Source organism: Lissotriton vulgaris, chromosome 8 (genome assembly GCF_964263255.1).
Source record: "Lissotriton vulgaris chromosome 8, aLisVul1.2, whole genome shotgun sequence".
Classification (NCBI taxonomy): domain Eukaryota; kingdom Metazoa; phylum Chordata; class Amphibia; order Caudata; family Salamandridae; genus Lissotriton; species Lissotriton vulgaris.
In genome coordinates, this window is record NC_141696.1 from 31,741,165 (window position 1) to 31,813,253 (window position 72,089).

Genomic DNA, 72,089 nt, shown 5'->3' on the forward strand with positions numbered 1-72,089 from the left:
TATTTAGTTGCGCAGTTATCCAAACCCATGATGACTATACACAACACATCTTTCACTTGGACCATCATGCCCCTGGTTCGTCAAGCAAATTATACAGCTGACTAGATCGTCTGTATTTTTCTTAACTTGAAATTCCATCTGTCACATTTGCTGTAGGACAAAATTACTGCAGAGATACTGTAGAAATGTTAGATGACTTTCTTATAATTATGTGGTGTATTTTGCTGATATATATTAATGTATGTTTGTTATGCATATACAAGCTTCAGGGTGGGAAAGAGCAGGGTAATTCCCCTCAAAATGGTTGGGATGTAAAGGAACCATTGTTCCACCAGTAAGAAAATGAAAAAATGTAAGAAAGTGTCAAAGAAATTCACATGGTGGTCCCAGTAATAGGCCGGAAGAGCTGTGACAAGCACATAATTCCAAGTATAAACTCTTTGTTTCCTTCTATCCACAATGCTTTAATGGCAGTTTATTTTTAACTTAAAAAAAATATTTAATATGCCATTTATGCACTAGAAATATTGAAAAATGCAGTTATTTACTATAATTCAATATGTCAAAAATTCTTCTAATGAAAATCACAGTTTCCCAGCACTGCTAAGCACCATCACCTGACATTTCAACCAGCATTTCCATGTTCTGACTAAGCACATAAATATTCCCAGTTTTTTTTAATGTGATTGTTTGTGTGAATGAGGAGTATAGAAACATCACCCCCTCACAAGACATGTGCAACCAGCTCTGACAAAATCACCTCTATAAACAGCAACTTTGATACTCAACTGGACCCCATGACTTTTGCATACATTTCTCCTTTTTATCCCAGCCTCTGGTAGCTGCCAATCCCTGTTTACAATTCTTTGTAAATAATGCCAATGTACCATCCATGGACTAGAACACCCCCTTGATACAAAGTAACACAAGGCAGTGCAAGGTTACGTACGCCTGACACACATTCTTGGTAAATATGGGTCTAAATGACCACTCTGGCTGTGGAGAAGGGTGGTTTCTGCAGCACACATAGATAGAGGAATATGCCTCGTAGGATTGTTTTGTGAGGATAGGAAGGTGGCCCTTTCTGCACAAACACAATCCTGCATACAATGGAGGAATCCTCGCACCAGGGGGCAAGGGTGACTGTTTAAGGCGCTAGGTTGCCAAATGAGCACCAGCGCAGAGGCAAAATTTCGTGTCATGGCGGCTGGATTATGGAACTCCCTTCCTGTCCATATCCGTGCCCTTAACAGCCTGACTCTCTTTAGACGTTTGATCAAAACCTATTTGTTCACCTCTGTTGACTGATCTCCTCTCTTTTCAGCGGCGATCTGTTGTGTTGTGGTACTTGATCAGGCGCCAGGACGCCCCTTCGCTGGGGCAGCTGTGCGCCGAATAAAAGTTATTAACATAACATAACAAAATCAGGATTGCAGCATATTGCTTTAAATACGGCACATTCCTCCCCTTTCCTTGTCACGCAGTGCAAGGTGACTTGTTGTGCTGCACTACATGACTATTTCATAAATAGGTCCCAAATTGTTAACCACTCAGTTACTTTGAGTGAAAGATAGCCACTCCTACTAATGTGTCCAGGTTACCCACTCTCAGTTTTGCTGTAATAATACACTTCATTTTCCAGAGTTTCAATCCACACTAAGGAACTCCAGTCTTAGTTTTGCAGAACTTTCCTGAGTTTTCTGAGAGGCTAGTGATGCAAATCCTTACCTTGCGACTTGCACCATGGCGTTGCAGAGACTTTCGGGACCCACCTCCTAGTGTCCTTCCAGATCTTTGAGGTTTATGATCACCTCCTGGAATTACAGGTACAGCTCGGGGAGGAGGGCCTTCCAGGATTGTGTCTTCCCTCTCCCTTCTTTTCTGCTGTTAAGCTTTGGGGAGAGGGATTAGTTAGAAGAGTGATCTAATGGGTGATACTGGTGTCACCCCACCCACTGTGTTTAATTACTCCGAATTAATCGTACCTGCAATCAACTGGATGACTGCCTTGGAAGAGTAGAAAGCTGCTTGTTACATATGCAATGTATACAGTTCACCCCTTATTACAGCTTGTAACTGAAATAGCAGTTTATCGATTGGAAGTAAAAGGAGGACCAGGGGACTCCTCACCCTTTCTCGGGCTCTGGCAAGACATGATTCCCTTAATCTTCTTGGTCTTGATTCTCTTTATGTTAAGGTGCTATAGATAGATTCGAATTATTCACATGCGAGAGAACATCTTTCTCCTCTCTCCCATCCTTGTCATTGATTGGCCGGTGCTCTGGGGTGGCAGGTAGAGAACAGGCACAATAAAATTATAAACCGAAACGTGCATATTTTTGGAATGCCCTCCCGTTGAGTGTATGTAAAGATATCTCAAGTCACGCCTGTTCAAAGAAAGTAGGTAACAGGATTCTAATGTCACCCCTGATCATTCCACCTCAGATTACCTACACACTGCATATTAAGGGGCAGATTTATGATAACTGGCGCATCCCCAGGGATGCGCCAGTTATTTTGCGCCGCTGCTCCGCCACCCATGGTGCGCTGCATTTACAATGCGGCGCACCATGGGGCAAAAACGGCACAGATGCGTCACGCATCTGTGCCGTGAAAGTGACGCATTGCTGGAGTTGCGTCGCAAGCGCGACGCAGCTCCAGCAAGGCTCGGGGGTGCCCCATCTCATTGGCCTCAAAGTGACTGAGTGAAATCTTATAGATTTCACTCAGCCAATTTTGCTAGGCGCACCTGCCCCGGAACGCCCACCCTGCGCCCGAACGCCCACAAGCGGCGCAGGGCTTTACAACGTGACGCATCTGCCTAGATGCGTCACGTTGTAAATCGGTCGTAGGATGCGCCACGTTTACGCCACAGTTGCGTGACGCAAACGTGGCGCATTCCCAACATAAATCTGCCCCTAAGTGTTAGTAGTGTGTACCAGTGAAAAGTTACACATTACATTTTATATATCAGGGGGCTTGTCCTGAAGCAAAAAGTGCTAGTAAGACACGCATCATAGAACCTTATGCTATTAATTATTGGAAATAGACAAAAATATCCCTTTGCTGTTACATTGGATATGTACTCTACACAACTGTGCAAGTGACCTACAAAAATACATGTCCTTTAAATATGGCTGCAGCAACAGCAGAGGCAAACCAGCCAAGTGCCTATACCAAAATAATGGAGACAATACAGGAAAGTTGAATTTCCTTCTAGTAAGTCCTAGCATTGTTCTCTCTAAAGTCAGAGTATGCTATCTATGTCTATCCAACATAACTCAAATACTAACTATGTGATAACTGTGGACAGGCCTCCACTGTAATGTACAGGTTTAAGGGTTATCCAAATCAATGCCCGTATGTCCTTTAAAAAAACGGAATACATTTTTTTTTTTAAATGAAACGTTTACTGAGAAATATTTCTTTAAACATTCTCAAAGGGAAAGGGATCCCAGGGGAATCCATTCCCATGGCATCAACTTTAAGTTGGTGGTAAAGCATGAACTTTTTACAAAACATTAGTACATCCCATTCAGATTCCTCATTTGGAAGGGCCTTCCTGAACATGCCCCTTCCAAGTCTGTGAATTGGACCGTTCGTAATGCCAAAAAGTAAGCTAGATAAGAAAATAGGAATTAACTTCTCTTCATTTCAGCTTAACCCTTTTGCCTTCCCTTGACTCTCACCTACATTGTGCCAAAGACATTTGGAAAGAATCTAGCCATCCATACTGGTAAAGCCCTGCCTCTCTTTCTCTCACTCTCTTCTTCTTTCTCTCCTGTCTGAGCTCACCCATCTGCCATCCAGACTAAACATCTGATGAATATTTTTGAGGTGAGGGTACTCGGTGCAACAGCAGCAGAGTACGCCTACTACCAACATAGGGTCCGCCGGGCTAATCCCTATGGCGGTGCCTGGCAGGCACCGTCCCTCTTGAAGGGAATACGTTCCGACCGACGGCCGTATGCCATAATGCCGGCGTTGGACCGCTTTGCCTGATGTCAGTCTGACCGCCACCGACAGGATGCCAGGGGCAGTCCAACCACACTCTAATGAGGCCCCTAGTCCTGTCCATCTCTGCCAGAACAATCCTGGCAGTGAGGGGAAGTAAAACCATAAAAATGTCACCCCCCCCCCCCCCTTACCATAGGAGGAGACACCCATGGTGGGAAGGGCATTGTGTTTTTTCAAAAACAACATACCACTTTGGGGTTTTGATTAAAAAGAAATAACTTTCTAACATTCTGTGTGTCTCCATCATGTTTAATGGAGCCATAAGTCAAATTTACAATGTATTCACTGGAGCTGCCTTGATGGAGGTTCCTGTGAATGTGAAAATGTTGATCGACGCCACACATATTTATAAATGTGGCCATATGCACCTCTGCCAGGGCAACAGTATAATTTACTCTGCTGCCCTGCCGGAGGAGGGCTCAAACTCCAATATACCAGGCCCTAAATCACTTATGTAGTCGCAGATATTTCACTTGCCTCCTTTAAGTGGTGATGCTTTAAATCACACATCTTGTGCTGTCTTGCTTTAATTCACCCATCTTGTTAGCTAATATTTTTCAATTTCTCCTCTGTAATTCCAAAATCACAGGATTTGCAAACTCAAATTATACTCTTTTTAAATCAAATATTGGAAGAGGCGTGCAAGTGGCCTGTGTTTTCAACCCATTGTAATGATACTGACTCCTCCTCAAAAGGGGTGGTAACAAACATGGTTCCCATTGGACAGCTTCCCCTTTTGGGAATCATGTCGGGTTTGTGGATGGGGCGGGGGCCGGCTGCTGAGGTTTGATCTGACCTTCCTCACTGACTGGGAGTGATTGATATGTGATTGATATGAGGTATGACATAGCAGGTCCCTCCAGCGATGGGGAGTGGCCAATGACATGTGTTGGTCCCGTCTGGGTTAGCATCTGGTTATTGAAGTGACTAATAGATGTTCTTCTACTGACTATAAGCTGCATTTAAACTTTATGTTTATTGACCAATGCCAAATAGTCATAAAGATGCATTTACGTGCCCTTGTAAGTGAGCTTGTAATTGAATGGGCGCAGAGTTACTACTGTTTTCAACAATGAGCTCTGATGTTCTTGATCAACACTTTTCAGGAAATAACAGCAGGTGTGCATTAAGAGTAATACATATTTTTAAGGATTTTATTGATTTACCTTACCATTTTACAACATTGATGCAACATGGTGGTTACACCATATAGCACAAATAAGAAACTAAAAACAACAATGTCAAAATGTCAGTATAACAGAGGAGAGGCGAGCAACCTCAATGACTGAGGGAAGGTCAAGGGAGTACAGACATATGGATACTCAACTGACTCCGAACCCTTCCGACCACAGCATCTATATCAATCCCAGCCCACATCTGTCTTTAATATTTCCTTGTAGGATCCCTCTTGAGGGTTCTGATCAAGCTAAAAATGTGCGACCAGAAGCCTAGCCATCAGAATCATAAAAAATAATACCTTTCAATTTCAAGGGGACTTCATGCGATTTACCAAAAATGATCCACTGGATGGACAGATAAATACAACTTAAAGTAACCCTAGAAATCTCCTCATAGACCCACTGGCAATATTGATGCAATGCGCCGCACGAGTTGAAAATAAGCACAGTATCCTCCCACCTTATCACAACTAAAAGCATGCAGAACTAGCCTGACATCCCCAGTTGAATAATTGTTTCGGAGTATAATATGTATTTTAAAGCATCTTACAATGATTCATTTTCATCCTGGATTCATTCAAGAATCGATTCCTCGGGGAGGAGGAGCCTAGCGACGAACGAAGATGGCTGCATAAGCTCTCGGCTCCGTCAACCTCCTCCTGCTGCTTGAATATCCTGTTACAAATCCTGCTTTTTCGCCTAGTCCCCGTGTGGGTGACCTGTTGCTGATACTGGCGGTGTGGTCCTGGGAAACTTACGACCCGGATTGCCGGAGTTACATCGAGTGGAAGTTCTTGGCCTAATGCTGACCGAGAGCCGGGACCTCGAGTACTGACCCTGCCGGGTTGCAGTGCAACTACGGCGGCCGGGGGACCCAGACACGGTCCGGTCGATAGGAGTGGAGAGCAACCTGCCCCTGGATTGGTGGAGAGCCTGCGGTTCTACCCGCATTGAGGAGGTGTAATGACCCTGTGAGGGCTGAGTGGTCGGGGGTCCCCTTCTCGGCGTTCCCTTCCCGCCGGGGTGGGGCCCCCGTCCAAGAGGCCTTATCGCTGCTGTTCTGTGTGCCTCCTGCCCTCATCGCACTTCGGTCCCTGGGGGAATCGGGTGACCCGAAGGACGCACTGATGTCTGGAGTTGATCAGTTTGCGGCGGTGCGGGGTGAAGAAGAGCCATCATTGCGAACCGTGATGGCCGCCATTAAGGGTCTGTGCTCCTACATGGTTGCTCTTCCACATAAGTCGATCGCGGATGACACCGAAACTGCCCAATCGCATAATGACTCTGATCTGTCTGGTCCCCCTAAGCGAGTCGTTTCTCCCACTTTGATCCCGGAATCTACGACTCGAGGCCCATCTAGTGTCGAAGCATGGATAGCAATGTCTGTACCGCAGTGTGCGGCTGAATCTGCTGTCATGGTGTATCGCCCGTCCACGTTGACGAGTCCGCCTGTGGTCGTGTTCACGTGCTCGTTCCCCAATGACTTTATTGAAACTGTGACCCGACGGAAACAGCGGGCATCTATCGATCGTGTAAGCTGTGCAATGTGTTGGAGTATGGGACGGACGGGATCTGGTTGCACCGTGGCGAGTGACATGGCGGCTGAGGATTGTGGTGGACTGTGGACATCCGTTGGACTCGCCGCACAGATTCGGGGCCTGGCTAGACTTTTGATTTATCCTGTGAATAGGCGGGTGCTGTGTGCGGAACTCATGGTGAACACTTGTAGAGGTCAAGGGTGAGACTGAAGTTCGACTCGGATGCTAGGGGTTCGTGAGGGACCCCGGATCCGCCATTTTCTTGTATTGGGGGCGGGGCGGTGTAGGACGTCTTTCCTGGGTTCCACCGAATCTACTTTGCTTTGTTGCTGATTGTTTAATGACCAGGACTGTACGTCGCAGGAGGGGGGTAGTGTGACCGGGGATGCGTGATTCTCCTCCTCCCTTAACTTTTCTTTTCTTTCTTTTTCTGTGTTTCCTTCCTTCATAAATCTCTTTTCTACTATATTTCGGGTTTTTGGTCGCTGGGCGATAGGCACGCTGCTAGGGGGGTAGGCCGTAGCCATCTGCAGGGGTGCAGGGTGGGGGGTAGGGGGTGGGGTATTTTTGTTTTTCCGTTCTCTGTTTCTATGGCCTTTTTCTCTTTTTAGTTTGACTGGACTTTCCTTTTTTCTCTCTCTCCCTGGGTTGGGGGACAGGGTATCGGGTTACTGTTTGGGCTTTTTGGGCGGTGCTGGGACTGTGGCCGCTCAGCCTCTCCTGTCATTGGATTCATCGGGTGGGGTATTAGTCAGAAGTTTTCAGTAATGTATGCTTGATTATATTGCTTGCTTCAAAATGTGGTCGTCTCTACAGTTGGACATGCTTCCCTGCCCACCCTTAGATTGTATCTACTTTAGATCCCGTAGCCGGCCCCCTCCTCTTTTCTTTTCTCTCTCTTCTTCTTGTTAACATATGGAACTGTATTACGTATTTACCGTGTATATCCTGTTTTATTTTTAAAAATTGACATCTCTTATCCTGAGCTGCTCTCCTGGGTGTGCCGTAACAGTTTGATGCTCTAATTTTGCTGCCATGCCTCCGGAATGTTTGGCTGAATAGCTGTGTGCACCCTTTTCTAAATAAAGTTCTTCCAAAAATTAAAAGAAAAAAAGAATTGATTCCTCAGCTGCATTGTCTCCATAACAACATCAGCAGCCACTTGTAGTGACAGTTTATGAGTCCATTTGGAGACTAAGTTGGATAAATTATCGCATTGTCCTAAATTTCGTAATTTATAAAATTGACTAATCCTCCTCTTTCATGGGTTCTGTGCTACAGTTTAGTTGCTTTAGTATGAATTCACCTTGAATAAATGAAAAGACAAGCAGTGTTTGGCAAAACAGGAACACGTTGGTTTAATTAAACACAGCAGCGGGTAGAAGCTTGGCAGAGTGTCTGCTCAAAGTCTCTTAGCATACAAATGTTTGGCAGCTGTTATATACAGTTCATGAAATACAATAAAGTAATTTTCTACATTCCAAAAATGCCTTTCAGTTGCAAATCAACAAGGCGCAGGCATCTAATAATGACACAGATGACTCCAACCTCTGGGAGAGCTAATGCGGGCTAGTTACTATGTGTCCAGATATACATCTGGACACATAGGAGGAGCGCTTGATCAATACATGTGGTGTGCATGCCATGTCCTGATTGGTTGAGCATTTGTAGCTACATGTGGTAACTAGCTTTATGATATTTTTGGGGAATGCAAGCCTTTGGCTAAAATGGGTTTTATTGGGGTCAATCTTCTTGGACTTGTTTGTGGTGCAACTATCTCTCTGTGGGATAGATCAGGGTTTTCCTTGGATATGCGTGTGTCTTTCAGTTAGAGAGTTCACACTTGCGACCTGATATTCAATAGGCATGTGTGTGTTGTCATAGGACTTGTCTAACCATGTATCTCTGACTCACTGTTGATGGGGAGTTCACCTTGGGTGACTACAACACAACAGCAATGATGTCAGTTCATTAGAACTCCTGAAAATAACATGGCAGTCACTGGCATCCTTTTTACTGACATCCTTAACAAAGTGCATACAGCTGTCATAGCATACGTTGACCTTGTTCTTACTGGTATTGACACAATTAAGTTTGCTTAGGTCATAGCGTACATCAGCATTGTTATTACTGGTAGCAGTGTCATTATTTGAGCATGGAATATGACTAGGCTGAGGGGTTTTACGTTTAAACCTATAATAACTGATAAAACCCCACTGAAAGATAAATATCCCTCAACAGTGCCATAATTTATGACATACATTGACGTTGTTATTGCCGGTTATGGTGCTGAAGAGCGAGTACCAGTTATGATATACATGGATATTGCAATTATTGGTTTTTCTGTTGTCGGGCCTGCACACATCACTGTAATCATTGACATCATATTCACCATTTCAACAGTTTAATACTTCATACATGATGAACAGCCCTTAGTCTTTAACTTACTTGTTAAATACATGTTTAATTTGCATATACTTAAAACACCTGTGCTCGGAAATGCAAATTGTGTAACTAAGGGCCAGATGTATCAATATTGGGAACAGCAATCTCCTAATTGCAATTCTCTTTGAATTGTAATTAGGAAATCACTATTGTTAATGTAATGCAATTTCTAGTGGGTCACAAATCAACCTATCTCATGAATAATAATGCGGTAGGTCGCAATTTGTGACCCATTAGGAATCGCTAAAATCATAGTGATAGTGGCATCTGGGGTCAGCAGACCACCATGTCTGTGATTGCTTTTGAATAAAGCTATCATTTTGTAAAAAAATGCAGCCTGTTTTCCTTAAAGGAAAAAGGAATGTGATTAAAAAATAAAAATTACAAGCTTTTCTTTTCATTATTTAAGGTACAGAAGTGGACAGTGGGACAGTGGTCAGTGGACAGTGGGACAGTGGTGGAGAAGTGTGGCTCAATGGTTAGAGCGGCAGACCCTGCTGCAGAGGTCTGGCCTGGGACCAGGGCTCAATACCCACCTCGGCGGGTCTTGGGCTCAATTTCCTCGGACCCGATAATTCTCGCCTTGGTGCCTATTCTAATCATGGGTCCCACTCTGTGACTCTGGGCAATAGCTTGCTTAATCTCCACAATGGCCCCAACAGTGCTGGGGGGCCTGGCTTCACCTTGGGGGTGCCCAGGAGTGGACCTTTCACAGGGAAAAGCCAGAAAGGGTTCCTAAGCGGTATACGGACAGCGCCGGGACACTTCCGTTGGAGGTAGCTGTGCGCTTTACAAATGCTGGCATTTACATTTACATTTCATTGTCTGCTCTTAAAAAATGATTTTACTAAAATTCACAAAAGGAAAGTGTTTGTTCGCAAATGGGTTACCACCTACTTGAAGTAGGTGTTAAAATGGGAATGTTTAGTGACTGCATTTCAGTTGCTAAACATTCGTACATACCACTGCGATTCAGTATTAGGAAGGGATGCCCTAAATACGCCCCTTCCTAATAATTCAATTCGAAATTCCAAACTGCGATTTGGTAACATGTTACCAGATCACATTTTGGGAATGATACATTCAAAAAAGCATTTATCTGAACACAAATGGACCTATTCTGCGAATTCGGTCGTTTGCGACCGGAAAACCACTTAGGCATCTGGCCCTAAATCTAAAAAAGATCAGAACTGATGCGCTGTGAACAGCTGACCTACCATTTGCATGCTTTATCTACACCAGTCTACGGCATGCAAATCATGATAAAAAGAGGGAAAATTGAGTTAAACATAAAGACGCATAACGAGTGAGAGGGGCAATTGAGAGGTTAGCCCTTAAACTTTGCCACGCCTGGTAAAATACTTGGAGAGTCTTAAACTGAGTACACTTGAGACAAGAAGAGTAATGTGATATTACCTTTGCATATAATTCACTGCCCAGGAGCTCAGCACTTCTTGTATCTTAGCTTAACAGAGATTACCATCAAAGAAACAGAATGTCGGTGAAGATGCAGCTTCATCCTATCCAATGTCTTATCTAATATTTTGTCTTTAACAGATAAGCCATGCATCTGTGCTCTCTTCTCTCAGCGACAAGCGCCAGTTCCCATCCTTTCTACGCACTGTACCCAATTACTCATTCCAGAACATTGGCCTGGCCAGATTAATGGGGCATTTCCAATGGACCTGGGTTGGGATGATAATATCCAATGACGAGGTGGGACTACATGGTGGCCAGGGCATAAGGAGAGGCATTGAGGACAACGGTGGCTGTGTGGCCTTCATGGAGCAAATAAGCCTTCGATTCTCCAAGCAAAGGATCCTACAGGTTGTAGAGCTGATACAGAGACACTCAGTGAAGGTGATCATTGTCCACAGCCCCGATGTCCACGCTAAGCTCTTTTTACAAACTCTTTATGAACAAAATGTAACCAGCAAAGTCTGGGTCTTCACTGCAGCTTTTGCAATAGGCCCAGGCTTATTGGGCAACCAGGCTTGGAAAATACTGAACGGGTCTCTGGGGGTAGCGCCTTACACCAAGCCCATGCCTGGCTTTGAAGAGTTTGTATCTCACATTCATCCTTCCGAATACCCTAACGATATATTCATTAAAATCCTGTGGGAGAAAACATTCAATTGTAAGTTCAAAGAGGAAAATACAAGTGAAAAGACTACTACCAAAGAGAGCCCAGACACCTGCTCTGGACAAGAGCACCTGGAGAATATAACCAGAGTGTTATTTGAGTTAAACGACCTGAGCTACAGTTACCATGGTTACCTGGCAGTCCACGCGTTTGCCCATGCCTTAGGCACTCTGACTGCCTGTGTGCCAGGCCAAGGACCATTCCTCAATGGATCTTGTGCCGACACCAATGACATCAAACCCTGGCAGGTAAATGAAAAAAGTTTCTTTCCCCATAAGAATGATGATTTAGCAAGTGTCCTATGACTATGCATGACAACGTTTTAAATATGAAGCATATAAGTCCACTGCCCTACAATAAATGTATCGAGGTTAGCATTGAAACTTTAGTGATGGCCCACCTAAATTCAAACTTAGTAGATAAACTGTTGAATAGACATGCAAACACAGAAATAAACATTCAAGCATTTCAGAAGTCAAATGAGTTAAAGAGCAGTAAGTGATGGATGGAAGGAGGAATGGGGGAGATGGCATGAATCATGAGATTTTATCATATAAATTAAGCATATTGTAAATCTCTTCATCCTTTACATTATAGATACACAAGATTTTGCAGTAGCTTTATGGCCTGTCTCTAATTTCTTTATAATCAGCAGCTTCTGATGCACCCAGTCGCTGAATATAAAGAAATGACAAGAGAAAACTCAACTGCAATAAAAGTTTACAGCTGAGTTCTGACTCACAATGCCTGCTGCCAGGGCCATTAGCTGATAGTAATGGCACGTCAGGTAACTAAAGCACCTGTTTATTGAACAAAAACGAAATGTTACTTTTCTTTCCTCTGCTCTATCTTTCTAACTGTACAGTGACACCCAGAAAGGAGGTAAGGATTGCGAAAGTAGTATTTTGGCACTCCTTAAGGAAATGTAGAAAAGTTAGACTATTACTGCATGTTTCTACACATTCTAAGCTACTGCACCTTTGTTTTTTTTTAAACAAGCAGACTTATATTAAACAGATGTTTTGATGTGTTACTTTTGCACTACAGATTCTATTTTATTCATTATGTCTGCAAACATGCTTTTTCTTTATATCAAAGAGATACGCATCATGGATTTAATTGGTTTGTGGGAATGTGGATAGCATGACCATGTATTACAAGGAAAAAAGTAACCCCTATTAAACATGATAAGGATCTTGCAAGTCACCTTAGAGTTCCATAACCTTATAGAGGAATAACTTTCATAACCATAAAGAGTAATGGGATCACACAATATCGCTCATTTTTATAGTTATGGAACTCTGAGGTAAATTAACATTGAAAAGGTGCTCGGGGTAGGCATGGTAGGGTTGAAGCTGGTAAAAAGTTGCGGATATCTAGACTGTTGGTCAGAGTGGCCTACTTAAAGTGAATGGGCAGATCCAGATGTGCTGGACACAACATGGATAATATGTTGTTGCAGTCAGCTTAGGACTTTGGACATTTAGGGACTTGGTCAACATTAAGAGGCCAAAGTAATCTTGATATCTTTCCATGCTGCAATAGGCCCAGAGTCTGTGCTCCTAACTGGGCTTTTGTGCCAGACAATTATGTTCTCTTATATGCTATGACTATGCAAACTGATAATTGCAGATAAACGTGCAAGGGTATACTCAGATGTGAGTCCCTAGCTCATTGCACCATCAGGATTCAAGCAAACCGGGCCGAAGACGGCTGAAATGCCAGAAACCGGTCCCTGGTAGCTTGTTTCCTTCCCAGTATAAGAATTGGCTTGGTAGTTTGGTCTGCCCTGTTCCCATGATGCACTGGGCAAGGGTCAGACTAATTTGCATATAGCCAAGCTCTGAGCTGGGATGGTGCAGTGAGCTAAAAAATGGTGATGGATCAAGCCCTGATCTTTGGACTGGGTAAGAGTGGTCTGCTTAATTCAGACACTCTGTTCATCACCACCCCCTTTTCTGAATCATTTTTGTCCACCATAAGCGTGGAGGGGTATACTCAGATGTGAGTCCCTAGCTCATTGCACCATCAGCATTCAAGCAAGCCGGGCCAAAGACGGCTGAAATGCCAGAAACCGGTCCCCGGTAGCTTGTTTCCTTCCCAGTATAAGAATTGGCTTGGTAGTTTGGTCTGCCCTGTTCCCATGATGCACTGGGCAAGGGTCAGACTAATTTGCATATAGCCAAGTTCTGAGCTGGGATGGTGCAGTGAGCTAAAAAACGGTGATGGATCTAGCCCTGATCGTTGGACTGGGTAAGAGTGGTCTGCTTAATTCAGACACTCTGTTCATCACTACCTCTTTTCTGAATCGATAATTGCAGATAAGCAGCTCTTTCTATCTGTTTGCTTAGAAGAAGACCACTAATTTTGGGATATAGTTGAATGGAAGCATCATGTCAATGTTTGTGTTTTAGACTGGATTTGATGTTGGAGGTTTTAGGTTATATTGGGAATTACCAGTCGAGAAGAAGTTCATGAGGGCTCTGGCAGGATTGGTAGCTGAGTTGTTGATGAGGACATTGTTGAACATATGGATTGGACAGGAGTTTGGAAGGGATCTTGAATCACCACAGGCCTTTGTCAGACTGTTGAGGTCATCATCACTAGATAGAGGCTTAGCAATAGGATTAACACTGAGGATTCAGGAATCCTCTAACTGCCTGTGATGTCCCTGGATAAAATAATGCAATGGTAATAGTGTGGATTTTCGCCTTTCCAGTTTCTGACTGTGGATGTGTAGATTCTGATGTGGTATTGCACAGTCAGTTTGGTCCTGCTACATTTCCAGTGTCTTTCCAAAGATCTTTTGAGGGATTGCAAATATGGTCTCATTGGGCCAACTTCACAACCTTAATTGGAGGTGTGATGGCCTTTATTGGCATGATGTTGCTGAGGACAGATGTGAACCATGAGAGCAACTGTTGAACTGAGATTGCATGGTTTTTAGGCACAAAACATTGAGTTAATCGTAGAAAATAGTGCAACTAAGCCATTTTCATGCTCTAGTCAACGTTTCGTCAGCCAGGGCTACGGAGTTGGCTAGACGTGAAGGTTTAATAACATAATCAGTTTAAGTCTTGTAATATTTGAGAGTACCTGCCCTGAGGTTTAGAGTCAAATTGTGTGTTCAGTGTATTCTCAGGTGTTCGAGTCTGTGTAGCTATGGGAGTAGTTTCAGTAGTTCTATATTTGACAACAAACCTTTTGATAAACTGAAATTCAGGTTTGTCAAGGTACTGAAACCACACATTATTTAGAGGTGTTGATATTTTAGAGTGATCTCAGGGACACAAATTATGAAGAGGTCAGGCTATGTGGGAATATAGGTAGTAGGTCTGTAGATATAGCTAGTGAGAAAGTGAAAGAGTAAGAGAATATTAGGTGAACAATGATTTGCATTTAGCCCGCAATGGATTCTGTAGGGTCTAACCCTTAATAAGCAAATGTTTCCTCTCCTCCAGTCTTCTTTGTGATTACATTTCTCATAAATAGTTTGCTGCCGGTGTGTATGGTTCCAAGTAGGATTTTCAATGATGAAAAGCAGGTCAGTGTTTGAGTCTGGTTTGAGAGAAGATAGTGTAATCTATGTTGAACGCTCTTGTGTTACTAAGAGCACTGGAGAGTTGGTAAGTTGTCTTTAATGACAGTCATAAGCAAGGTGGTTTGTTGGGATTGAAAAGTAGTAAAGCTAAAGTAATTCTATGATTCAAGCAAGCAGAGCAATGACACTACTCAATTCTGAAGAGAAATAGGGTGTGGGTGAAATGTGAAGGATGTTTTGAAGGATTGGGGCTTGAGAGATAAGGATTCTGACCATGAGAGTCAAACAAATATCTGAGACCTGCAGAAATCAAATTGTTGCACATGAGTGTCTCGCAAGTACAGAAGTTGATATGAACTCTGTGACCTACATCTCTAGAGTTGAGGAAAGCAATGCAAATTAATGATATCCCTTTTATATATGAATGCAGGGGGAAACAGGGTGTAACACTGTTGCTCAGACAGCTGACCATGGGATTCCCTCAAATCTCATATATTAGCAGGTTTCCAAAGTGCCTGCAAGAGTTTATTGGAAATACTTACATTCTCTGGTACAGGATCTCTCATTTCTGGATGAAGGCTAAAGTTGAAGCACTGAAAAGATTTAGAAATTCAAACGCATGCTAGGGCATTCTCTGAAATACGCTCTACATTGTAAGTAGGACATAGGACTTATACATTGCTAATGATGTTGGCGTATTATACTTTCCATCTGCAGGTCCTTCACTATCTGAAAAATGTGCACTTTGAGACACGTACAGGGCATGAAATATTTTTTGATGCAAATGGAGATGCCCCTGCAGCCTATGACATTTTTAATATCCAGATATCTCAGGATGAGGAGTTCCAGCTGGTAAAAGTTGGAAAATTAGATCCATCTGCACAAGAAGGCAAAGATGTAATCGTCAACGATAGTGCCATCCAGTGGAGTGATGGATCCTCTGAGGTGAGAGCCTTTGCATGTTTTAATTTAAGTATTGTGCATGCATGGGTGTAATGTGAAAGGCGGAATGAATAGTGATAAAGACTGCGCATGTGTTAATTTCTTCTCTTTCGCACATCAAAATATATGGAAAAACTACATATTAAAAAAATATACAAAATATTAGATTAAAAACACACAACCTAATGTATACAAACAAAAAATACAAATCAATGACCTCTGGTTTGCCTTCCTCCTCAACTAAGGAGAGGGAATATATATGCTTCTTCAATGCATTTTAAGTACAGACAGATCAAAAAGTCATATGTTCATGCCAGGCTCTGAGTTGGACTGTGGATCTTTTTGCACTTCAATCCTCTGTTGTCTCTCCTAGGATGGACTGTGCGATGGTAGACCATACCATCATATCTACCATATAGATTAGCTGACACAGAGTTCCTTTTTCTGAAGGAATAGACAATCTCTTCTGTAAATAAACAATGGAGAAAAGAAGAGGATATTTTTCCTGAAGGGCCATCCTAAATGCACAAGGTGAATGTGAATTCTGGAGAAACCTTATATTTATTTAGTAGTGCCACTGTAGAGGGAATGAAGACCGAGAATGCAATCTGAAGTCTCTTGAACAGCACATGAACAATCCCATTTGTCCAATGAATTAACCTTTTCTTACCATTTGCATTTTTAGAGTCTTATTTAGAGGTCAGCAGACAGATTACACTTCAGTTGTATTACCATTGCTTTCCAGCCTACAGTTCTTGTAATATGGAGAGTGGGATATCCACCACAATTTGATGCAGTGCCTTAGTCCTCACTGTATCTCACTGTCTATTTGACTTCACTCAGAACGCCCTGGTGAAAAACATCCCTGTAACTCACAGTTGCCCATCTTTCATTCTTCTTCTTCTTCCTCTTACTAATATTATTATCATTCTTATTAATATTATGATTGTTATTATTATTATTATTATCACCTTGTATGCTCATGACGAGCTAAGCTCGTCATGAGCTACAGTGCTCCGGTGCTCATGACGAGCTGAGCTCGTCATGTCCTTTAGAACGTCGCACGCTGGGCTAATTCCCCTGTTGTGCTGAGCGTTCTAAAGAAACGGGTGCGGCCGTGACGAGCTCTGCTCGTCATGAGCACAGGAGCACTGTAGCTCATGACCAGCTGAGCTCGTCATGAGCATGGGAGCGCTGCACGCGCGGCCCCCCTCCCCCCAGCACAGCAGGGGAATGTGCAGAGCAGCGAAGGGGTATTATATATCAATAATATTAATAATAATAATAATAATAATAATAATAATGCTATTTAATTAACATAGCATACTAACACCCAAAGGCATTATGACTTCCGGACAGTCTGGGTTCGGAGAAACATGCTGCTGACTAGCAGAAAAATACATCTAAATATCTTTAACACATGTGTAAAAATCTTGCACAGTCTTAGGGACCAATTCGTGACACTAACTGGGAACTGGAAGAAGCAACAAAAGCTAAGAGGTCTGGTTGCAATATGTGGCCAGATTCATTAAGTCTTTATGTTGCTGCTGACATAAGGGAACACAAAGGCTTATCTGGGAATAATACATCCATGTAAGGTCTGGTTTGCGTGGTCTTGCGTGGGTTTATAAAGACAAGGAATGCAAAGAAGCAGCATGGATTTCCTGCAATTCCAGATTTACTAAGGGTTGCAAAGCTTGATTTGCTTGAAATTGGAACACCTACCACAGAGAGGCGTAACAAGGAGAAATATGTGTATTTCTCTTTGTTGCTCTCTCTTTCTATGCATGATTTATTTTGCTTCTGGCATAGAAAAGGGAATTAGGTCTAGTTGGATCATTTTAGTGCAGGAAGAAATGCCGTATGTATGAATTCTGTTTACACACAGCCTCTTCAAATAAAAGTGAAACTGCTGCATCCATAAACGGATTTCACAACTGTTGTACCCTCCCTCGCTCTATTTCACCTAGATGGATGCAATCGCCTCCCAGACTCCAGACATGCACCTTTTCGGAGTATCCTACATACCACACCATGGGCCTTATTTATGAAAGCCTTGCGCCACTGGTGCGTCACTTTTTCCCATGTTAAAAGTGACGCACCGGCGGCGCAAGGCCTTCATAAATGAGGCCCCATGTCTTATACATGGCCTGCGGAAATATGATGACATCACTCTTTCTAATGGAATACTATTGGCTCCCTTTGCTGGCAAACACCATCTCTTCAAAACTAGCTGTATTATTTACAAAGTCGTCATGAGCAGTACCTCTGATTAACTTGTGGTCAATCTGACCATCTCTGATGGCTCTTGTCACCATTAGACTGAAGTCTAAGACATTTTAAAAGAAAACAAATAAGACAGAAGGTATTTCCATCCATCCAATAAGGATCTGTAACAATATCTCTGTCCCCATCATAGCTGTCCCAATTTTGAAAAAGTTGAAGACTCATCCCTTTAAGGAACAATGCATTAACAGCTCATGAATCACCTACCTGTGCTATCACACATTGACTTTACACTTTTCTTTGTTGCTATGCAGTGCTAAACCGCATTGGGTAATTTGTGTGCTACAGAAATATCATACACATAGAACCTTGATGCAATGTGGGACCTGGTAGGGACTCACTTTCCCCTGCCATCAACCTCTGAAACCTGAAATGTAGCCCTATTTCCTGTAGCAAAGGTAGCTGACTACTCTCTTTCAACTAACCCTGGATGTCATTTAGGAGTCGCCAGGTGTTGCAGTTGCAATCCATGTCTTGTCACCTATGACCCCTGGCACTGTATTTGCAACTCATGCACTCAGTCTGCAAAGGACAGCAAAAGGAACAGAGGAAACAGAGCATCTTGGTCTTAAAATAAAGCAGCTGTGACTTTCCCGAGGTAAAGTAACCATTAAAATTTTAAATTTGTCAAGTCAGCTATTGGTTTGCTTATGACGTTTATGGAAAAAGTGGTATGCGGTTCCTTGAGAAACTGCATACCCCTTTTTCACAGTCTTAGACACATTGGGAGCACATATGATTGACACAAAAAACAAACCGTAAGAAGGGGTCAAAGGGGAACGTTTTAAAGACCTGCTTGGATCCTATCCCCCAATTATCTAAGAACAAAACACAAAGAATGCCAAGGGCCTCAAAACCACTATCTAAACACTCAGTAAGTAGTGTAAAGAGATAGGTGTGTGTATATGTATGTATGTATGTGTTATGAGAAGAGAAAGTATATAAACCCATCAGCCCACCCATTGGCGGAATCTCGTCATCTGGGTTGTTTTGTATAGACTGGTACCATCCAAAAAGTCCCACTGTATAGTTTTGTGGGTTACTGGTATGGAGTCAACCAGAGAGAGAAAGAGAGATGTCACAGCTGAAGGGCCAAAAGTTGCAGTGCATAAGGAGTGTAATAACAAAAGACAATGGTGATTAAAATTGCCTGTTGTGATGCCAAAAGTGAAATTTTAATAGAGGGGTCATCATAACGGCAAGGTTAAAAACAGAAAGTGGTGATAGTATAGCAGCAAATATTACTATCAAGAATATCTACGTGGTCAACACGTTTCAGCCTGGAGGCTTTCGTCAGGACCTACGTTTGTATACCACTACTGCAACAGTGAAAAATAATAATGGTGGTGTGAATTTATACACTAACCAAATGACAAAACCTACCCAGAGTAGTCTACTTATCGTAGGTATGGAGTCATGGTTGTGAGAAATATCTCTCCTGAAACACAAGAAAAGATTATGCATCTAGACATATATAAACAACAATACTGCCAACAGTGTGTAGCAAAATACCAAACAATGTGTGTATTGCACAACCTGATGTGAACTCACCCATCAATCGTATGGAGGATACCTCACCTCGCCTGGCACTCTCTCAGGTTAGTAGAGGCCACGCACTACAGACATGAGAAAAAGAGAATATTGGTAACAAACTGTCACACAAATATGTTTTGTAAAGTTCTGTCTCAAATAATTGTTAATTACTCTGTTGAAAAAGGGAAGATAGCAAGGAGGATCTCCAGCCTAAAGCTGATAATGAAAGATGTATTTATAAACCAAAAAATAGACTACTTGTTATCAATAGTCTATGCTTAATTGACAGAATGACATAGTTAAAAAAATAAGTAAACAAGGCACACTAACACGGTTTTGAAAGTATGTGCCTCTCCTGCTCTTAAACCTGCTTAAAAACTTGCTTAAAAACTGCTGTTCTGGAGCCTAAAGGACAACCTCACCCACCTGTCCGTCGTTGCCTCGAGCTTCCCACTGAGTTGAGGGGAAGGTAACGAGGCATCCGGACTTGGCTGGATAAATATAGTGGTGGCGGACCAGAAAGGAAACAGGTCCTACTGGTCCGCCGATTGGTCTAGCTAATCTGTGGCTGCCGATAGGTTGGCCTTCCATGGGCTAAAAAAGCCGGAAACCGCCAGAAAAAGCGGAAAGAGCCTGAAGTGTTTCCCAAAATTAACGAGTTGGGTAGCCGGCCAATCAGAGACCTGATTCGAATAGCCCGGAACAGAAAGCATTGTTTTGAAGGCACGTCGCAACGATGTATACGGTAAATGTATGTAAATGTGTAGGCATTTATATAGCGCACTACTTACCCGGAGGGTCCCAAGGCGCTTCGACCGCTGCGAAACCCTTCCTGGCTTCCCTGAGAGATGGTCCCTTAATGGGTATCTCCAGGGGAGACCAGGCATCCCTGGCGGTCTGGTGGGGCCGTTAGTGAAGATGAGGCAAGCTAATGCCCAGAGTTGCCGAGTGTGATCGCTGATCAGAGTGGACACCGAGGCGAGAGAATTATCGAGTCCGCTGACCCTGGTCCAGAAACTTGCCGCACCGGGAATCGAACCCTGGTCCCGGCCCGTCCTCTGCTCTCGGGTCTGCCGCCTCTAACCAGTGAGCCACACTACTTCACTGAAGTAGTGTGTGGCGGACCAGAGAGGCAGCAAGGTCTCTCAGCGGTGATTGGGTAGATGACAACACCGGATATGAAAGCCAAAGTTAGTAAACAGGCCAAAGTTGATAAACATTTACGGCAAACCTTTTGCGTTGAGTAGCGAAGGTAGTAAACATTACCGTGTAACAAATTATCAAATGTCATGGAGCTACTAAAGCGAAGATTGTCAGCGGTGTTTGGGTGACAAAACCGGATATGAAAGCCAAAGTTAGTAAACAGGCCAAAGTTCATAAGCATTTACGGCAAACCTTTTGCGTTAAGTAGCGAAGGTAGTAAACATTACCATGTAACAAGTTAACAAATGTCATGGAGCTACTAAGGCGAAGACTGTTAGCGGTGTGTGAGTTGAATAACGAGACCCAGAAATGAAAGCCAACGTTTGTGAACATTTGAAGCAAACCTACAATAAGTATCGAAGGTTAAAGACATGACCGTTTCAACCAATTGTCATGGAGCTCATGGGACATAGATGTTGTAACTTAAGCTGGGATGGTAAATGCTTTGTTGGTTCAAAGGGAGATGTGTTGTAACCTACGCATGTTTAATAAAGTGGCACGATACATTCCCCCCTCCCTGCCCCAGCCACTTGGTATCTTCCCCCCAGTCATCCTTGGAATGTGACATAATCCTGTCAGTGTGGAGAGCAGGGTGACAACAATAAAGAAGAGTTAACTTACCATCGGTTCACGAGTCTTCTTTACAACACTGGCGACGAGGAGAAGAACCTGGCGCAGGGGGCCCATCTGTCACCTCCCCTTTCAGTACTCTCTCCAACCTGTGCTCGAGTAATGCAGTGAAGTTCGTGCTGAGTACAGATGAGGTGAAAAGTTCCATTGGTGATCTCTGTTCGACGGACTAGTAGCCTAGGGATTCAGGAAGGTCTGTCATTTTATGTTTTCTAGAGATTTTTTTTGAAACAGTAGCCGTGAATAAAGGTGAGGAGGTGTGTGCCATTGGCTGGGAGGGCTTTCTCGTCAGAAGTCAATGTGTGCATGACTACTGTTGTTCAATGGACTTACTGAGGAGGAGTTTAACAGCTTTGATCAGCCAAGCCGAGACTGGGTGTGGAAGCGTGCGCTGCTGACTGGAAAGCAGTTTCCTTGTCAAGGATATCGGAAAGCGCACTGCTGGAGCACATCCCTCAGTAATGTTCCCCTCTTCTGTACCTGGTGATTAATCCCGTACTTTGGTGAAGCATACAACTGCTGCAACAGGGTTGGCGTTTTTACACGACCCTATTTATTAGAAGGCTCTGAGTCCTCGCCAGTTGTCCGGTGTTAAGTACATTTGCCGGGGAGTTACGGGGTGACTTTTGCCCTGCTGCCAGTCAAAGAAACAGTGAGAGTTCTAACCCTCAGTTCTTTAGTGTGCCCTGGCCGGCGTTTCTCTGTACCACAGTACAATTTGCCCACCGAGGAATCCCTGGCGTCCAGTGCCTCCCAGCAGGCCGCAATACAGATTCAAGAGTTTTTTAGCAACGGTCAAAGCTTCTCCTTTGTTGCACCTCCCTGGTCGTCCCTGCCTCACAGAGTTTCCAGTCAGAACGCCGCAGGTCAAAATCCGGTGTTTCAGCCACCTCAGAGCCGTCATTTACAAAACCTTCCGGATCACCAGCGGTTGCAGAGTGGTATATTAAACTGTCAGCACAGGTGATCGGAGTTTTCCATCGCTCTTTGATGCACTTTGGGGCATTTCCTCTTCAAGTAAGGTCTTCTATGTGTTAAATTAGAACGTTTTGTCCCATGGTGACACCCTCCTCTGTGGGATCAGCTCTTCACTACGCATCTACCGGCAGTGAGACTAATTCCGTTTGCCGGTATATTGCTGTGTCTCCGGTGCTCCTGTGTCATTGTACCCCATATCTGGAAGAGAATCGTGACTGTGTACTAATATCCTGCATTTTGAGAGAGATTTTCAGTACTGTGTCTTTTGGGGGCTAAATGTAATTGACAAACGATTAAACCGTAGTCTCGTTGCTATATTCTATGTAAGGATCCAGCGCCCTCATGTGTCCAGTGGTGCTCATGACAGGAGTTGACGTTGAGCATTTTATCTGCTGCATGTCATCGGCATCAATTCAGTAACCTACTTAAATTGTTGTATTATATAGCTGTGGCATATTGTTGGTTGCTTCACAAGCAAAGTTTCTTGCATGCTTCAACATAATTAGAATTTCCTAAGTGAAACTACTACCATGTTTATTTTGAGGCTCTGAGGTCATCTGTGCTTACTGTGTGCTGTTTTACAAGCATTAAGCAGCTCTAACCTACCATTTCCTGAAGTGCATTGCTACCCGTCCATGCAGCGTAATAGTAGGGGGAAAAAGGGTACTACCGTAAATTCTATAGTGCACTCTGCAATGTTCTAACAGTGTATACATGGTACATGCGTGATAGGTGTGAGATTGTCCATTTGCACAACAGTCATATCTGAGTTATATGTGCTATTTCCTGTCTGCAGAGGGGGGTACTGAGGTAGCAGATAAAATCAGTTCGTGTATGGGTTTTGGGGGGGTGAACATTGTAAGGGTGACAACCGTGCGTTAGTAACCCAATTTAATTATATACTATCACCATTTTCTGTTTTTAACCTTGCCGTTATGATGACCCCTCTATTAAAATTTCACTTTTGGCATCACAACAGGCAATTTTAATCACCATTGTCTTTTGTTATTACACTCCTTATGCACTGCAACTTTTGGCCCTTCAGCTGTGACATCTCTCTTTCTCTCTCTGGTTGACTCCATACCAGTAACCCACAATACTATACAGTGGGACTTTTTGGATGGTACCAGTCTATACAAAACAACCCAGATGACGAGATTCCGCCAATGGGTGGGCTGATGGGTTTATATACTTTCTCTTCTCATAACACATACATACATACATATACGCACACCTATCTCTTTACACTACCTACTGAGTGTTTAGATAGTGGTTTTGAGACCCTTGGCATTCTTTGTGTTTTGTTCTTAGCACATATGATTGACCTAGATGCGCTCCTAGTCCTCCAGGCCAACAAGTCTACCACACAGGAGCACCCTTCACCTCCAGGAAGTAGGATTGCTGTCGGTAGTGTGTGCCTGTCTTCCTGTGCTGATGGACACCAGGCACTGAATCGCAGTCCCTTTGGGTCTGTATGCAGTGCTGCCAACAGCCTTGCAGCATATCACAGTAGGTACTTTTATTTAACTCATTTTGCTAGTCAGTTAATGGATATCACATCACAGAATGGATGATGAGGCGTGTTACCCCGAAACTAGTCCCAGGATGCTTGTTTCCGGTCCGGGGAAGACCTGGCTTGGCAGTACAGGGTGGACTGTTACCAGGAGGAACACGGTGAAGACTGATTTGCATATGGCTGGGTCTGAACTAGGGTGGTGAAGTGAGCTAAAAAATGATGATGGATTTAACCCAGATCTGTGACCGGAGGTGAGTGTTTGAAAAGTTTCAGCGCTCCATCCATCATCTCTTTGTGTTAGCTGTGTGTAAATCTAGCATAAACGAGATGTTCTGCTGACATGTGAGGGTCACCATACCTTTGATAGCCACCTGTGAGAGTGAACCACAATTTGCAAGCTACCTCATGAACAGTAATGAGATGGGTTGGATTGTGAATGATATTTTTGTCAACTGATCTATTTGTGCATTGGATGGTTCAAAAAATTCTTATCTACTAGCATAAAGTTGGTGTGCAATTTTCAAACTTTTTTTGTGAATGGAATTTTCATGCATCTGGTGCACTGTATTTAAGGTTTTCTATAGGAAGGGTTAGTGCGTTTAATGTTGTCTGCTTCTTAGCCACTAGTGACTGTGGGTGTTGCTATTACCAGCTAGGAGCCCAAGCATGGAAATGCTTAATCATTGAAATGTGGTGTATAACTAGCTACTTCTCCAGGATGGATCAGTGGTAGATAAGAATCTGTTGGTGCTTATACACAGGCATACTCAGTGCAATATTCACTGTCAAAGGATTGTTGGCCTGTCTTTGCTGTTCAGGTTGGTGGATCACTGAGGGGTTTCCTGCCCTTCATCTCTACCTTCAGCCATATGACAGTGATCAGCTAGAACTGTTATGCAGTCCCTAGCTAACATGGAACGTCTGAATGTAACCCTGTCTCATCCTGCCAACTTCAGTGTCTGGGGAATCTTCTTTATCCTCTGTTTTGTGCCATACTGAATTAGGGATTCCGAAATCTCCCATAATGGATCTCAATGGCTTCAGTGCTCACATTCATACAGACACAGAATAACACCTATACTATTCACTTGGTACACATGTTCACATACTCAACATACATACAGGATATCGGGGCAAGGTTCTGGGTTTCACATAACAGCAGACTTAACGTTAGAAGGGTTTGTAGGTCACACTATAACTGACATAGATAAAAATGTATGGTCAGACTAAGGATTAACAATACACAATATGTTACTACCTCCACCCAATGTGCTAAAACCAGGATGATGCTTGGGCAAAATATAAAATAAAAAATATTCTGATACCAAATATTGTTTAAAAAATATAGGGATCTCAAAACTATCATCAACAGGAACATTGAAGGTAAGAATACTGTTTTACATATTATTTTTAATATTGCTGTAAAAAAGCACTACAGAAAATATTGCTTCATATAATATAATTTTTATCAAAACAATATCCTTTCTCTATGCACTGTCTATTATAATAAAAAACGAAATAACTGGTTTCATTTATATGAAGCATTATTATGTATGTATTTGTTTTTAAGTGATTAAGTGGGAATATATTGATATAAAGCCTCTGCTTTTGAGCCTCCACGGGCTCCCAGTCGATCGTAGGGTCGCCTTTAAGGTGGCATGCCTCACTTTCAAAAGACTTCACTGTCCTGGTCCCGCCTTCCTAAAATCCCTCATTCACTCTCACTGTCCTACACGCAATCTGCGATCAGCTCATCGCGATCTGCTGATCACCCCCAAGAGTAAAACTAAGAGATTCGTCGGCCGCGGTTTCTCTTACCTAGCCCCTGTGCTTTGGAATCTCCTCCCTCTCCCAATCAAATCCTCCCCCTCCCTCTTGAACTTCAGGAAAATGTTAAAAACCCATCTCTTCCCCATCTCTGGTTAGATCTCGTCATTTATGCTCCCCCATCTTCTGTTCTGTCTATCAGCGCTAGGAAGCTTCGGTGTCAGTGCGCTTTATAAATTGCTTTTAACATAACATAACATATGTTTTTCAGTTTTTTACAGAATATATTGTATAATTATTTAAAATTGTACAAATGTATTTTTATTCATAATTTTAACATATATTTCAATGTCATTATTTCGTTCATGTTTATACGTATTTTATTATACTTTTCTGTCCAAGACCATGCCCAAAATATTATGGATGGGAGTGGCAATAGTAAATGTGTTCTGTGTCCTACATTTTCCCCAATATGGTTTATATATATATTTATGTCCCCAAGTTTGTTAAAATGGTTCTGTATGAAGTAGGAGTAGTAGGAGTAGTCAATGTAATTTAATAGGTATCCAAGAATTTCTCAAAAATAGTGCATATAGGAGTTGGTTGTGCATTTGTTATTTACAGGAATAAGATATGTCATATTTTATCATAATAACAGTACATTACACAGTTTGTCATTTTTATTTATATTTTTTCATATATATTTCATGTATATATTTACATGTTTAACATATGTAATTGTTCACATAAAACATTTTCAAGTGATATATAAATAATATTTTAATACAAATGTATTATTAAATACAACATATAAATTATATTTAAACAGTCTTGTAGGTTGTACATTTTTCTGTAACTGTTTTCATTGTGTTACATTTATTTTGTAACATTAATATGTTTGTTCCCAGCATATATCATGAAAAAAATGATATAACTTTTATAAGTATATATAAAATATTAGTATTTTTATATCACTCTTTAATTTGTACTTTACATTCTTTACCATATTTTACAATAGTTGTTTACATGCTACATTTTTTAAATATATTTTTACATTTTGTTAAACATTTTACATTACATTTCTAATGATTCCCTTGTTTAGTTTTTTATTCATTTATATTTTTGTTCCTACTTCCTTCAATTTAGTGGTCTATTTGTCTCATTGTCCATTTTCCTGGAAATAAGTGGCTGGAAGTTGCTGCTGTTCATCGGAACAGAGAAGACCTTTTTAAAGTTTTTGCAGGGGTGCTTGTACATTGTAATGTTAATCTTACTTTACGGTTTGAGGTTGATTTAATATTACTTTTTGTAGTTTTATTCAACAATGTTTTGGCCTAGGTTTACATAGAATTTGTTAGTTATCATGTTCTATAATGTTAAGTTATGTGCTTTGTGTTGATTAAGTGTGATGCATTGTTTGGAGTTACTGTTTTTTTTGTGGGTGGCTATTCTCTTTTACTTTACAGGTTTTAAACTACATTTATTCATCTTTATTTTTTAATGAAAGTTTTTGTTTCTAGTAAACTAATCCTTTTTTCTCTTTTAAAACATTTTTCCTTTCTTTTTACACGTTTCGCTGAGCATTTCTTTTATTAAACGCTTTTTCAGGTTTTTTATGGTTCTTGGAAACTTTGAATTGCTTCAATGGATCTTCATTGGAATAGTTTTATATTTGCTTTTTTGAAGATCACCGACAGAATATCGACAGTCAAAATATCGACTTGCCAAAATATCGAGGTAAAAATATAGAATGCCAGAATATCGACTTCCTATCTACAAACCCGTAAGTACAAAAATATCGACTCCAAAATATCGATAGGAAAAAATATAGATAGTAAAAATATCGAATTTTTTAAATATCTTAAAGTAATTTAAAAGTAATAAAATAATAAATATAATTAATTTAAACATACTTAAAATACTATATATTATTAACAAAACATATACAATATTTTTTTCCATAGGATAGCAAGAGGGTTAAATTTACTATTCACACTCCAGAGAGTGCAACAGTAGGGAAAGCGTTGGATAGCGTAGGGGTAAAAATTACTATTCCCACTCCAGTGAGTGCAAAAATAGGGAAAGCATTGGATAGCGTAGTGGTAAAAATTACTATTCCAACTCCAGAGAGTGCAACAGTAGGGCAAGCGTTGGATAGCGAGAGGGTAAAAATTACTATTACCACTCCAGAGAGAGCAACAGTAGGGAAAGCATTGGATAGCGTAGAGGTAAAAATTACTATTCCCACTCCAGAGAGCGCAACAGTAGGGAAAGCATTAAATAGCATAAGGGTAAAAATAACTATTCCCACTCCAGAGAGTGCAACAGTAGGGAAAGTGTTGGATAGCGTAGGAGTAAAAATTACTATTCCCACTCCAGTGAGTGCAACAGTAGGGAAAGCGTTGGATAGCGTAGGGATAAAAATTACTATTCCTACTCCAGAGAGTACAACAGTAGGGAAAATGTTGGATAGTGAGAGGGTAAAAATTACTATTACCACTCCAGAGAGAGCAACAGTAGGGAAAGCGTTGGATAGCGTAGGGGTAAAAATTACTATTCCCACTCCAGAGAGCGCAACAGTAGGGAAAGCATTGAATAGCATAGGGGTAAAAATAACTATTCCCACTCCAGAGAGTGCAACAGTAGGGAAAGTGTTGGATAGCGTAGGAGTAAAAATTACTATTCCCACTCCAGTGAGTGCAACAGTAGGGAAAGCGTTGGATAGCGTGGGGATAAAAATTACTATTCCTACTCCAGGGAGTACAATAGTAGGGAAAGTGTTGGATTGCATAAAGATGAAAATTACTATTCCCACTCGGGTGAGTGCAACAGTACAGAAAGCGTTGGATAGCGTAAGGATAAAAATTACTATTCCCACTTCAGTGAGTGCATCAGTAGGTAAAGTGCTGGATAGCGTAGGGGTAAAAATTACTATTCCAACTCCAGTGAGTGCAACAGTAGGGAAAGCGTTGGATAGCGTAGGGGTAACAATAACTTTTCCAACTCCAGAGAGTGCAACAGTAGGGCAAGCGTTGGATAGTGAGAGGGTAAAAATTACTATTACCACTCCAGAGAGAGCAACAGTAGGGAAACCGTTGGATAGCGTAGGGGTAAAAATTACTATTCCCACTCCAGAGAGCGCAACAGTAGGGAAAGCATTGGATAGCATAGGGGTAAAAATAACTATTCCCACTCCAGAGAGTGGAACAGTAGGGAAAGTGTTGGATAGCGTAGGAGTAAAACTTACTATTCCCACACCAGTGAGTGCAACAGTAGGGAAAGCGTTGGATAGTGTAGTGGTAAAAATTACTATTCCTACTCCAGGGAGTACAATAGTAGGGAAAGTGTTGGATTGCATAAGGATGAAAATTACTATTCCCACTCCAGTGAGTGCAACAGTACAGAAAGCGTTGGATAGCGTAAGGATACAAATTACTATTCCCACTCCAGTGAGTGCATCAGTAGGTAAAGTGCTGGATAGCGTAGGGGTAAAAATTACTATTCCAACTCCAGTGAGTGCAACAGTAGGGAAAGCGTTGGATAGCGTAGGGGTAACAATTACTATTCCAACTCCAGAGAGTGCAACAGTAGGGCAAGCGTTGGATAGTGAGAGGGTAAAAATTACTATTACCACTCCAGAGAGAGCAACAGTAGGGAATCCGTTGGATAGCGTAGGGGTAAAAATTACTATTTCCACTCCAGAGAGCGCAACAGTAGGGAAAGCATTGGATAGCATAGGGGTAAAAATAACTATTCCCACTCCAGAGAGTGGAACAGTAGGGAAAGTGTTGGATAGCGTAGGAGTAAAACTTACTATTCCCACTCCAGTGAGTGCAACAGTAGGGAAAGCGTTGGATACTGTAGGGATAAAAACTGCTATTCCTACTCCTGAGAGTACAACAGTAGGGAAAGTGTTGGATTGCATAGGGATAAAAATTACTATTCCCACTCCAGTGAGTGCAACAGTAGGGAAAGCGTTGGATAGCGTAGGGATAAAAATGACTATTCCTACTCCAGAGAGTGCAACAGTAGGGAAAGCGTTGGATAGCGTCGAGATAAAAATTACTATTCCCACTCCAGTGAGTGCAACAGTAAGGAAAGCGTTGGATAGCGTAGGGGTCAAAATTACTATTCCCACTCCAGTGAGTGCAACAGTAGGGAAAGCATTGGATAGCATAGGGGTAAAAATTACTATTCCTACTCCAGAGAGTGCAACAGTACGGAAAGCGTTGGATAGCGTAGGGGTAAAAATTACTATTCCAACTCCAGAGAGTGCAACAGTAGGGAAAGCGCTGGATAGCGTATGGGTAAAAATTACTATTCCCACTCCAGTGAGTGCAACAGTAGGGAAAGCGTAGGATAGCGTAGGGGTAAACATTACTATTCCCACTCCAGTGAGTGCAATAGATGGGAAAGTAAATACTTCATATACAAATATAAATAACATAAATATTAATACCAATTACAAAATAATTAAAATATTTTACAATTTTAGGGACTCACGTCTGAGCATACCCTGCCACACTTATGGCGGCCAAAAGCGGCCAAAAGCGGTACAAAAGGGGAGTTTGCATATAGCCATGTCTGAAATGGGGTGGCAGAGTGGGCTAAAGAACTGTGATGGATCAAACCCAGATATTTTGACTGAGTGTGAGTTTTTGATTGGTTCAGATGCTCCGTCCATCACCACCCCCTTTTGTACCGCTTTTTGCCGCCATAAGTGTGGCAGGGTATGCTCAGACATGTGTCCCTTGCTCACTTTGCCACTGGATTCAAGCCAGCTGGGTTGAAGACAGCTGTAATGCCAGAAACCGGTCCTTGGAAGCTTTTTTCCGGTCTAGGGAAGGCATGGCTTGGCAGTTCGGGTTGGACTGTTCCCATGACGCACAGGGTCAGACTGATTTGCATATAGCCATGTCTGAACTGGGGTGGCAGAGTGGGCTAAAGAACGATGATGGATCAAACCCAGATCTTTTGACTGGGTGTGAGTGTTTGATTGGTTCAGATGCTCAGTCCATCACCACCCCCTTTTGTACCGCTTTTGGCAGCCATAAGTGTGGCAGGGTATGCTCAGACGTGAGTCCCTTGCTCACTTTGCCACTGGATTCAAGCAAGCCGGACTGAAGACGGCTGTAATGCCAGAAACCGGTCCTCGAAAGCTTGTTTCTGGTCCAGGGAAGGCATGGCTTGGCAGTTCAGGCTGGACTGTTCCCATGAGGCACAGGGTCAGACTGATTTGCATATAGCCATGTCTGAACTGGGGTGGCAGAGTGGGCTAAAGAACTGTGATGGATCAAACCCAGATCTTTTGACTGGGTGTGAGTGTTTGATTGGTTCAGATGCTCTGTCCATCACCACCCCCTTTTGTACCATGTCACAATAGTGATGCAATTGCGGCTTAAATGAGGCGCAAGGGGCTTGTAAATCTGCCCGTAAGTATTCAGTGCACCCTACCTGAAAGAATCCGAGTTCAGGCATTTTCAGCTACTGTCTACCTTAATAAACAGTATAGGTGCACAATGATGTGCTGCTGACATAGGGTTCCAGATATGTGAAATGAAAGCAGGTTCCTTGCTCCCTCTGCAGTGCACAGCCTTGTCTGATGGCTTGCGGCTGCGGTTTTAGAGAAAAGATGTGGAGACCGATGACTTCGGGTTACGGGTGACTGTGGCTAGAGAATGTACTCTTTCAAGTGTCACACAGGAAGTCCTCAACCACCGGGGTTCACAGAGGATCTCCAGCTGTTCCACCCACCCCCCTAAGACCCTCTACTCACTCTGTACACTGCAAATAGCATGATCTAAATGCCCCAGCTCTGGAAGCGGCAGGGCGAGGGAAAAGGCATGCACTCCATGGATGTGTCACCCTGGTATTAATTAGCATGGACCCCAGGGGTGTCCAAGGAAGGGGATCCTTCTGAAACCCCCGCAGATGGGTCCACACCACTGCGGAGAGCAGGACATAAGTTCTTGTCAGTTTGCGGGAGGAAGTGGCTTCCCCCACCTGTTACTGGGCTATCGGGCATTTTGCATTCTGGCAGATGGACTTCTCTAGTAATCTGGCTGCCATGCCCGCTCACCAGATGCCCACAGGCTGGAGTGTGTGGGTCTTCTCGTCTTCATCAGCACCAAGCCAGAAGGTGAGTGAAGGATAAGAAAAGAGGGCGTTCTTTGAGTCAGGCAGAGGAGGAGATGTTTCCTGGATGTACCCCAGTGGACACTGCATTTTTTAGTCTTGGCTTCCTTCCTTCTATAAAGAAGTGTGATCCTGGGCATCTTGCTGTTCCTTACTCTGCTTTAGTTCCAGTGTTCTGTTCCTTGCTCCAGTCCCAAATGCTTAAAAGATCGTCAAACCATAAGATGGATGCAAAGCTGAGCAATATTTAGGGTGGCTGAGCAATACTGTGCCCGCAAGTTCTTTTGCAACTCAGTAGTGTGCAACGCTGCATGCTCTGCCTAGCCTTACAGATTGCATGTTTATACTGGTCAAGAGGCAATATATATTGCTGGAGTTTGTAAAGTAGGGTCAAAGACATAGTTTACATCAGTAGCCATCAGGGAAGTGGTCCATTGTATCCATCTAGAATGTAAGGCTGTCGTGTTGGGAACACTGGCCTTTGTAACAACCTCTAAGACTGGGATGGGAGTAACAGCAATTGTGGCTTTCCCTTGAGCCAATGTCTTTCCTTAATGACAGCCATTTGCACTGTAGTCACTATTTTTTCAGTGAATGCAAAAACACATTACAGCATTAGAATATAGATGCAATTTATATGCAGTGAGCACTGCATCACACTCTTTCATGGAATATGGATTACCAAGTTTGTTTTGTTGGCAGGTGTGTGTACGTGTCCTGATGCAAGCATGTTAGTCTACAGTGATCAGAGTGTTTGTGTATGTTCTGATTTCCAAAATGTAGTGGAAAAATCAGGGTGACTGATAAAGAGCACCTCCGTTCTATCCGCATTCAGTTTGAAAAAGTTGGCGTCCATCCAGTTGTCAATGCCTTTAAGGTACTCTTTAAAATTGAGAAAGGCTGCTTCTGAATGTTCCTAGAATTATTTATTTATTTATTTATTTTAGAAGTTTATAAAGTGCGCGGCTACCCCCAATGGGGGTGTCCCGGCGCTGCGGACTGCAGTCAGCCAAAGGGGGTACAGCGGGGTCTAGAGATGAGAAAACAACCAGGTTTTGAGTCTGCTCCGGAATAATGACTCTGATGTAATGAACCTAAGGTCCAAAGGGAGATGATTCCAGAGTTTTGCAGTGATCACAGCAAAAGCACGACCTCCCGTTCTGGAAAGACAGAAACTGGGGGCGTGTAGGAGGCGAAGATGATTTGATCTGAGGGCACGAACCAATTGAGCCGGTTTCAGCCTGTGTCTCAGATAAGCAGGGCTGAGACCGTTAAGTGCCCTAACGCAATGACCAATGCTTTGAATTGTATACGAATAAGAATAAGAACAGCAGCTATGTATCATCCGCATAAGATATTATCTTCACTCCCCAGGTTTCAATAAGAGTGGCCAAAAGGGCCAAGTAAAGGTTCATAAGTAGCAGGCTGAGAACAGAGCCCAGGGGTTTGGGAGAAGAGGAAAATAAGTGAATGAAGATCCGCTGAGAGCATTCTCCTGAGAACAATCAAATCCAGGCCAGAACAGTCCCCTGAAAGCCAAGAAGCCTTAGGGTCTGATTACAATTCTTGGTGGATGGGATACTCCCTAACAAACGTGATGGTTATCCCATCCGCCATATTACAAGTTCCATAGAATATAATAGAACTTGCAATACAGCGGACAGCATACCCTCCACCATTGTGATGGAGTATCCCATCCACCAGGAGCGTTCAATCAATCAGGGTGATTGTAAGTGCGCTACTGTAAGCAGCTCCTTTAAGTCGAAGAGCCAGGTCTTGAGTGTCTTCTTGACTGATCAGAATCAGGCCCTTAATTGATTCAGGAAGGTGGGGTGTGCCACTGCATCGAACACTGCTGACAGGTCTAGAAGCACCACAATGGCAAAGGTGCCACTATCCAAGGTTTCACTTACAGACTCTGCCATTACCAATAAGGTGGTCTCCATCCTGTATACAGCACAGAAACTAAATTGAGTGTCATTAAGAAGACGGCTTGCTTCTACGAAGGATGCAATTTGGTGATTTACCAACATTCCAAGATCTTGGCAGGTGTAGGCAGCAATGTGATGGGCCTAAAATTGTTCTTCTCACAGGGACATGGGTCCTCAGTTTGTTGGATTTTTGTCATCTGTTATATATTCAGTAAACAGAATAATGAAAATTGCTGAACACATCAGAGTCCACATTAGGATGTTGTGATGTTTTAAGGAGTGGCAGCAGGAATGTCTATTTTCAGAGGGAAACATACCTGATTTCCAGAAGGCATTCCAAATCCTATTGAGAAAGAGATTTACAGTGAGCGTAACCGATCTGAGGAATAGGGAAAGGCAGGGGTTCTCCAGGTAATAGGATTTACAATTCGGTAGTTCGTTTGGAGAATCTTCATAAATTGTGCAAAACTCAGAGAAAGCAGGTAATGGACTTTCGGGGGGAATCAGTACACTATTCTGGCTTCTCTTGCACAGAGGGCAGGCAAAGGGTGAAAGGTGCTTTTCACTACTTCAGGGGCAGTAAAGAATTTGACAATATTAAAAACTTCCCTGGCCATATTCTGTATGTACAACCTAAAATGCTCTCTCATACTATGCCAAATGAGTTCGCAGAATTTTTGGAGAGCTGCCTTGCAGAAAGGTTTTGTTATCTGGTCAACAAAAATGAGGTCAGAACAAAGGAGGAGGAAGGCAAAAAGTTTAGGGAACCCCTTCAAAGATTGCCATTTTCCAACACGGGTAAAACATACTTTTAAACAAAAAAAGGAAAACAGATCATACACTCATACAAAGTGGTAACCACCATGTTTGAACACTCCTTTGATCACTGACGTAATACTACCTGTCTGATTAGACCCTCAAGTGCTAAGGAAACATTGCCATTTGTATTCTTTTGAAGGTAGGGGAAAGTTTAAAAGTAGCAACATACTTCTCTGAACATGTTGCTAATCCAATAAGAAAGATTAATTTAAAATACATGTTATGTTCTCCTTTTTATTCCAGAGAAGAGCACCATGTAAAAGCCACATGCTGGAGGCAAAGAATCCTGCTTTGACACAATAAACAACAATCAATTAGTTCAAAAATAGTATAGAAAGAAGAATCAAAGAAAATCATATATAAAATATTAAATTACTGAACACAAGCAAAGGTAAAAAATAACTTCACAGATGTATTAACCAAATTCAATATTTAATGATCTTTCTTCCATGTTATGAAGAAGGTTTTAAGTGATGTTTTAAAAAAAGACGAAGTGAAATTGTAATCCCAATATTGCCAGAAAAAAGTGTAAAAGATTATTAAACTTAATCCAAAATGTTTAAAGTATTTGTTCAAAACAAAGATATGCACTGTAGACACATTTTCTTTGTCAAGTCAAAGAGAGGTAGTAGACTGCTTAGTCTCAAAGCCTGTGGGTATTGCAGAGAAAGGAAGTCTACAGACATTCTTACCAGACATGCGTCCACCTCTCACACACAGGCAGAGTGGGGAGACTCATTGGAAGGAACCCCCAAGAACTACCACTTTGTCTCTGTAGTGGATCTAGAGGTCAGAAAAATACTTGAAGAAAAAAGAAAACATGATAGCTACTCTCAGTTAAACCTTGAGTCCATTCCACAAAGAAGTATCACACTATGTTCTCCCACATGTAGCAGAACTACTCCATGAAATGACAACATTGAAAAGAACAAGACAGAGAAAGAATATTGTGCATCCAGATCTGCCACCCAAACTCATCTTGTTTTCTGACATTAATTTACCAGCAACTAACCTTCTCCAAAGAACGTTGGGACTAAAAAATTACAAAAACTGTTAAAATTAAAAATATTGTTTTCTATTGCATTTCATCTGGTAAACTTTGAATGAAGAAGCACTATTTGGATTGCACTTGTATTTACACATAGAGCATCATTTATCAAACTTTCATGCAGCACAGCAAAAAAAGAACTTACCCAAAATGGACTGACGGCTGCCTCTCCTCAGTCCTCTTCATCTTCCAGTTCCAGTCCTGACCGGCAGTAGGAAGCACCCGGGCAGCAGGCTCCCATGAGCCAATCACAACGCTACAATGCAGCATTGTAGTTGGCTCCCTATAGTCAATCACAACCCTGCAGTGCAGCTTTGTGATTGGTCTGAGGGCCGTGGTTTGGTGCTCAGATGAGTACAGGGAGGCTTTGCATGTTCCTCACCAGGCTGTTCAATGCAGCCTGGTGGGAAACATGCCAATTGTGCAGGACTGCTTGGAGAGCTGGTTAAGCAGTCATGCACACTTCGAGAGTGTCAACCACACCCTCCCTATGCTCCCCAGCCCCGCCTGGCCCGTGAGCAACTGACTTCCATGGGAAAAATACACTGATGATAACAATGCATTTATATCATTGTATTTTTCCTGTGCAGCAGTGGGGAACGCTCTTCTGCCTTAGCGGAGGAGCCACAACTGATAGAGCCAATGCAGGCATCCTTGCGCCGTGGCGCAAGGGTGAATACCTTGCAGACAGGACTGTTTTTATGCAGGAAGAGTGTTAGAAATGGTGTTGTTAGTTGACTAGGGTAGAAGCCCAAGTCAGGCAGCAAAGGGTAAGAAACAGGCAAAGACTAAATAAACCTGTCCACTTCCTATGGCAGTTTGGCACAGAGCAGTCTGGCTTATCTTAGAGGCAATGTGTACAGTATTAGTTCAATGCTTCCAACAGTGAAAACACAATACGAAAATGTTCTACACCTGGTTAGAAAAATAGGACTTAATTTAAAAAATAAAACTTGACCAAAACGACAAAAATGTAATATGTGCATTTTGGGATATTAATTTTTAAAAACTGTAAAATAGAGCTTAAAATCAATGAGCATTTACTTAGGATATCTGATCATGCCCGGACGGGACGGGGTCAAAAGTTCAGGCCGACCGCAAATCAGCACGGGCTGGATACAGGAACACAGTGAGGCATGCTAAACAAAAGTATCTTGTTCCTAGCCGTGTCAACATTGAAGATGCGGAGTGCAACCGAAGCTATGAGCCAGTCATGATCCATGCTTAAAGAGTGATGTCCTGGTCCTGATCTGGACAGTAATGACAATGCATCTGCTCCAATGAGTGCAGAGCTGTAATGCAGCGATTTGGCATCATTGTCGAGGAAGCTGTCGATGGAGATGCAGAGACCTTGTGCAGTAGTGGTTCTGAAGCAATGCATCAGGGGCGATACATGCAGTAAAGGAGATTCACCAGTTCCGGTCATCCAACATCTGAGATGCACCGGTTCTGCCACAGGAGCAACGTACCAGTTCCGATCCATGCAACAGTCCTGATGTGCTGGTTCAGCAGATAATGCTTGCTTTTGCTGAAGCAAGCTCCTTGGGCGTCACTTCCCAGGGTTCAGGAATGGGGTGCTACCACTTGGCAGGGAAGGATCACAGATGGCAGAGTCCAGGTGCAGAAGCAGGTAGGTTGGAAGTCTTTTGTAACCCTGAGACTTCAGATCTTGAGGCCAGCCAGTTAGCTCTTGGAGTCACTCTTGGTTCAAGTGATGCAGGTCCAGTCATTCTTATCCAAGCAGGGGAACCGCAGGGAGCACAGCAGTACTGAATGGCACTAGGGCCAGCAAAGCAGCAGTCCATTAGAGTGGCAGTCTATCAGCATCACACAACAACCCTACTTCCTGTCAGAGTCTTCACAGGTCCAGACGTGTGCTGAAGGGGTGGTGTCAGAGGTCCAGTAATTATACCCAGTTGTGTCACTGAAGTTGGGGATATTTTATAGACATGCCTTTGAAGTGCATAGAAGTCCTCCCTTCCTGCCCTGGCTCCTCGCTACAGGGGGGTATGCAGCTCTTAGTGTGGGAACAGGACACATACTATTCAGGTGTAAGTGAGGCTGAGTCTATCCTCCTCCCTCCCATCCTCCCAGGATGGACGATCAAGTCACACCTAAGATCCAATTGTAAATGGATGTCTAGGGGTAATACACAAAGCCTAACTGTCACCCTTCACAGACATGTATCAGACAAGCAGCAGGCACCACAACTGGTTAAAGTAGGAAAATGGCAACTTTCTAAATGTGATATTTACAGAATTGAAACTTAAAATCTGACTTCACCATGTTTGGATTTTAAATTGTGATTCCAGAGACCCCAAACTTGAAAACTCTATCTCTTCACAATTGGGAATTATACTTGTAAAATGGAATAAGGTAATTCCAATGCTATCCTGTGGGAGAGATAAGCTGTGTTGTAGTGAAAAATAAATGTGAGAGGTTTTCACTACCAGGACATGTAAAACTTAAAAATACATGTCCCGCCTTTTAAATGCGTTGCACCCTACCCTCTGGGTTGGCCATTAACTATCTTAGGGGTGACTTATATGTATTAAAGGAAAGATTTGGACCTGGCAAGAGGTCTACTTTACCAGGTCGAAATGGCAGTGTAAACTGGACACACAGGCTCTGCAACAGCAGGCCTCAGTCACGATTAAAGGACTACTTAAGTGGGTGGCACAATAAGGGATGCAGGTAAATGTAAATGTAAATGTATAGGCATTTATATAGCGCACTACTTACCCGTAGGGTCCCAAGGCGCTTCGACCGCTGCGAAACCCTTCCTGGCTTCCCTGAGAGATGGTCCCTTAATGGGTATCTCCAGGGTGAGACCAGGCATCCCCGGCGGTCTGGTGGGGCCGTTAGTGAAGATGAGGCAAGCTAATGCCCAGAGTTGCCGAGTGTGATCGCTGATCAGAGTGGGCACCGAGGCGAGAGAATTATCGAGTCCGCTGACCCTGGTCCAGAAACCTGCCGCGCCGGGAATCGAACCCTGGTCCCGGGCCGTCCTCTGCTCTCGGGTCTGCCGCCTCTAACCAGTGAGCCACACTACTTCACTAGTAGCATTTAATTTACAGGCCCCCTGTGCACATGTAGTGTATTTTACTAGGGGCCTATAAGTGGATTAAATATGCCAATTGGCGCAATGCAATGCCACTACTTGATAAATCTGCCCCATAATATTTAATTAAAAAAATGTAAATATGTTAATTCAGTTTTATTGTGCAGGGATGGGTGTTGCACCGGTTTACAGATTCAGCAGTTTTAGGGGACAGAAATGGGTGTTTCACTGCGTTATTGATTTGTTTTTAGGGACCAGGCAAAGGTATTGCACCAGGTTAGTATTTAGTTTTTAGGGCTCAAGGATGGGTGTTGCATTGGTTTATAAATTAATTTTCAGGACACAGAGATGGGTTATTGGTTTTTATGGCATGAGAATGGGCGTGGCAATGGTTTTATAATTAGTTTTAATGCTGCAAGATGTTTATTGCAGCAGATCAGTCATCTGTTTTTAGTGTGCAGGTTTGGGTTTGCCCTGGGTTAATCATTTGTTTTTAATACACATGGATAGGTGTATTACCGCATTAGCGATCAGTTTTTAGGGCACTGAGACGGTGGTTGCTCCGCGTTAGTGATTCGTTTTTAGGGTACTGAGATGGTAATTGTTCCAAATTAGTTTTTACCATGAAGGAATGGGTATTGCACCAGTTTTGAATTTGTTTTTAGTGTGCAGGGATGGCTATTGCACTATGTTGGTAATTTTTACAGTGCACCCAGTTTGTGATTATTGTTTAGGGTGAAATGGTTTGGGACTTTACTGGATTAGTGGATGTGTTCACATCTAACATGGGCTTCGATTGGAATTCATAGAGCATATTATCAAGGCCATTATTGCCGCTTTATCGGCAGTTTACTGCTGATAAAAGCGGCAATAATGTATCGCCTGTCCTTGATAATATGCCCCCAAGTTTCTTCTGAATAGCGAAGCCTGGGTTTGTTTGGGTTTAGGTACAGTACAAAATACCAGGACATCTTTGAGCTCAATGTATTCCTATTAGTGGTTCTTGAAATATAACCTCCCTGGAGGTTCCAAATCAGACTGTAATCATTTCTAAAAGTTCAGTTTTGGATTCTCATGCCTGCTTGCTCTGTGATTATTAATCCATTCCTCTTGCTGGACCCAATCTCTCTTCAAGACACTTTCTGTTGCACCTCTGACTGCACAATGCTCTATCTGTTTTTGATAATTTCAGTCAATGAACTGTGTGCCTTCTTCAAGTCTAAAGTTTCTATCTTTCTCTGCATTTACATTTCTTCCTTGCTTATCCCCCTTTCTGTGAGCGGTCCTTCCTTCACATCTCTAAACCAATGCACACTTCTAATGCTCTCTCTGGTCCTTTCAATACATTCTCTTTCTTCTTCCTACTCCTCCTGTAGGACACCTCTGTCCATGATCCTGTCCATTGATGCTTCTGGTGTACTCTCTGAAGGTTCCATGCTCTTGTTATTTTCTTTTCAATTTCTCTCTGACCCTCCCCAGGTCCCGCGCTCCATCTGCAGTGAGAGCTGCTCGCCAGGGTACAGGAAGGCGGCCAGAGAGGGGGAACCACTGTGCTGCTTCGACTGTGTCCCCTGCTCCCAAGGAGAGATCAGCAATGACACAGGTGGGATGTATGACTCCTGTTAAATGCTTAATTTGATGAATAACAGGATCAAATGAGGGAAGTAAGGGAAACTATAGCGTTTAGTGGTGGGAAGTGGTGAAGGGAAGTGAGGGTCTTTTTAATATATATTATTTTTGCTTTGGACTGGAAACTGGGGGAGATTTTTGAAAATGTGAAAAACATTTAAAGCTTGCCAGTTGACGGTGCTGTCTATCAATCTTTAATGCATCGACAGGAACTATCATGATGGCAATTCTTGCCAACATCAGAAATGTTCAATGGGCCAGCAGACACCTCTACATTTGGTGAGTGGGTACTCCCTCAGGATGATGAAGTGCGCCTCTCCGTTGCCCTAATGGATAATTGCAACATTCATTTTTAATATCATACAGAATATAAGAGTTTGTTGAAGGCATAGAATCAATGGAGCATATTTATTTAAAAAATCATGCAGCAAGCCACCATGACTGGGAAAGAGCAGGAATGTACCGCACTTAACATTTTACTACGCACTCCTGTAATTTACAAGCACTAGTGCACTATGTGCTTCCTAGCGTCAATCAAATGCAAAAACAACAGTTGATGGACAGAATGCAGAACAATGTCATACATTCGAACTGCCAAGCGCATTGGTATGTTCAGACGTGAGTTCCTTGCTCTCCACACCACTGGAGTCAAGCTATCCTGGCTGAAGACGGCTGATAGCCAGAAACCGGTCCTAGGATGCTTGTTTACGGTCCAGGGAAGGCATGGCTTGGCAGTTCGGGCTGGACTGTTCCCATGAGGCACAGGGTCAAGGCTGATTTGTATATGGCCATGTCTGAACTGGGGTGGTGTGGAGTGCAAAAAAACGATGGATTTAGGCCCAGATCTCTGTACTAGGGTGAATGTATGACATTGTTCTGCATTCTGTCCATCAACTGTTGTTTTTGCTAGCATCAATCAAGGCACCCTTGCACCATGGTGCAATTTACTTGCACTGTAAGCAGGATTGTTTATGTGCAGAAATAGCACCTTCCTTCACAAAAATAATCCCCTGATGCATTTTCCTCTTTCTATGTGTGTTGCAGAATGGAGCACTCAGAAAAAGGAAAAAAGAGGAAAAATTAACATATTTCTCCTTGTTACGCTTTCCCTGGGAAACAGTAGTGGTAATTCTGGGAATGCAGGTAAGTCCATGGGTGAGTGCATGGGAACACCTATTCTCCACCCAAGGCACACCTCTTTGTGGATCGGGGGTTTGCTACTCTTTTTGTTATTTTATCTATCCTCTTTTTCCTCTTTCATGGATGGCTCCAGACATCAATTGGCTTGAGCGGGCCAGCTTAAGGGTTGCCCCGTTGGTTACCAGAGAACAACAGGAAACAAGGAATACAGCAAAGGGGAAGATATAGGCTAATGCAGCAGGGTGAAAGGAAGTACATGGATTCTTTTAGATAAGATCTGTGTAGCAGTTTTTTTCCTAAAGGTAAGCAGATTGGGAGTTTGTGATCCTCAGGCAAAGTCTTGATGTCCGACAGGAGACGGTCTTATTCAATATGTTAGATTTTTTTGTGTTTGATTATCTCCAGGAGGAAATTAGGTTTTGTATTCATTTTCAATACAAACTCTTGTGCTCTTTAATCCTAATAGAGTATGGTGCATGCTGGCTCATCTACTCAAATTGAACAACCCCCTTGTTGGAGCTGAGTTTGAGGGCTTACAGTTTCCTTATATCCCATGTGTCCTGGGGATGTCCTAGGATGAGTAGATAGATCATTCACACTCAGTTACACAAATGGAGTTCTCTGTTCCTGGAATACAGACCAGGAGCTCAAGAACACGTTGGCACATGCATGGCGTCATTAGATTGCAAAGCAAACACAAGGAGATTATGAACGGAGCGCTGAAACTTTTAAGACACTCACCCCCAGTAACAGATTTAGGTTGAATCCATCATCGTTCTTTAGCTCACTTAGCCACCCCAGTTCAGACACAGCTATATGCAAAGCAGTTTTGACCCTGTGCCTCATGGGAACAGTCCAACTTGAACTGCCAAGCCAGGTCTTCCCTGAAGCCAGGCTATCTTGAATCCAGTGGCAAAGTGAGCAAGGTACCCATGTCTGGGCATACCCTGCCAATTTAGGGCGAACAAAGACATTAGATTGCAAGCCTATCCATTAGTATGTTTTTGTTTCATATAATAGAGGTACATTTGCAAAAAAGATATCTTTCTAGATAAGTTACAATAGTTTAACATGTATTAATTGATGAATAATATGAAAGACAACATTATAAAGGAAGCAAGAACCCAACAGGGTAAAGAGTCAACATGGATGATAAACAAAAATGGCAAACAACATATTATAAAAGGAAGAATGAAATGTAAGTTTCATCAGTAATAACAGGGCTGTGAAAAATGACTTCCAATTATTTCACATCATTTTTACCCCCAAAAGACCTTGTAGAATCCAAAACTTTTTGTGGTGCTCTTTGGAATACCCCCTTCATTGTTAAACAAATGTCACACCCAGTCAATTTGATTTCGGTAGCAGTCAGTGATCCTGTTAACATTTCCAATCCATATTGTACATAAAAAAAATAAAAAACATAAAAACTTGAATGCACCAACAAATAACAAGAGCAGAAACAACTAAACCTTAATCAGGAATTAAAATGCTTCCTGTACAGGCCAGCACTGATGAAAGACATTCAATCAATCAATCAAAGCATTTGTATAGCGCGCTACTCACCCGGAGGGTCTCAAGGCGCTTAGGGGAAGGGGGTCCACTACTGCTCGAACAGCCAGGTCTTGAGTTGCTTCCTGAAGGAGAGGTGGTCTTGGGTCAGGCGGAGGTTGATGGGGAGGGAGTTCCACGTCTTGGCAGCCAGGTAGGAGAAGGATCTTCCTCCCGTTGTGGCTCTTCGGATGCGGGGGACCGCGGCAAGGGCGTGGCAGGTCGATCGTAGCTGTCGGGTGGGAGTTTAGAAGGTCAGGCGGTCGTTGAGGTATCCTGGGCCTTGGTTGTGGAGAGCTTTGTGTGCGTGGGTGAGGAGTCGGAACGTGATTCTCTTGCTGACGGGGAGCCAGTGCAGGTTTCTCAGGTGTTAGGGGATGTGGCAGTGTCGGGGAATGTCCAGGATGAGGCGTGCTGAGGCGTTCTGAATGCGCTGGAGTCTTTTGTGTAGTTTGGCTGTGGTTCCGGCGTAGAGGGAGTTGCCGTAGTCCAGTCGGCTGGTGACAAGGGCCTGGGTGACCGTCTTCCTGGTATCGGTGGGGATCCACCAGAAGATCTTACGTAGCATGCATAGGATGTTGAAGCATGACGAGGAGATGGCGTTGACTTGTCTGGTCATGGAGAGGGAGGAGTCCAGGATGAAGCCCAGGTTGCGTGCGTGGTCTGTAGGTTTAGGTGGGCTGCCCAGGGCAGGGGACCACCAGGAGTGGTCCCAGGCGGAGGGCGAGGATCCCAGGATGAGGACTTCCGTCTTGTCTGAGTTCAGTTTCAGGCGTCTGTTCATCATCCACTTGGCTACGTCTTTCATTCCTTCGTGTAGGTTGGTTCTGGCGGTGGCGGGATCGTTGGTGAGTGAGAGAATCAGCTGGGTGTCGTCGGCGTAGGAGATGATGTTGAGGTTGTGTTGGCGTGCGATGGCCGCAAGGGGGCTCATGTAGATGTTGAACAGCGTGGGGCTGAGTGATGATCCTTGTGGTACGCCGCAGATGACTTCAGTGGCCTCGGATCTGAACGGGGAAGGCGGACTCTCTGTGTTCTTCCGGCGAGAAGGAGATGATCCACTCCAGTGCCTTCTACTGGATTCTAATGTTGTTGAGGCGCTGCACTAGGGTGCAGTGGCAGACCGTGTCGAATGCCGCGGAGAGGTCCAGGAGGATGAGGGCCGCTGTTTCCCTGTTGTCGAGCAGGGCTTGGATGTCATCGGTGGCTGTGATGAGGGCGGTCTCGGTACTGTGGTTGGCCCGGAAGCCGGACTGCGAGTGGTCGAGGGATCCATTTGTCTCGAGGAAGGCGGCCAGCTGTCTGTTGACGGTCTTCTCGATGACTTTGGCAGGAAAAGGAAGGAGCGAGATGGGGCGGTAGTTTTTGAGGTCGGTGGGGTCCGCTGATGGTTTCTTCAGTAGGTCGCTGAGTTTGGTGTGCTTCCAGCTCTCTCGGAAGGTGGCGGTGTCGAAGGAGGCATTTATGCTGTCCCGTAGATGGGGTGCGATGACGGAGTCAGCCTTGTTGAAGACGTGGTGGGGGCAGGGGTCGGTTGGAGATCTGGAGTGGATGGTGTTCATCGTGCGGATGGTGTCTTCGGTGTTGACCGGGGTCCAGGCGCGGAGGGTGGTGGTGGGGGGTGTTGGTACGGTCATAGGGTGCGTCGGCTGTGTGCTGAAACTGTTGTGTATGTCTGCGATCTTGCTGTGGAAGAACGCGGCAAGCGAGTTGCAGAGGTCTTGCGTGGGAGTGATGTCATTGTTTCCGGCGCTGGGGTTGGAGAGCTCTTTGACGATGTTGAAGAGTTCCTCGCTGTTGTGGGCGTTGTTGTCTAGTCGTTCCTTGAATGCGGTTTTCTTGGTGGTGTGGATCAGCTGGTGATGTTTTCGGGTGGCGAGCTTGAGGGTGGTCATGGGTCTCTGCGCCAGGCTTTCTCGAGGTCCCGGCAGTTCTTCTTGGAGCTCTTGAGTTCGTCGGTGAACCAGGATGCTTTCTTGGTGCCGGGTCTGGCGGGGGGGGGTTTTCAGTGGAGCGAGGTCATCTGCGCAGTTGCTGATCCACTTCGTGAGGTTGTTGTTAGCTTGGTTGGGGTTCGCTGAGCTGGCGGGAGGGTTCTGGCTCAGGGATGTGGTGAGCTGGTCGGCTGTGATCTTGTTCCAGCTTCTGCGTGGGACCTGTTGCGGGTGGTGGTGGTGCGTGGTCTTGCTGAAGCTGAAGTGGACACAACTGTGGTCAGTCCAGTGGAGTCCGGAGGCGTGGCTAAAGGAGATGTCCTTGCTGGGGGAGAAGACGGGGTCAAGCGTGTGGCCAGCGTAGTGGGTGGGGGTGGTCACCAACTGCTTGAGTCCGAGGTTGTCCAGCAGGGTGGTGGTGTTGCGGTCATTGTTGTTCTCCAGGTGGAAGTTGAAGTCCCGAGGAGGATGTAGTCAGCGGAGGGCAGGGCGTGCGGGCTGATGAAGTTGGCGATGTCTTCGCTGAATTGTGCGCGTGGTCCCGGGGATATGCAGATGAGGGTGCCTCTGAGGGTGGTCTTGGGGTCGGTGTGTATCTGGAAGTGCAGGTGTTCGGCGGCTGTGAGGGTGTCGTAGGAGTTGGTCGTGATGCGGATGGTTTCTTGTGGACGATGGCGATGCCTCCTCCAGTCTGGTTGACGCGGTCTCTCCGGGTGATCTTATATCCGTCCGGGATAGCGATGGCGATGTCGGGTGCTGAGGAGGAGTTCATCCAGGTTTCCGTGAGGAAGGCGACTTCTGGAGATGTGGTGTCGAGGAGGTTCCAGAGTTCCACGGCGTGCCTGTGGACGGAGCGGGTGTTGAGCAGGATGCATTTCAGGTGGTTGCTGCCGGTGCTCGTCTCGGCGGGTGCGGTGCAGGTCCGGATGCAGGAGAACTTGCAGGATTGGCAGGTGAAGGGTCCGTGGGTGCGTCCTGGGGTGGCTTGGCGGCAGCCGGGGATCCGGCCAGTGTTGAGTGCGTTGAGGGTGGCGTGGTTGTAAGTCCGACGGGTGGTCTTGCATCGGCGGGGGCCAGGGGTTCTGGCGCTGGACGCGGTCCAGGCCCAGACGGGCTTGCCTTTGGCGCACCTTCGGCGCACAATCGGCGCGCCCGCTGCGCATGGACGCTGCGCGCACGTGCGGACTCTGCCATAAATGGAGAGAGGGGGGGCGGGAGGAGGGAGGAGCAGCTGGGAGGCGGGAGCGGGCGGCGAATGGGGATCGGGGATGAGGAAGGGGGCGGGGCCGCAGGGGAGCAGCGGCGGGGGTCGGGAAAGGCAGGAAATGGCGGGAAGGAGAGCGGAGGTGGCAACGAGGGGGAAGGCCTGAGGGCGGAGTCCCTGGAGGCAGTGGCGGCAACAAGCAGGAAGCAGCGGTGGAGACCAGGCACACGGGGGCCGTGCAGTAGGTGGAGCAACCTGGAAGGGTCACAGCTCACTGCCCTGCGGTTTCAGCTATATGTGGTAAACTGGGAGGGAGGAGCAGCTGGGAGGCGGGGCGTCGAATGAGGATCGGGGATGAGGAAGGGGGCGGGCCGCAGGGGAGCAGCGGCGGGGGCCGGGAAAGGCAGGAAACGGCTGGAAGGAGAGCGAAGGTGGCGACGAGGGGGAAGGCCTGAGGGAGGAGTCCCTGGAGGCAGCAGCGGCAACAAGCAGGAAGCAGCGGTGGAGACCAGGCACACGGGGGCCGTGCGGTAGGTGGAGCGACCTGGACATTATGTTTATACATGAGAGTGCACATTAAAGGATAGAAGGCAAGCAGGTTTTTTGTTCTAATATTTCAAATGAAACAGCTGCTTAGTTGATAGTCATTCAGTTGAGAGTGGAAGGGCTCCAACAATCCATGTAAAACAAGTAACTTTTCCCTGAACTATAGCACAAGGTTCTCCAATGGGAATGACTGGCATTACAGGAACATTCCTATATACATTCATGTTGAAAGGCAGTTTGAAGAACAAATGTGGGCGGTTGGGTGCAACAGCAAACATATCAAAATTGTTAATTATTTCTGTTGTAAAATAACAGCTGTTTGACTTGTGCTAATCTGCCAACATCCCACCGCGCTAGCTCCACGTAGTTTCCTTCTGTAGTTTTTTAATAAAATCACTAAATAATGTGGTCATAATTTTAAGCTATTTAGAGCCTGAAACCTGCTGCAACATTGTCATATTTCACACAAAAATCCTGTCCTGCTTAAAGGAAAAGGCAGAAAAGGTCAGGACATTAAAGCAGGCCTTTGTGATGGGGAATTATGCAGACTGACAGTGTATCTCATTACAGGAGACATATTTGCGGTGCATGCATGTTTCAGCAGACATTCTACTTAATGGGTTTGCTTTGGCTGTACAACCACCACCAAAATGTGATATCATGTTTTGCATTGGTGGATATATTTTGTTTATGCAATTCTTGAATTTACACCAAGTTTAAAATTCTTGATCCCTAGAAGCAATAACAAATAAGGTTACAAAAGAAAGGTACACTTGCAATGGGCTCCAATGCATGACGTAGGAGAAACGAGGGAGTTATATAACAGATCATTGTGAGCCCCTGATACACAGCGGGCAAAGCCAAAAATGAAAGGGATTCTAGACCATCTATCAACTTTGTTGAAGACCTCTGTTAATGAGGGCTTCAAAAATGTATTTTGTTGCCACTATTTGCACTCGGAATTACCCATCACTGCCCTAGTGGTGAATCTAGACCTGGGAAGAATCTCAACTTAATCCTAGTCAGTTCTGAACTCTGTAAGAGCCAATAAGTCTGCAATTGAGCCATGAAGCTGGGTCGTGAGCCACTAGGGTTGGAGAGCCTGAGAAGGATATTAGTCTAATACATCAGGGCCTTGTTTTCCCCTGCACACAAGTATCCCTTTAGAAACCAAGGTACGGCAGATTGCTACAGTTGGTGATAAGAGGGAAAGCAAGAAGAGAAATGGGGATAATCTTGTCTCATGACATTAAGCTTGCAAAGTAATTTCTAGTTAAAAAACAAACACCAACGATTTTGGCTCTTGGAGCCGCGTTCAGCCTTTAGACTTTGGATCTGAAATTCTAACCCTGATTAGTTGTCTCTCAAGATCTGAAGAAATGTCCCCACTTGACGTGGTCAAAAATGTCTGCAATTAGTGAGAATGTGATGACGTCATCTATACATCTTGCACCTTCACAAGAAGGTGCAAGAGGGTCCAGAGGTGATTTCTTGGGGAGAGTCCAGGGACTTGGCCTACTTGTGAATTATGAATTAGTTCTGCCAAGATCCTAAATGGTCCCTAGACAGCAATAATAATAAGTTATATCGTCTGATGGCTGGCACACTGCGGAGGATGTATGCATGGCATGGCGATCAGCAATATCACACTGTTGAGATCCAAAGAGTGATGCTCTTTGAAGACATCTTACAGCAGGAGTGTCAAACACGGCGTACTTACGTTACTGAAGTCACTTCGCAAGTCGATCACTTAGTTTATTGAAGTCGATCTCTCCTGGTCATTTATTGAAAGGAGGTTCTGATCATAGAAAACATTTAATCAGCAATGATACCATCTCCCGAGATGTCTCTGCCATTGCTGGGAGCTTTGCTTGGGCATCCCAATGGGGAACAAGAATGATTTTTCTGAGGCTGTGGTATCAGATAGAAAGACATGGTGCAGACCAGTGAAAAGCTGCAAATGACTTTGTGATCTTGACAGGGTTTGAGCAGATGATGCCTTGTTAAACATGAGTGGCAAGAATAGCTGAATTACCTTACTTCTGCCTCAATTGCCCATATTGATGACACTTTATTCTACACAAAGTGTATTTGGCTGTTAATGTAAAAACAGATTTTTGGACAATTGGGTAGGGCGATGTTCATTGTAAAGGTGGATGAGGAATTTGATAGATGACCCAGGAGAGCTGAGTCCAATGCAGTAAGGCTTGTGAGTAGTTTATAAGCCTCCTTTTAAATGAACAATGAGAAGCTTCTGGCGGGAGGGTCCTGAAGGTCTGGAAGTAGACAATGTTTGTGCATGTTCCAGGAGCATGGAACAGAGTAATGTAATCTAATGATTGTGTCAATCTCCAGATATCTTGCATGTTGCAGTTCTCTATTGCATCACAAAGTTGTGTTTTGTCATTAATACTTACTGTTTCCAGTATAGCTGCCCTCTCTATAGTTGAGTGAAGGGCCAAGCTATAAACTCCATCAATCCCATTGTAGAAATCAATAAAGTCTCGTAGACGGCCCTTGTAGTTGTAGTTTATTCTTCAAGTTGCATCTTGGTAAACTCCAATGTAAGTCTTAACATAAGCCCCACCAGGAGCAGCCTCCTGGCTGCTCAGCCCATCTTCTCCTACAGCTCCCCCTTCAAGTACAAACATCCATAACATTCCAAATGACATCATATACCTAGAGCATCAGGCAGAGAACCAGGGGCAGGGAGATGCATTACATAAGAAGCAGATTACTACACATCTTCCGCTTTATAATATTTAACAAAATGAAATAGTATACACATATATAAACATAGGAAGAGAAGATAAACATTCCAGAAGTAAACGTACAGTTTCAACTGTGAGCAATAAATGCATATTTTGATCCAAGCTTCGTGTTATGTAGGTGTGCATGCTGTTGCTGCAAGCCACCCCGCGCGCCGTCACACATACCTCCTCGTAAAGCGGGAATCCACCTCCCTATAAACCACCACACACAGTAACCCAAGAGGGAATCCACCTCCCTATAAACCACCACACACAGTAACCTTCCAAGGGGGAATCCACCTCCCTATCGACCACACACTCGCAGTAACCCAAGGGGGAATCCTCCTCCCTATAAACCACACACTCGCAGTGACCTCCCAAATAATTGTAAAGGGGAAATCCACCTCCCTATCAACCGCACACTCGCAGTAACCTCCCAAATAATTGTAAAGGGGAAATCCACCTCCCTATCAACCGCACACTCGCAGTGACCTCCCAAATAATTGTAAAGGGGAAATCCACCTCCCTATCAACCGCACACTCGCAGTAACCTCCCAAATAATTGTAAAGGGGAATCCACCTCCCTATAAACCACACACTCGCAGTAACCTCCCAGATAGTTGTAAGGGGAATTCACCTCCCTATAAACCACACATTCACGGTAACCTCACAAATAATTTTAAAGGGGGAATACACCTCCCTATAAACCACACACTCACAGTAACCTCTCACATAGGTGTAAAGGGAGAATCCACCTCCCTATAAACCACACATTCACAGTAACCTCCCAAATATTATAAAGGGGAAATCCACCTCCCTATAAACCACACACTCGCAGTAACCTCCTAAATTCTTGTAAAGGGGGAATCCACCTCCCTTTAAACCACACACTGGCAGTAACCTCCCAAATAGTTGTAAAGGGTGAATCCACCTCCCTTTAAACCACACACTTGCAGTAACCTCCCAAATAATTGTGAAGGGGGAATCCACCTCCCTATAATAATACTGTAAAATTAAAATCACATCGAGTATCAATTTAGAATATGACACATTGCAAATCAAAAGCAGATGTACATAACATTGGCATATATCACCAAATTCAATGCAGTGTCACTAAGTGACTTAGTCGTCATCACATGCACCACAACAAATGAGTGAGTGACTTAATTCTTAACAATCATCTCACACAGTACAGTTCTGTGTTTATTTCTTTTGACCCACACTCTAACTCCTTATAGCAATATTTCATTACTGTTCCAGTTCTGAGTCCTACTTTCTCATCGAGTGGACTAGTTTCCTTTTCTTAGTGCAATTGTGCTCCATAGCCAGAAGATGGCGATGTTGCACTAGTTCTAAGTTTTCCAAAGCAACATTTTCGGTAATATGTAGTTTTCAATTAGTGTAAATGACAAAGACCTGTGACAATCTTCAGGCAGCAATGCTCATGGCAACCCTCACATTACAATCATCTTTATCACCAGTACTTGACTCATGAAATTAACTCTGATGGCAATCCAGGTCAGCTACAGAACGCAGAGGCACAACAACAAACTGGGGCCTTCTTGCAATTCCATTTCAATACCGTGGAGACACCAGTCCTGGTTGGCAAACACTGTACAGTTACAATAGACTGTGCAAAGACCCGTAGACTGCAATACAAGCTCTTGTAGTTGTAGTTTATTCTTCAAGTTACATCTTGGTAAACTCCAATGTAAGTCTTTATATAAGCCCCACCAGGAGCAGCCTCCTGGCTGCTCAGCCCATCTCCTCCAACAGCTCCACCTTCAAGTACAAACATCCATAACATTCCAAATGACCTCATATGGCTAAAGCATCAGGCAGAGAACAAGGGCCATGGAGATGCTTTACATAAGAAGCAGATTACTACACCCATCCATAAGGAAAAAGCCAAATGTAACAAAAAATCAGGACAGCAGCGAAAACAAGTGTGATGTGAAGTTTTTCAGAGCAAACAGATAAGCACCTACAATTAGGGCGCCTCTAGATTTTGAGACTCTAGCAGGTCAGAAATTGCCCAAAGAGGATGGCCATTCCTTATTTTCATATAATATTAGCCAAAGTGGTGTGTGCACACTGCGACTGGGTTGAATAATTAAGGCTGATCACTCTGGTCACACAATCTTGTCTTTTGGGGATTTTGGAGCTCATAAGTGGGTTTTCTGCAAAAGGGAATTGCAGGCAATATGGAGGCCAAATGACACAGGTACTACGGCCCAGCACGGAGACTGGAGTAGGAAATATGGATGGGCATTCCTTTTGAGAAATGTGTGACTATAAAGGACCCCACCTCCTCCCTGAACATGATGCTGATATCCCCCATAATCTAGGGTTGCAAGTTTCAACTTAATTACTAATAGGTAGGATAGTGTGGTAGAACATAAGTTAGGAATCCTCCTTGACCAACCTAATTATTCTGAACAAGAGTTTACTTCACACTATTTCACCCATAGGGATCCACACGCCCGATGAATGCCAAAGACCATGTAGGCTAATAATGATGGGCAGAACCATGTCAGCAAATTGTACGGTGTGAGTCATTGTACTCTACTACCCTACCTATTTTGATTTTTAACCATACCTAGTGTTCCACTAAAAATTGGTATTTTCCACCGGGCGCACTGAGGTATTTTTAAATATTTAGCCGGATCCCCTGTCATATGGTGTTTTCCAGTAAGATTTATGTAAAAACTCCCTCCTAGCTAGTCAGTCTGCGACGAGGTAGAGTCCGCCTTGGTGGTATTGTCTTACCAGGTTGCCGAAAGGATTCCTATGATGAAGCATGACACTAAAATGTGTGTGAGGTTTTCTCTTCCATTAAGGATGACTTTACACAGACAGTAATCTAAGGTTTAAGTTTTGCTCAGTCTATATACGTGTCAGAGCCAATAATTTTGGAGCACTAAGTACACATGTCTTTAAACCACTATCACCGTACTCTTACGTTGTGTTAGACAGGTATCTTTTCTTCTTTATATAATGTGTTAAACCAGTTGCATTTAATAAAATAGAAGAATGGGCCTAGGGAAGCAGAGCAATGGCACCCTGCTTGTGCATGGATGGAGTAAGCCATAGTTATAGTGTCTTCAACAAAATAGAGAAAGGGTGTTAATGACTGAGAAAGAGGCATTAGTAAGGCTACAGGGTGCTAAAAGCCAAGGTCACCGCTTTCTCAAGATGCCGGAAGGAATCCTAGATTTCTCTTCCGACTGTGAGGTCTGAATAAGGTAGAATAGTTAGAATAGGGACAACACATTTTATTAGCTTTGGCATAGATGAATTTATATAACAAGGAGCAAAGGATGATGTCTTAAGGTGGATGCAATCAAGTGATCAGGTGAGGAGCAGGAAGGTAATCTTTGCTTTTAAATCCTCTCTCTGACAAATGCATTCTTGATGTAACTGAGGCCATTATTAAAAGAACGTAAAAATGATGTCCTGCCTTTTGAAGAGTGAGGCTAGGTGTCACTTCCCTGTTTCAGTTTTGATGATATGTCCATGCAAATAGAGTTTATTCTGCTCAGGAAATTTTACCCCTCACCTGGGTCAGAATATTTATGTAAACTGCAGATAAGCTCACCATCTCTGGTGATTTCAGCACTCCCAAAGCCAGGAGACAATGAGACTGCAGACAAAGAAGTGTAAAAAAAAATAAAAACCAAGGTTGCAGACCCATGATCTGGAACAACATCCCAGAATTCATCACAATGCTAGTCCAATGTAAGAAAATGTTGATGTCTTACCTCTTTAAAGAACATAGTGTGACAATACATTAACTGTCCACAACCAAGCTACCTCTCCGATCATTTCTGACATTATTCTTTTCTTTGACCATGTATAGCCCTCAACTGGCTCTTTCTTAGAATTGCGCTAATCTTTCAGAACTTAATATGGAAAGGCTGCAGTGGGGCCTAATTCTGTGGACATACTGAAATTCCAAGGGAGGCCCAGCTTCTATGGCTCTGTGACAGTACTCAGGCAGAGGCTTTGTGATGTGCAAGTGTGGCAAGTGACAGCTCTACCACCTCATTGGCAGGATTGGCCACTCTGATAAGCCAGCGTGGCCCATCCTACCAACACAAAGCTACTTTTTTCTCACTGCCAGGAGGCAATACACAAAGATCAATTGGCAGCTACACCTGGTCTTGTAACTCAGGAGCAGGGTGCAGGCACTAACATGACTAGAACAAGAAAATGCCAACTTTCTAAAAGTGCCATTTTAAGAATTATGACACAAAATCTGTTTCACCATTTAAGGGGGTTTTACATTGCAATTCTTTAGACATTAAACTTGACCTATCACCCTGCTCCCAATTGAAAGTTATCACTTATTAAATGTAATAAGGTGACCCAATGCTATCCGATGGGTGAGCTAGGCCTTGCAGTTTTATAAGTCAAACTTCCTAAATACACTGCAGTCTGCCCTCTGGGCTGTTCAGGCCTACATTAAGGATGGGATATGTGCATTAAAAAGGAAGATTTGAGCCTAGGAAAAGGTTTACTTTCCTAGGTTGAAATTACAGCTTAAAATTTCACACAGAGGCTGCCGCGGCAGGCCTGACACATGTTGAAGGGCTACGTAAGCGCATGCCACAATATGTGTTAGAGACCCACTAGTAACATTTAATTCACAGGCCCTGGGTACATTTAGTACATTTAGTACCACTATAGGAGGGGCTAAGAAGTACATTAAATATGCCAGTTGGTTGTAGGCCAATTCAATCATGTTTAAAGTAGAGAGCGCAAGCGCTTTAGCACTAGTTAGCAGTGGTAAAGTGCACAGATTCCTAAGGTCAATAAAAGTGAAATCATTAAAAGTAGGACGGATGAAGGCAAAAGGTTTGGGGGAAGAGCACCCAAAGGCTGACAGGTCAAATACCAAGCATCCATTGATTTATATGTACACCTTCATCTAGAATTGGCACTATGAGGGTTTAAAAGTATTGAGTGTGTCTGTGCTGCTTCTGGATGGTGGTTGTTACTATAAACATACATGATATTTTGTTATTTAAGTTTCAGGTGTATGGTATTAAATGTCTACTACATGTATTTATATTATGTTTCCAGAAACGGCACTCTATACTGCAGCTGTGTGTTTTTTTTAGAGAGATATGCAAAGTTAAATACTAGTTTGGCAAAATATAATACATGTTTTAATTCTAAGTAACATTAGAGAGTAATAGACATTTTCTTGAAATCTTTTTACTGATTTAATATCTCCATCTTAGTTGAAATAACATTTGGTAAACAGCAACAATTAGAAAAAAGTATTTACTCTCTATATACTATCTAGTGTAAAGGATTAATGACAATCAGTTTAATATTCTGGAAATAAAACACAATGTATACACCTTGCCACTGATGTTTTTGTGGTGTAATCAATTCACTGATGATATATTCAAAACATGTACATGCACGTTTTTGTTTCAGATACAGTGAAATGCTCAAAATGTCTTGAAAACCAGTGGCCGAATGAGAGACGTGACCAATGCATCCAAAAACTGATTGAGTTCCTAGCATTCGATGAACCACTGGGTCTAATGCTCACGCTTTCTGCAGCATTCCTATCCCTACTCACTGCATTGATCCTGTTCTTCTTCATCAAGTACAGAGACACTCCCATCGTCAAAGCCAACAATCGTGGGCTCAGTTACCTGCTGCTCGTTGCCCTCATGTGCTGTTTTATGTGCTCCTTCATATTTATTGACCGTCCCAGAAAACTCACCTGCATGCTGCGCCAGACTGTCTTTGCAGTAATCTTTTCCATTAGTGTTTCCTCTGTTCTGGCTAAAACTGTTCTTGTTGTTCTTGCCTTCAAGGCTACACATCCTAGCAGCTCTGCCAGGAAGTGGCTGGGGTCAAAGATGCCAATTTGTATAGTTTCCTTCTGCTCATTGGTGCAAATCTTAATATGTGTTACGTGGATGGTAAAGTCACCTCCATTTCCAGAAAGGAACATGGCATCTAGTAAAGAAAAGATAATATTTGCATGCAATGAAGGAGACACCATCTTCTTCTACTGCATGCTGGGATACATGGGACTCCTGGCCACAGTCAGCTTTGTAGTGGCCTTTCTCTCAAGGAATCTCCCTGGAAGCTTCAACGAGGCCAAGCTGATCACCTTCAGTATGCTGGTGTTTGTTAGTGTGTGGATCTCCTTCATCCCGGCGTACCTGAGCACACGGGGGAAGTACATGGTGGCCGTGGAGGTGTTTGCCATAAATTCCTCCAGCCTTGGACTGCTTGGATGCATATTCTTTCCAAAATGTTATATTATTGTCATGAGGCCTGACAGGAACACAAGGGAGCATCTTGTAGGGAAACACCACTTTCCTAATAAATGTAAAAAAGGTTATGATGTCCTGAGCTAATGTTTAATCAACTTTGGAGTATTATGGGATATTGAGTGGACGTTATAGAAAAATTAAAATATGTAAATTTGTTTTGAAATCATCCCTCCTTGGACTAAGAAACAACTGAGAAAGACTATAATTAGCAAACACACAGCTGAAATGGCAGCTGCAAAATAGAGAATGCTTCTGCTTCTTTGGTTCATCTCCCTCTAATAGTAAATTAATTTATATTGGAGAGGAAAATATTACAATAAAGAGATGAGTAAGAAAGAGGCAGGGCTAGAGAGGGAAAGTGGGAGGGGGCAAGTGCAAGCAAGTATGAGAGACAGTGTATTAGAGATAAGGAAGAGAAAGAGAGTGGCAAAGATGCAGAGTAAGATACATTGAAGAAAATGTGAAACTGGGGCAGTGACTAAGAGATTGAATATAGTATTACAGTGAGAAAGTTTGTAATGGATAATACAAGATAATATTAGATAATGTGAGACAGAAATACAAAATGGGGTACAGAAAGATGATGTGAGTGTGTTTATGTGTGTTTGCATTTGTAAGAAAAAAGAAAGAGAGAGATGAAGCGGGGGAAGGACAGGGTAATAATGTCTCAAACACTGTCTTAGTTCAGTTTGCAGTCTCCAAACCAAAAATACACATCAACTTTCATGGTTCCTCTATACATTTAGGGCCCCATTAGGATGGCGGGCGGGCAAACCTTTTGGAAATCGGGACTGCCCGCCCTAAGGGGGGGGATCCTGCACGCACCATTAGGATGTGCCTGCCACAGTGGCGGGCACATCCTGTATCTATAGTATTGTGGCGGGCGGAGCTCTCTGCTCTCTGCTTTGCATCATTTACATAATCAAAGTGGCAGGCACTGCGCAGTGCCTGCCGCTTTGAATATGCAAATGCAGGGGGGTACCATAGGTACCCCCCTGTGTGCCATCTCCCTTTGGCCTTCACTCAGGGGGCCCACAGAGTGAACAGAGCCTGCCTTTCCGTGGCAGCATTGCCGCCGCAGAAAGGCATTGCACTCTTGCCATTGTAATATGGCTGGCGGTGTCTCATAGACACCGCCACCATATTAATCATTTTCCACCCCGTCCGCAACGCGACCGGGGCGCAAAAGTGGCGGGCAGTGTTTCCCTCTGTTGCGGTCCCCCCCGCCATTGTAATGTGGCGGGGGGAAAAAGGGTGGTGGGCCGGCATTTCTGTCGAGCGGATCGCTACAGCCACCATGGCGGTGGCGATCCGCCCGACATCGTAATGGAGTCCTTGGAGTTTTGTTTGGACTTTGTCTCCAATCTGCTCAAGAAACTTTTCCAAATGTGTTCAAAATTCCATTTGGCAGACAAACTGCCACAACATAGACACAACATACAGGCAAGCTGCTCCCTCAGTTACTACAACTCACCTGTGTCATATCTTACACACAAAAAAACACTCTATGATGCAGCCCCCTCCTCCAGCCCCCTACCTGATTTCACTGCAGAGCACAAAACAAAAAATAATCTCAGTTTAGCAATGGTTTCAGACTAAGGGTCCATTGGATCATCAAAAGGGGCCAATGTTAGTAATTTCAACCTGACCACTGACCCCCCAACCAAATAGCTAATTATCAATATGGCAGTAAATTAACCACATCCAATTACCTCAAATTCAAATGGTGTTAAAGGTTCAACTTTGTGGATATTGAGACCAATTTACATATGGACTCCTGACCCTTATTTTCAAATTCATTTTCTACCTCCAGAATTCAAGCATGAATAGTGCAGAAAAGATATGCGGAACTGACCAACAATATCAGATGCCAAGTAGTTTATGGTGGAAGGAAAAACGTTTCGAAATAGCGTATGTTTTCAGAATTAAAAAAACATTTCTGACCCTCCACCTGTGCAAAGGGGAACTGTGGAGGCACCCTCCTCTAGCAGTGACACCAAGCGGGGCATTCAAAATTTGATAGAGTAGGAGAAGCACAAAAACATTGGTGGTGACTGTGCTAGCAGAAAGTGTGACCTGATGGCCTCCACCATTGGGCCAACAGGTCAGACTGATGATCTCCCTGCTCTATTTAGGGTTGGGTGCCCATCAATAGATTTCCTTGTTTGAGTTTGACGTGTCAAGAATATCAGACCCAGGCAGCCACATCAATCAGTGGCCAATGCAAAGGGGAGATATCTTCCTAATTATCATGGGCATTGTTTGTTTGTTTTTGAAACCGGAATGGAAATGCAGAATGCCACCAAAAACATGAGGCACACATGGCATTTAAATGAGCCTGCAGAGTAGCTCAGCTATGAAGTCTCCATCTAGATAGGTATCTCTAAATATGGTGGGTGGTCATTACCTCTGATGGCTTTGGGGGCTAGTGGTATCTCTGCCAGGCTCTAAATGAGCCTGCAAGTGATGTGGTTAGTTCTGACCCCACAACCCCATTTGTCCTTTTTATGGACCTTCCTGTGGGAAATGTCCATGGGTTCTGTCTTAGTTATTCCTTACGCAGTACAAAAGGGGGTGGTGATGGACGGAGCATCTGAATCAATCAAACACTCACACCCAGTCAAAAGATCTGGGTTTAATCCATCACCGTTCTTTAGCCCACTCTGCCACCCCAGTTCAGACATGGCTATATGCAAATCAGTCTGACCCTGTGCTTCATGGGAACAGTCCAGCCCGAACTGCCAAGCCATGTTTTCCCTGGACCGGAAGCAAGCTTCCGAGGACCGGTTTCTGGCATTCCAGCCGTCTTCAGCCCAGCTTGCTTGAATCCAGTGGCAAAGTGGGCAAGGGACTCACGTCTGAGCATACCGCTTTTGGCCGCCATAAGTGTGGCAGGGTATGCTCAAGCAGCCTGTGTGTGTTCTTTGCTGAGGTAATGCTTACAACAATATCTTCATCGATTGTGGCATATGTGCTCAAATTGCACTATAACAGGCCCCACCGGCTGCCTTCTCAATAATGGAACCATGTGCACTTGCTGCTCCAGAGATCCTGTATATTTGTACACATGTTCAGCCTAAAGACACCACCATAAATGCCCAGCCATATTTTTCATAGAACCACACACACACATCATCAACCTTTATCTACAAGCAAAGTCTAATATGACCATGATAAGACCCAGTTCTAACATCAATGTTACCAAAGTCTTCTTGAAAGGCTACAAAATAAAAACATAAAACACTTCAATGCTTCTAGATAGTCTATATACATGCCACACACAGAGGAACGATGTCATAGAATGTGCCACTTTACAATTTATGCCTGTACTCCTACCTCCCAGTATTGTAACTTCATCCATTCCAACACAAGTTAACAATAAAACTTTTTTTCTAAACTAGCAAATTGAATACTGTGTAAATGCTCAGTTATAATTGCCATGCTGGATGATGTGATATTTAGTAATTGTGGCAATTTGGCAGGATAGGCATTTTAGTTTTAAATGTATTTAATGAATAGGGTGGAATGAAATGTATGAAGTTGCCAAAGAATGACTGAAGTAAAACATTATAAGAAACATTGAAAACACAATTGACCAGAAAACACCTATTACTATAATATAAATACACATTTATTGTAATAACTCATAACTAATTCTCTCAGACAACTAAAATATGAGTGAATGTAAGCATTTTTACAGTAAAAGTAAAGAAAGATAATGATAAAGGAAGATGCGAACGAAGTATACAACCAGAAACATGGTGCATCAAAGAAAAACATTTTAAATGACTATGTAAATGAATCAATAAATTCTGAAATAGGTCAGTCCCACAGATATATGAAAACAACATTTTCAACAGCTGCATCTCTAAATAACAACATAGAGTTAAAATAACAAAATATCTTATGGAGGTCCAAAACCCTTTTAATTAATAATGGAAATTCAGAGTATATGTGCTCTTTATAGATGACATTTGGGAATTAGAAATTAGCTAAATCACTTATATTATAGTAGCAGAAACTACTCCACCAAGTATTGAAGGAAATGTTTATGGTAGCCTTCCAATTAGATGTTATCTAATGTGGCATAATGGTAATTAATATGTATATCAAGGATCATTTCTCAGTCCCACGCTCTTCAACATATACATGGCCCCCCTCGCCGCCATCGTCAGACAGCATGGACTCAGAATTGTATCCTACGCTGATGACAGCCGTTGCAGCTTGGATGAGCAGCAGCTGTCTGATACTCAACTCGGAGAAGACAGAAGTCCTAGTCCTCAGACCCTACCCCTCTGCTTTGGACAACTCCTGGTGGCCCTCTGCCTCGGCACCACCCACCCCCATGGACCACGCCTGAAACATTGGCATCATACTCAACTCCTCGCACACCATGACCCGACAGATCAATGCTGTCGCCTTAACCTGCTACACACCAGCTGCATCATCTGCAAGACTTTCAAGTGGATCCCCCTGAAACCAGAAATACTGTCAGCCACACACTCATAACAAGCAGACTGGACTATGGAAACGCCCTCTACCCTGTAATCAACAAATCCCTGCTACGCAAACTCCAGACCAACTAGAACACCATGGCCAGACTCGTCCTCAACATCACACGGCATGAGCACATCACCCAACACCTATGAGAACTCCACTGGCTCCCCATCGAGAAGAGAGTAACCTTCAAGCTACTCACCCGCACCTACAAATCCCTCCACAACAGCGTACCCAAATACTTAAAGCAAAGAGTCTCCTTCCATGTACCCAAAAGGAACCTCTGCTCCTCCGACCTTGCCCTGGCAGAAACCCGACACATCCTCAGAATCAGAGCGGGTGAAAAATCCTTCTCCTACATTGCAGCCAAAGCCTGGAACGAGCTCCAAGTCAGCATCAGACATTCTCCTACCACCTTCAGGAAAAGCCTCAAGACCTGGCTATTCCGCTGACCAGGAGCTGCTCCCTCCCCCCCAACCCAGTGCCTTGACACCCTCATGGGTGAGTAGCATGCTCTAAACCCCCTGATTCATTAAATAATCGATCTACATAATGTACAAAATAGGTAGTTTATTCAAAGTACATCACTAACATATCTAAATTAGCAGTCAATTCAGTGTATTGGCACCTGACAATGTTGGAAAACTTTTAAGTGTGTTTCAAATAATAACCAATAAACATGAACTTGATGCACTTTGGATTTCTTATTTTTTTATTTTTTTATTTTTATAACCAGGAAAAGAGAAAACAGGAGCAATTTTACTGCAGAAACAAAAAATGAAAAACAAACCATAACGAAGAGAAATAAAATGTTATCTATACAGCAGGTACTACAGATTGGGCCGATACTCCAACAAAAAAGGAAACAGTATGTTAGACAAGGTCAACAAAAGTACAGCAATAAATATTTCAGACAAGAAGTATATAAACATTAATAAACATTGATTTTAACTCAACCAATACCGCTAGGTATAATGCCTGCTTTCCATCTGGTTATTGGGCGCCAAAGTGCCTCCCCACGAGCCCTTGTTTTGGCCCCTCTTGTTTCAAAAATAGCTGTTTCAAACCTATAAACTGCTAGGAAGCGCGCTAGCCACATCTGAAAGCTAGGAGGATCTCTTTCTTTCCAGCGGGTTGATAATATAAGTCTTAGTACTGCCGTACCTATAAACATTAATCTTTCTTCAGATTTATTCAAATTTAGTGAATAATCATGTCCTAGTAAAAATAGAGTTTCTGATTCTGGTATTTTGTGATTGAAAACCTCTTCCCAAAAAGCTGCAATCATATTTTTGATTATCATCAAATCAGGACAGTTATAAAACATATGAGTTAACAATGCAGGTCCTTGATTACATCTAGGGCATAAATCATTCTCCCACTTCCCCCATGAAAACAATTTAGCAGGGGTAAAATACAGGTCAAATACAGTTTTATAAAGTTGTGCTTTGAGGTTACTGGCCATAAATAACTTCTGGCTCATCTCCAAGACTCTATCAATGTCGACATTAGGGTTGTTCAATTTTGTGTACCATTTATTTTCCATTTTGTCAAGATCATCCTGTTTTAGAGTCAAAAGAATGTTGTATAGGGTTCCAATCCTGGTGCTTGTTCTGGGAATTACATCCAAAATTTCAACTTTAGAAAGGGAGATTAAGGACTCTTTGGCCTTTAATTTAGCGAATATCTGGGCGAAACTCAGAAAGTCTCCATTAGTTAACTTAAATTTAACTTTTAAATCAGAAAAGGTGGAGTAAAAATTATTTACTAAAAAGTCACCAATTGTTCTTATTCCGACCTTTTCCCATTTCTTTAGGACCACATTGAGTTCCTTACCTCCAATCGCATTTGAACGCCAAAGAGGCGTATATCGATTGATCCTGGCAATATGCAAATATTTAGTCACTTTCTTCCAAACCCTCCATGCGCTATTTATAACTTCACCCTTGATAGCCTTATAATTTTTTGCATCAGTTTTCCGTAGAAGTAAGCCCTTAGCCTCCTGACCTATAAGCAGTTCATAAATTGAGGGGATATTTTCAACTCCTTCTGGATTATAGCCATTAATCATAGGTGTGAGTTGTTTTAAAAATGCTGCCCAATAATACAAAGGAATATCAGGAATTGCCAGGCCACCTCTATCCAAGGGCAGTGATAGTAGCGCCAAGGATCTCCGAATCTTACCATTCTGCCACATAAATTTAGAAATAAGTGTGTTAATCACCTCTAACGTTTTCTGATCGATAGCTAAAGGAATAGCCCGAAAGAGATACAAGCATCTGGGGAGTGTATTCATTTTAACATAGTTGGCTCTGCCTATAATTGACAGATGTAGACTATTGACTCTTTCAAAATCATTCTCAATCTTAGCCAGTAATGGATCAAAATTAGCTTTAGATAGTGATTTAGTATCGGCGCACATAACAACTCCCAAATACGTAGCCTTTCTGGCTCTACGTTGATCCGTGCAGATACTATTATCCGTACACAAGATAATCGTTTTTCCTTTGTTAAGTGAATAGCCCGAACAGCGTCCAAATTCAGTAGTGATCTTTTCTATTTCACGTATAGCCTCAATCGGGTCTATTGTAATAACCGCGATGTCATCGGCATACGCTAATACTTTAGTTTCGAATTGACAGCTAATGACCGGTTTAATAATATTGTTTCCTAAAAGATTCAAAATGAGAGGGTTAATATATAAAGCAAAAAGCAGGGGTGAACAAGGGCATCCCTGCCTAGTACCCCTTGTGATATTAATATTTTCAGAGAGTAGTCCTGCCGCTAGTATTTTTGCTTTGGGCTGACGGTACATTGACTAATAGATTTAATAAATTTGGGGCCGAAATTATTTCGTTTCAACGTTTCCCAAAGGAAATTCCATGAGACGCGGTCAAATGCTTTCTCAGCGTCAAGTAGGATCATTGACATCTGTCCCCCCGTGGCAGCCATGGCGTCGAAAAGGGCAATTGCTCGACGAGTGTGTTCTGTAGTTCCTTTACCCGGAATAAAGCCATGTTGCCACGGGGAGACAAGCCGTTCAATGACCCCACTGAGTCTGAGCGCTATAACTTTTGCATATAATTTGGAGTCCGAATTAATCAGGGATATGGGTCGATATGAGGTTAGTTGTTCGGGAGGCTTTCCCTTTTTCGGAAAAACGATTATTTTAGCTTCATCCCAAGATGTTGGTGGGGCACCATTATATTGAATACCAAGAAATAAATCATGTAAAATAGGGCACAGCTGTTGACTAAGCATCTTATATAAATCAATTGGAATATTATCCGGACCAGCTGCCTTGCCCGAGGACAATGAGGATAGTGCAACCTCCACCTCTGCCAAAGAAATTTCTTTTTCAAGAGATTCCTTACTAGAATCATCTAACAACTTTGTTGCCTCCGTATTAATAAGAAGATTATCCACATAGTCTATTATATCCCTTTCGGTAGCCGGAGTATCTTCTGTATATAAATTCTGATAGTATCTTTGAAATTGATAGTTCATATCTGTCGCATGGGTAAAGGTCTGTCCATTTTCAACTATTGAGGGGATATTATTCCTTGTATTTCTCTGGCGTGTAGAAAGAGCCAGGTGTCTACCCACTTTTTCTCCACTTTCATAAATTAACTGTCTGTGGGTTTGATACGTTTGGGCCGCTTTCTGGCTGAGGTTGGTGTTTAATTCTGATTTTAATATTGCTATCTGGGTCAACAGATTCCCTGCGTCTTGTTTTTGCAGTATTTTAACAGTGTGTTCCTCCTCGGCTTTAGCTAAGGCAGCAATTTTCAGTTCGAAATTAACTTTCAGGATTTTTCGAGCTTTATTTTGATAGCTAATAGTCTCACCCCTTAATGCAGCTTTGTAGGAATCCCATACTATATTTCTTGGTGCACTATAACGATTCATATAAAAAAATTCATTAGTCCAAGTTTTGATGTAATTAATATATTCATTATTAACTAGCAACTACCTATCAAAAGTCCAAGAATGGGTTTGGGTGGAATTGTTAACGTACATGGTTAGTAATACTAATGGATTATGATCCGAAATTATCTTAGGTGGTTTGGTTATGTTAGAGTGATTTGCTAATTCTCTGGAAGTAAAGATGTAATCTATCCGAACATGTTTTTGATGTGAATGGGAAAAGTATGTATATCCAGGATCATTTGGTTTATTAAAAAGCCATGTATCAATCAATCCCATACTGGATATTAAGCTCTTAACCGCTCGAAATACTCTCGGTTTCCTACCCATATATTTCTGTGCCGGTGCTTGAGTTATAAATGCCGGGGGTAGTGAGATATTTAAGTCACCACAGAGAATTAACGGACCCTGCCACGTAGCTAATTCTGTTTCTAAGAAATCGAATATTGCAGGATCGTCATGGTTAGATCCGTAAACGGAACAAATGGTAATTCCATTAGCAAGTTTAACAATTGCCCACCTTCCATGTGTATCCGATAAGGAACGAATTCCCTGGCCAAAGCAAGATTTCGCAAAAATTGCTACTCCCCTTATATTTGAGGATTGGGAAGTTGTTATCAACAGATTATACCCTTTAAGGCTTAATAAGGCTCTTTTGTTCCATGGGATGTGTGTCTCTTGAATACACAAAATATCTACGGGATTTAATTTAATTAACTCGGCCAGTCTATTACGTTTATCTCTAGATAAGAGCCCCCCTACATTCCAGGTTTGCACATTAAATTTACCCATTATCAAAATGAAAAGATTGAAAGATGTTCTTGTACTTATTCATATTGTGTTCTTTGCCCTGTAATATCACCTCTCTCTTTAATACGAAAATTAACAATGCTCCTGTTCCTGATCCTGGCTCATTTTTTATTTTTTTGCCCCCTTCCCCCGCTCCCCCCTTTGCCCTTCCCCTCCCCACGACCCCTACAATCCCTCCCCTGGACCCCCCCAGCTGCCCCCCTCCCCTTTCCCCTTTCCGTAGGCGTTCAGACTCCACTTGGAGTCTGTGTGATGGAGCGCTGCACTTCTGCTGAGCTACCGCTTCCTAAATTAGAAAATAAACATGAATAGGAACTTTCTCTGAGAAAAAAAAAAAAAGAACGCTGAGTACTGAATACTGAACACTGAATACAAGCCATTATGTCCCATGACCTTACTCATTTAAGTCAAATAAATCCTACATAAATCCTCTACATCCCATCAATTCGTTATTAATTACAGAAGAGGATTCCTTCATACGAACAAAATGTTCTTAATTAAGCGATTAGGATTATTCTCCAAAATTGACTACAGATTGTCTAAGGTCCATCCACGATATTTCATCAAGAAAAGCTTTTGCCTTAATTTCTGATTGAAAAAACCTTGTCGTGCCACCATGAACGATTTTAGCAGGGTTGTTCAGGTAAGCCAGGGCTCCCTTTTCTTGGAAAGGTTTAATTAGGAGACGGAGCCGCCAGCGTCTTTCCACCGTTGCATGACAATAGTCAGGCCTTGAAAAAAAAGAGACATCGTTGAAAGAAAGTTTATGATTAGGTCTCGCTTTCTCGGCCACCACTTGTCGGAGCAAAAAGTTCCCAAAATATACTAATATGGCTCGTGGGTACAGCCCTGGCTTGGGTGGTGGATTGAATGGAACTCGATGGGCCCTCTGTATTTCTGATTCCCAATTCCAATTTTGAACTTCGGGCATGGAAGCGCTAAGGAGTTTAACAATGAAGGCTCGCATATTCTCCCCCTCCAATTTCTCAGGCACTCCTAGGATGCGTAGGTTGTTGCGACGCTGCCTATTTTAAAAATCCTCGAGCTTCCATTTTATATCCATTAGCTCTGCTTCCTGTAACTTTATTTTCTCTGAATTCTCGGTGGACTCTTTTTCTGCTATCATAACCCTTGTTTCGACTTCAGTAACTCTCTCGCCAATATTACTGCATGCTTTAGAGAGTTTCTTGACGACCCCCTGCATTTTACGAAGGGCTGCCTGGGATCTTTTACTATCTAGCGCTGTCTCTTCCCTATGAGCGGCAATTGCTTGTAGTATAGTCTCAACCGCAGTAGGAGGAATCTCAGAGGAAGCAGGATTGGCACCAAAATTACTATCAGAGCATTCTTTAGCTAAGGTATTATGCATCGTTCTAATGCCTGTTTTGGATTTAACTGTATTAATGTTCCTACTTTCACCCCCGTAGCTGTCTTCTGAAGAGTAGGGGTGAGATCCCAGTTCATCATCTTCCTCTTCTTCTTCCGTAGAAACAAAGCTCTCTGACCATTCCCCTACTACATCAGCCCCGACCGCCCCGACCTCTCCAGTTTCATCTGAAAAAGAGTAGAACTCACTAGGATCCTTCTCAGTCTCCGAAATCTGAGGTGCATCTGAGTGGGTTGTCGGATCAACAATATCATGTAATACATTTAAGTTTACTGCAGATTGCCCAGGGTGTAGAGATCCAGGTATTAATTCTTCAGGGGCTTTTACCAGACAAGACGGTGTTGTTAGTAAAGTCTGATTTATGGCTGTCTCCCCAGAACAGTTGGGCAGCTCACTCTGCACTCCTAAAATGTTTCCTAAAATGTTTCCACCTGGGCCGGTGAAGGACATAGAGCGTCCCTCCTCTATCTGCTTACTATTAGTTTCGAGCCGATCTACAATCTCGCTAATTTGTATGGGTTCAGAAGTTTTTGCTGATTCAGAAAGTAACCCATTTTCCAGAACGGTCAGGTTGTCTGGTACATTCCCAATAGGTTGAAGAACGGGGGGAGCGCTTAGAGGTTCTGTTACTGCATTGTTAACACCCAGGGGATCATCTGTCTGTATAACAAGTAAAGCAGGGGGGGCTGCCGCATGACTACTACATTGGTCATCGATAAGGGGTAGAGGCAATGGTGATTCAGTCTCAACCTGAGGATTAGATTGAGCAGTATGTTTTTTAAAGAGTAAATCAAGCACTGAATTCCCCCCAGAAGTACTTATCTTTCTGCGTGCAGCAAGGGCTTCTTGTCTGGGGGTGATAGATGTAGACACTGTGGGTTGTTGTCTCTTGGATTTTGATCTTGCTGCTCTAGCAGGGGCACCATCAGATTCTCCTCCATCCTGCAAGCCTTCTTGTTGCTGTCTCTCGATTTCCCTGCGTAGTGCTCTCGCTACCTTTGCCACTCGATTTCTGGTAGCAGCTGCTGAGGCACTTTTCGGGGGCATCTTTGCTGTTTTCCGAGTTCTCAACTTCTCTTTCCTTTGCCTTTCACTGTATTGATCCTTGTACAAACTGCCGGTAGTAAGCAGGAACAGGAACACGGGGGGAGGCAAGATGGCGGTCTGAGTGTTAGACCGATCAGCAGCACTTCGCTGAGCTCCGCTCCGTTTGTCAAAGATTAACCCGTCTTGCTGAAAAGAGTTTGCCTTAAAGATGTTTTTTGGTAGGACGAGATATCTGGAAATGAGCTTCAGCTTCTTATGATTTATTTAAAAGAAGCATCCGACCGGCGGCTGTTCTATGAGGAAAGAATGCTTGAAACAATGTATCGGCATGGAGAGAAACTGTTTAATTGACTTTCCCGCTTTTGACTTTTCTGCCGCTTGCCGCTTGTGCTTCTTATGATTTATTTAAAAGAAGCATCCGACCGGCGGCTGTTCTATGAGGAAAAAATGCTTGAAACAATGTATCGGCATGGAGAGAAACTGTTTAATTGACTTTCCCGCTTTTGACTTTTCTGCCGCTTGCCGCTTGTGTGATTGAAACACGAGCGATATGCTACAGGGGGTAGTATATTTCACCAGGAACACGAGAGCCCCTGACTCACTCATCCACTTACTTGGGCTTATTCAGGAGGACCTGGTTTTCTCACGTCTTCCATCAAACGGAGCACAAGCTCCGCTCCGCGCTCTGCCCGAGACGATTCAGCTGAGGATGGCGTGTCAAGCAGCGCTGCAGCCGGCATCTCTGAGAGACCCCGTGTTCCTGTTCCTGATTTCAACATGGCCCAAAAACAATTCTTCCATTATTACTAATGTATGTAATGTAACACAATTGTGAATTAACAAACACTTCTTTTTCTAAGAAAATGGATCTCAGCATTGAAACAATAAGCTGTTTCTACTTTCATGAAAAGTTAGACTAAGATGAATCAATACTTTTAAAATGGCATTTAGGTAAAAATATAATTAATAACATAGCACTCAAATATACAATATTAGGAGAAACCATCCATCCAGGTTTGTCCCACCTGCCCGGCCAAGAGAGATTTTCAACTCATTCCACATTAAACTTAATTTGTCTTGTAGTACTGGTGAACCATTTGCTCAAATATTCAGTTTAGAGGTGGCCCAGAATAGGTTGCAATCCATAAACATGACAGACAAAATATATTTAGTGGGCTCACCCCTGGCCTATCAATATTTAACTGGACTGAAAGACTGAAGAATAATTCATCTTCATTAAAAATTGAGATCTAGCAGTATCAGTGGCATCTAAATATCAAACTACTAGCAGCCCGTCCCGACCTTGTCCGGGAGCAACAGGCTTCCCCGACCGCCGCCCGCCCCGACATTGTCGAGCAGCCCGGGCCCCCGCCCGACCCGTCCCCCGCCGGCCCCGACCCCCGCCTGCCTCGACATGGGTCCCCTTACCTCAGCCGCCGCTCCTCCCGCCTGTCCGCTGCTGATATACTGCTTTAAATAGGTCTGCTCATCTTTGCAGAGGTGTACAGCTGACCAATCCGTTCTACAGAGTGTACATTGGCTGGGAAAGCTTACATCATAGCTAATCTTTTTGGCCTAGAGGTGTGTTAATGATTGCTGTTTCACCATAAAAACACGGAATCATTCTCTTTTCTCCTGCAGCCTGGGCCCTTGCCCAGCCCGTCCCCCGCCTGCCCCCACATGAGTCCCCTTACCTCAGCCGTCGCTCCTCCCGCCTGTCCGCTACTCGCACCGCCGCTGGCCTGTCCGCTGCTCCTCACGTCACCACTCCTCCCCGCGCCATGTCCGCCGCTCCCTTACCTCAAGCCGCCGCTCCTCCAGCCTGTTCGCTGCTCGCACTGCCGCTGGCCTGTCTGCTTTTTTTTTTTAATTTATATAGCCTATAACCATCTACACACCCTGACGATTCCAACGGTGTATCGGGTGTGTGGATTGGCGCTGTGGTTCCCGAGTTTACCCGCCTCAAAGGTTGAAAGTTCTTCCTTTATTATAGTAGTATAGATATCATCAGCATGTGTGATAATTGTAATTAATATGTACCTACTGCAAAGCCTTTAATATCAATATTGTGTGTAATTCATAGCAAAACACAAGTTTCTAATGCTAAAACAAATGACACATGCGATATGGGCAGTCGTGTAGGATGCCATCCTTCAAAGAGAAATAAAGACTATTCCTGTAGTCTTGAAACAAAACATAAACAATTAACCCCAAACCCACATCTTTTTAAAGAATCACATACAAAGTCCTCATCCACAACATCAAAGTACAATAGAAGCCAATGGAAAGAGTCAACAAACCAATTTACTAATTATATTTTAATTTTAAAACGTTCCAGCACCATATCATAAAAGTCTATGTGTTCAGATTTTTTTAAAATAAATAGTTCTTTATTCAAATAGTTAAAACTTTGGCTTCCATATCAAAATCTACATCAGTAAGAGAAATTGTTCTGTAACTTTTACAAAAAGATAAGTACCTACCCCTTTTGTCATGAGGCAAATCATTGTTTCAAGAGAGATCTGTTGTAAGCGATCCATTTTGCCGTTCATGGGAACCAGAATTTGAGAGAATTGTAATAGAATTACAAAACAAACCCATATAGTACAAGAGAATTTATTTTATATAAGTAAACCTATGACCCCTTTAATTGCGCAGAGAGCAAAATAATTATTAGGAATGGAACAATCACGAAACACTTTTTAAGAATAGCAGATATATAGCAAATAATACATTGCTTGGATGGACTAATATTAATTGAATATAAATCCTCCTAAAATATGAATGTACGTATATGATAGTTCTATAGGATGAACCAAGCCTAAAGACAGTGGAACACTCTACATTGTCAAAGACTTGCATAAAGTCAACAAGTAATAAGAGAGGAACCTGGGTTGTTAACGGAAAATGCATTGTGATGTAATGTTGTTCAGAACGTTCCTAAATTGGAGCAGCATTGGGACGGTTTGGATGGATAGAGAGATATTGTTCCAGATGTGATCATATTCTTCAGGCCCTACATACAAACTGCTTTGGCATGTAGGACACATCTAGGGGTGCTAGAGTGGAATTTGGGAGGCAATGGGGTAGAGCACAAGAGCTTGAACATCAGTTTTGAAGTCACTTTCTGGAACAAATGGTTTGACTTTCTTTAAAAGACATAGTTTGCCTCGGACCATCTTTATTCAAGTGCCTGTCCATTTGGAGAAAGTCTGGGTTTGAAGTCAGCAAGGTTAATGTCATTGAGTCAGGTTTGTTCTGTATCTCGGTGTTGTTACTTTCAAATAACAGAAATTCTGTCTGCTTGGGTTGAACGTCACATATGTAATAGACGTCTGAGTTTTGGATGAGGTGCAGGCAGTGTTTGAGGAGTTGGATGTCCGCAGCGGAGGAGACTTTGAAGCAGACTTGTGTATCAGCAGCATATCGTGAGTCTTGATGATATTATCTGTGAGCAGGGAACCAAATGACTCCTTGTATGATATCCTAAAAAAGTTAGTTGAAATCTTACCAGAATCTTACCAGAATTATCTTTAACATAATGAATATATGGCCGGGATGCCTGTCACCCCCTCCCAACACAATCCCCAAGGATGGGAAGACGGACGCAGTTCTGAACTTTTGGAAGGCGGGAGGGAGTCACGGTCCCGGCCGTATTTAATAAAATATGAAACAAAATTAAAACATTAAATTAAAAGTTTCATATCATGTACAATTTTCATTTATTACATTTCGATGAAGACATGTTCATTGGCTAACCTTAACAAATCTCTAGTACAAAGGTTTTCCTAGCCGAGTCTAACATCCTGCAAATGCATACTTTCTAAATTAAAATTATACATCCTAGCATTACGGTCCAACGGCAAGGTCGCAACCGGTGTCAGATCCCTACTACCACAACTCTCGCCCTCATGGTGTGAGTGGCGGCCGCGCAGAGGACTGTACCCTCTGTGCCAACTCCAATTTCCCTTGTCTTGTTGGGGGCCCCCCATTTTAACTCGACGCCATCTTAAAGGTCGTCCGAGGACCCGTGTGAGGTGTCTGTAAGAAGGCAGCGTGGACTCCCCCTCCCACCCCACACTGTCTATCACATCCGCCGTCGCGGATATCCGGGGCCCGGGAAAATCATAGGAGGGGCATATAGCCGCCTCCTCCCCTGGAAGGGGCCTATGGCCGTCTTCCCCTAGGCGACCCATACTTAGTGGGTGCCGCCTCCCCGTGGGAGGGGCCAATGGTCGCCTCCCCCCGGGCGCTCCCATCCATAGTGGGTGGCGCCCCCCTCTAGGGACCTTGAAATTACTGCTCACCGATCATGACCTTACCGCCCGACCAAAAAATAAATACGACATTTGATTACCTACTAAGGAGAAAAAATTCATCCTGTTTATTTGCAATATTTGTCTCTACTACAAGAAAACAGCACCTTCAGATATTAATCGTATCATTACATTAGACCGTCATATACCGCTAAACAAAGGGAAGAAGATGTTATCAGAGAAAATCACATTATTGCAGAACTAACATTGCCATAAGGGGCTGGTGGATGGGTCAAAATTGCTCCTTGTTCCGTCGAGGGCTCACGTGCAACGAGTGGGTGCAGCTTCCAAGCACAGGAACAAGAGGATGCTTCTTTGGATTCCCGCTCTCTTTA

General features: G+C 43.3%; 1 protein-coding gene across 1 annotated transcript; it reads left to right on the forward strand.

Annotated features, from left to right (window-relative positions):
• The first annotated feature begins 10,873 nt into the window (after positions 1-10,873).
• LOC147693311 (extracellular calcium-sensing receptor-like) lies at positions 10,874-55,854 on the forward strand. The gene is made up of 5 exons (XM_086935922.1): positions 10,874-11,569; positions 15,580-15,790; positions 33,902-33,915; positions 40,191-40,314; positions 54,914-55,854. The coding sequence occupies exons 1-5, from the start codon at positions 10,874-10,876 to the stop codon at positions 55,852-55,854; spliced, it is 1,986 nt and encodes a 661-aa protein (XP_086792048.1).
• Positions 55,855-72,089: the final 16,235 nt, after the last annotated feature.

What these genes read in the sequence shown, in the direction of transcription:
- LOC147693311 (XM_086935922.1), top strand. Translation starts at nt 10,874, where the DNA reads ATGATAATATCCAATGACGAGGTGGGACTACATGGTGGCCAGGGCATA. An exon ending in ATGACATCAAACCCTGGCAG is followed by an intron (nt 11,570 to 15,579) that starts GTAAATGAAAAA and finishes TTCCATCTGCAG; the next exon opens with GTCCTTCACTATCTGAAAAA. An exon ending in AGAGATCAGCAATGACACAG is followed by an intron (nt 40,315 to 54,913) that starts GTGGGATGTATG and finishes TTTTTGTTTCAG; the next exon opens with ATACAGTGAAATGCTCAAAA.